General features: G+C 40.9%; 4 protein-coding genes across 6 annotated transcripts; 3 read left to right on the forward strand and 1 right to left on the reverse strand.

Moving 5' to 3' along the window:
- Positions 1-35,400: 35,400 nt before the first annotated feature.
- On the forward strand, positions 35,401-41,594 carry LOC121992456 (transaldolase-like). Its single transcript, XM_042546843.1, has 7 exons — positions 35,401-35,678; positions 36,155-36,326; positions 36,409-36,458; positions 36,890-37,190; positions 39,808-39,996; positions 40,073-40,255; positions 41,135-41,594. The coding sequence occupies exons 1-7, from the start codon at positions 35,509-35,511 to the stop codon at positions 41,378-41,380; spliced, it is 1,311 nt and encodes a 436-aa protein (XP_042402777.1). The 5' UTR covers positions 35,401-35,508; the 3' UTR covers positions 41,381-41,594.
- Positions 41,595-42,532: 938 nt separating this feature from the next.
- Positions 42,533-52,798, forward strand: LOC121992457. 3 transcript variants are annotated; one of them, XM_042546846.1, is made up of 16 exons: positions 42,533-42,688; positions 42,767-42,911; positions 44,577-44,671; positions 44,953-45,066; positions 48,177-48,281; positions 48,359-48,430; positions 49,338-49,450; positions 49,524-49,658; positions 49,746-49,814; positions 50,150-50,237; positions 50,325-50,396; positions 50,477-50,577; positions 51,380-51,497; positions 51,584-51,643; positions 51,721-51,831; positions 52,462-52,798. In XM_042546846.1, exons 1-16 carry the CDS (start codon positions 42,548-42,550, stop codon positions 52,570-52,572), a joined length of 1,650 nt encoding a protein of 549 aa, XP_042402780.1. In that variant the 5' UTR covers positions 42,533-42,547; the 3' UTR covers positions 52,573-52,798. The 3 variants fall into 3 exon arrangements, with proteins under 3 accessions (XP_042402780.1, XP_042402779.1, XP_042402781.1); XM_042546845.1 differs by having other exon boundaries at positions 42,533-42,911; XM_042546847.1 differs by lacking the exons at positions 48,177-48,281; positions 48,359-48,430 and having other exon boundaries at positions 42,533-42,911.
- A 122-nt stretch (positions 52,799-52,920) lies between these two features.
- LOC121992458 (succinate dehydrogenase assembly factor 2, mitochondrial-like) lies at positions 52,921-56,129 on the reverse strand. Its single transcript, XM_042546848.1, has 5 exons — positions 55,968-56,129; positions 55,776-55,871; positions 55,559-55,685; positions 53,342-53,410; positions 52,921-53,257 (listed from the first exon to the last, which is right to left on the reverse strand). Exons 1-5 carry the CDS (start codon positions 56,063-56,065, stop codon positions 53,111-53,113), a joined length of 537 nt encoding a protein of 178 aa, XP_042402782.1. The 5' UTR covers positions 56,066-56,129; the 3' UTR covers positions 52,921-53,110.
- A 1,193-nt stretch (positions 56,130-57,322) lies between these two features.
- Positions 57,323-59,338, forward strand: LOC121992459 (extensin-like). The gene is made up of 2 exons (XM_042546849.1): positions 57,323-57,498; positions 57,772-59,338. Exon 2 carries the CDS (start codon positions 57,787-57,789, stop codon positions 59,134-59,136), a length of 1,350 nt encoding a protein of 449 aa, XP_042402783.1. The 5' UTR covers positions 57,323-57,498; positions 57,772-57,786; the 3' UTR covers positions 59,137-59,338.
- The last annotated feature ends 6,168 nt before the right edge of the window (positions 59,339-65,506 follow it).

A 65,506-nucleotide genomic window follows, 5' to 3' on the forward strand; every position in this document is an offset into this window, starting at 1 on the left:
ATCTAGGGATCATGCATATCTACCTAGGCATTTTGAGGTTATGAACATCCACTAAGGATGTTACTTGTTAACAAATGTCATTTGTTCTTAATTTCAAGGAATTTAAAAATTATGCATGATGCGATATGACATACATCAAAGATAAATAATTTTCAAAAGAAAGATTTCCTAGAACTACATGATGTATGTATGACATGACATGGTATTTTTGTGTTTTTCATAATAAAATATGAATGCAAAACATGATGTCATGACATATGTGTTAGGACCTTCGGATGCGGCTAGAGAGGGAGGGTGTGAATAGCTCACCCCAATTTCGCGTTTCTTTCTACAAATCAAGTTAGCGCAGCGGAAAAATAACAACAGAAACGTAAATGGAGAATTCAAACCTCAAGCACAGCGATGTAACGAGGTTCAGAGATGAAACTCCTACTCCTCGGCGTGTTCGTAAGGTGGACGAAGCCTATCAATCCGTCGGTGGATGAGACCCCGGAAAACCGGCTAATATGAACTCCTTCTGGGTGGAGAAACCTCGCCACAATAACTCTTGCAACAGCAAGATAGAAGTACACAAAATACAAATAAGCACAAGACAATATGAATGTAAAACAAACAAGCTTGCCTTCTCGTCTGGAGTCCGTTGATGAAGCAGCAGCTTCACGGATGCCAGCAGCAGGGAAGCTCACGCGAAGCTTCAAGAAGTATGAGCTCAGCAAAGCTCGCAGAAGGTACCAGGAAGAACTTGCAAAAGCAAGAAGAAGGTCCTGTAGAGTCGCTCGACTCTTTATATAGCTGAACCTGCAAACCTGTGAAGGCAGAAGAAGACACAGAAGACCGAGATCTAGCCGTTGTCACTCACAACGGCTAGGCCTGGACCGATCAGGCTCCAACCTGATCGGTCCAGGAGTGTTCTGATCGGTCTTGGGACCGATCAGGCCTTAGGCTGATCGGTCCCCAGACCGATCAGCCAACTCTCACAGAGAGTTGGCCTCGTCTCTGATCGGTCTGTGGACCGATCAGGACTCAGGTGGATCGGTCCACAGACCGATCCTCCCTCTTTCTTCTCCCGATCTTCTTCGCTTCTGATCGTTTCCTGATCGGTCTGGTGACCGATCAGATTGCTTACAGTGAGCCACTGTTTGGTTACTGATCGGTCACCAGACCGATCAGAAAACCCATAGTATCACTGGATCGGTCTGCTGACCGATCCAGGTTTAGAGCTCCCAGCCCTAAACCCTACCTAGTCCGGAGAACGAGCTACCGAGCCCTCTCCGACTTCGTCCGGTCCAGAGAACGAGCTACCGAGCCCTCTCTGACCTAGTCCGGAGAACGAGCTACCGAGCCCTCTCCGACTCCATCCGGTCCAGAGAACGAGCTACCGAGCCCTCTCTGACCTAGTCCAGAGAACGAGCTACCGAGCCCTCTCCGACTCCATCCGGTCCAGAGAACGAGCTACCGAGCCCTCTCTGACCTAGTCCGGAGAACGAGCTGCCGAGCCCTCTCCGACTCCATCCGGTCCAGAGAACGAGCTACCGAGCCCTCTCTGACCTAGTCCGGAGAACGAGCTACCGAGCCCTCTCCGACTTCCACGTCCGGTCCAGAGAACGAGCTCCCGAGCCCTCTCTGACCTAGTCCGGAGAACGAGCTACCAAGCCCTCTCCGACTTCCCATGCCAAGTTTCCATACTTGGACTTTTCCCGTGCCAAGCTCCCTGCTTGGACTTTTCCGTGCCAAGTCTCCATACTTGGACTTTTCTCGTGCCAAGTCTCCATACTTGGACTTTTCACCAGATGTCTGGTCAACCTTGACCTATCTGGATTTCCCTTGCATGGCTTCACTCACCAGGACTTTCCAACTGCCTGGCTTCACTCACCAGGACTTTCCCTTGCCTGACTTCACTCACCAGGACTTCCCGAATCAGGTCGACTCATCTCGGGTCAACCAGGTCAACCTTGACCAAAGATTGCACCCACAATCTCCCAAGTTTGTATTCTGTCAAACATCAGAATACAACTTTTCTATTCTCGTCAAACATCAGAATAGGACTTTTCTATTCTCGTCAAAAATCAAAATACAACTCGAGTCAGGTCAACCAGGTCAACCTTGACCTAAGGTTGCACCAACAATCTCCCCCTTTTTGATGTTTGACAGAAACCATAATCAAGTTAGGTTAACCCGATAACCTAACTTAGGTTTTCCAATGTTCTTCCTTGAACATTCTCCCCAAACTCTAATGTTCTTCCTTGAACATTCTTTGGACATTCTCCCATTCTCCCCCTTTTTGACACACATCAAAAAGAGTGAATCAAGGTCAAGAGTTTCTTCCTAATGAAAGTCCCATACCTTTCATTGAAACCCTTAAATTCCCCCTTGATACTAAAGTCAACAATCAACTTAGTGATAATCTCATATCACTCAAGTCTTTAGAGTAAAAACTCCCCCTAAAAGTCAACTCCCCCTTGACTAATAGGTAAAACTCCCCCTAAAGGTTAACTCCCCCTTGACCATTGCACCAACAATGTCTTGGAGAGTTTCAAACCTTTGAAAATAAGAAACACCAATTTCCATAGCTGAAATTTCAGTCAACAGTCGAAAAATCAGCATTTGGCACGCTCTGATCGGTCACCAGACCGATCAGCCTTCACTGGATCGGTCACCAGACCGATCCACACTTCCCTGGATCGGTCCAGTGACCGATCCAGCATCCCCTGGACCGATCAGGGAACCTCCTGATCGGTCACACATGTCTGATTTCTGATTTCTGAATTTCTTCCTCCCGAAATTCAGAAACCCCTACAAAATTACAGAAAATTCCAAAAATTATAAAATTTTGAGGATACATTTCTCATAACATATACTATCATGGAAAAAATAGTTTTCTATGAAAATAACTTCCATTTTCAAATCTTGATACAAAGTTTAAAAACTTTGAAATAGTTCAAGTTTACCTCAACTTTGTATCAACTTGCTCAATGATGAATGCTATCACTAGAAAAGCTTCATCAAGGTTTTTCAAATCAATTTTGAAATGATTTTAAACCATTCAATTTAGGACCACAATCTTAGGGCTAAGTATACATGACTTGTACACAAGCTTTCCCTATGATCCTCCATTTTGAATTAGGCTCATCTAGGTACAAGAACTATGTACCTTGATCCTAACTCATGATCCTAATATCTCACACACATCTAAGGTGTATCAAACACATCCAAGTCAATTTTGATGTGAGATATGGTTTAGGTCATCTTAATCTAAGTTCTCATGCATTTTCTAAACAACAATTTGATCTCCATATCAAATTGTGTTTTTATCCTTAAATCAAATTAATTGATAAATGCAAGAGATGATGACATGACATAAAATAATATCATAAGTAAAAACATGTGCCAATGTCATGATGTCATGTCATAAAGTAATGAAACTTAAATAAGGCATGACATATAGCTAACCTAAGTATTATCATGACATTTCAAATGATAATAAATTAAATATGATGTCATGACATGGCATATGGCAAACAATACATGGCAAATAATATATAAAGGTATAGAAAATGCCTAATTCTAGCCTTAGTTGCTATTTTTGATAATTTTGATCATTTTGCCATGAATTCTATATTCCTAAGTGTAATAGACCTAAAATCATATACTAAAGATTTTTAGATCACTATGTGCCAATTAGATTGACCCTAGAGAATTCCTCGAATATAGTTGGCACATGCTAATCATCTTAGGAATAACTTTCCATTTCATTTTCAAGGCTTGATTACACCTTGAAAATTTCTAAAGTGCCACCTTTTGCCATGATTAGGTTAACTACCTATTCAAGTAAGGTTGGCACACCCTAAACCATCTAGCGTGATGGAATCACGCTCCTAGGAACCCAATACCTATTTGAGCTCATTGGGTTCACTAAATATTCACTAGGGATGACTTCTCTAGCAACCCTCCTAATGACCCTCTTAGGCTTTAAAGCCTTGGCCATTTGGGACTCATCAAGATCAACTCTAGGGGTGACTCCCCTTGTTACCTTGGTGATGGTCTTCCTAGCCCTAGGTCTTGTTCCATAATCGAATGGAACATTATGGTAAGTGGGCTTGACCACTTGAGACTTAGGTTTGTGACTCAAACCTCTCATGTCCTTGGGCTTTTGCTTTTGACCCTTAGACCCTAGAGTTGACTTCTCCAAATTCTTAAGGGTCTTTTCTAAGGTGTCAAGTCTTGACCTCAAGACTTGATTTTCCTTTTCTAATACCTCAAGTTTTAATTTGTCATTTTTCTTTGAGGTATTCCTAGGCATATGTCTAGTTGTTTTGGGATTTCTACCTAGGTTCTCCTTAGCCTTAGATGAGGTAATTCTAGGGTTAGCATTTCTAGAATTTTCCTTACCTAGGCTAACATGTTTGGCACCTAAGCACATGTATTGATTTCTATTGTTGTCATGCCTATCTTTATTGACAATTGCAACAAAACTACTATTAACATGTGTCTTATTCAAATTGCAAGAATGTGTCTTAAAGGTTACCTTAGGGTTTGCCTTAGCTCCCCCTATCGATGTGCTCGGTCTCTTGTCCTTGTGAGATTGCCTCCCCCTCGGACATTGGCTCCTATAGTGTCCCCTTCACTTGCATTGGAAGCACACCACGTGCTCCTTACCCTTGCGTATCGGGACTCCGGCTTTCTTGACCTTTGGCGCCGGTGGAGTCTTCCTAATCCTCTTTGGACATTTACTCTTGTAATGCCCAAATTCCCTACACTCAAAGCACATTATATGTAATTTACTTGAAAGTAAATTGCTTGAGTTACCTAGGGTTGAGGATGGTTGTATGCTTTCTTCTTCATCCCTTCCGGAAGTAGAGACTTCTTTTTCTTGCTCCAATCTTGAAGAAGAACTCTCCTCCTCCTCTTCCTTAGATGTTGAGTAGCCCTCAACTTCTAATTCCTTACCTCCATGAAGTGAGCTACTTGACTCACTTGACTCCTCTTCATGACTTGAATTGGAGCTTCCCTCATGGAACTTGGCCAAGTTGTTCCACAATTCTTTGGCATTGTTGTAACCACCTATCTTACACAAGATATCGTTAGGTAATGAGAATTCAAAAATTTTCATTACCTCGTCGTTGATTACGGATTGGTGGATTTGTTCCTTCGTCCACCTCTTCTTTTCAAGAATTTCTCCTTCTTCATCCCTTGGAGGAACAAAACCTACTTGTACACAATTCCAATTAACTAAGTTAGTCATAAGAAAGTACTTCATTCTTACCTTCCAAAACGCGAAGTCGTCGCGATCGTAGAAGGGTGGAATCGTGACGTCTTCTCCAAGTTGATCCATTCTCTAGCTCGTGCTCCCCCGGGTGTTAATCCGACGTAGAGCGACCTCGCTCTGATACCACTTGTTAGGACCTTCGGATGCGGCTAGAGGGGGGGTGTGAATAGCCGACCCCAATTTCGTGTTTCTTTCTACAAATCAAGTTAGCGCAGTGGAAAAATAACAACAGAAACGTAAATGGAGAATTCAAACCTCAAGCACAGCGATGTAACGAGGTTCGGAGATGAAACTCCTACTCCTCGGCGTGTTCGTAAGGTGGACGAAGCCTATCAATCCGTCGGTAGATGAGACCCCGGAAAATCGGCTAATATGAACTCCTTCTGGGTGGAGAAACCTCGCCACAATAACATTTGCAACAGCAAGATAGAAGTACACAAAATACAAAGAAGCACAAGACAATATGAATGTAAAACAAACAAGCTTGCCTTCTCGTCTGGAGTCCGTTGATGAAGCAGCAGCTTCACGGATGCCAGCAGCAGGGAAGCTCACGCGAAGCTTCAAGAAGTATGAGCTCAGCAAAGCTCACAGAAGGAACTAGGAAGAACTTGCAGAAGCAAGAAGAAGGTCCTGTAGAGTCGCTCGACTCTTTATATAGCTGAACCTGCAAACCTGTGAAGGCAGAAGAAGACACAGAAGACCGAGATCTAGCCGTTGTCACTCACAACGGCTAGGCCTGGACCGATCAGGCTCCAACCTGATCGGTCCAGGAGTGTTCTGATCGGTCTTGGGACCGATCAGCCAACTCTCACAGAGAGTTGGCCTCGTCTCTGATCGGTCTGTGGACCGATCAGGACTCAGGTGGATCGGTCCACAGACCGATCCTCCCTCTTTCTTCTCCCGATCTTCTTCGCTTCTGATCGTTTCCTGATCGGTCTGGTGACCGATCAGATTGCTTATAGTGAGCCACTGTTTGGTTACTGATCGGTCACTAGACCGATCAGAAAACCCATAGTATCACTGGATCCGTCTGCTGACCGATCCGGATTTAGAGCTCCCAGCCCTAAATCCTACCTAGTCCGGAGAACGAGCTACCGAGCCCTCTCCGACTTCGTCCGGTCCAGAGAACGAGCTACCGAGCCCTCTCTGACCTAGTCCGGAGAACGAGCTACCGAGCCCTCTCCGACTCCATCCGGTCCAGAGAACGAGCTAACGAGCCCTCTCTGACCTAGTCCGGAGAACGAGCTGCCGAGCCCTCTCCGACTCCGTCCGGTCCAGAGAACGAGCTACCGAGCCCTTTCTGACCTAGTCCGAAGAACGAGCTGCCGAGCCCTCTCCGACTCCATCTGGTCCAGAGAACGAGCTACCGAGCCCTCTCTGACCTAGTCCGGAGAACGAGCTACCGAGCCCTCTCCGACTCCATCCGGTCCAGAGAACGAGCTACCGATCCCTCTCTGACCTAGTCCGGAGAACGAGCTACCGAGCCCTCTCCGACTTCCACCTCCGGTCCAGAGAACGAGCTCCCGAGCCCTCTCTGACCTAGTCCGGAGAACGAGCTACCAAGCCCTCTCCAACTTCCCATGCCAAGTTTCCATACTTGGACTTTTCCCGTGCCAAGCTCCCTGCTTGGACTTTTCCGTGCCAAGTCTCCATACTTGGACTTTTCTCGTGCCAAGTCTCCATACTTGGACTTTTCACCAAATGTCTGGTCAACCTTGACCTATCTGGATTTCCCTTGCCTGGCTTCACTCACCAGGACTTTCCAACTGCCTGGCTTCACTCACCAGGACTTTCCCTTGCCTGGCTTCACTCACCAGGACTTCCCGAATCAGGTCGACTCATCTCGGGTCAACCAGGTCAACCTTGACCAAAGATTGCACCCACAATCTCCCAAGTTGGTATTCTGTCAAACATCAGAATACAACTTTTCTATTCTCGTCAAACATCAGAATAGGACTTTTCTATTCTCGTTAAACATCAAAATAGAACTTTTCTATTCTCGTCAAACATCAAAATACAACTCGAGTTAGGTCAACTCGAGTCAGGTCAACCAGGTCAACGTTGACCTAAGATTGCACCAACAATATGATGGGCAAACAAAGCATGACAAATTAGCATAAATAGAATATCTAAAATAACTATCTAAGTATCCTTAAACCTTAGCTAATTTAGATTTAAAGCCTAGATTGCCCATTACTTCCCAAGAAAATGCCAAAACCCAAATTTGACATTTCTTTTGCCCTTATAAATTTTGTGCCAATTTAAATTAAGCATAATCCTCAAATTTTGACACGTATTACTCTTTTAAAGAGTAACAAATTAAAATAAGACTTAGATTTGCCTTTAATTTCCCAATGAAATGCCAAAATCCCAACTTAGCATTTCTTTAGACATGGTTTCTTGTGCCAATTAAGATTATATCCAAATACTCAAATTATAGCACATCTTACTTTTTCCAAGAGTAAGTCATTAATACTCATCATTTTCAAAGGTTAACAATAACATTAAAAATACTCTTAGAATGCCAACTTCATCATGATTGGGTTAACTACCCTTTCAATTAAATTTGACACTCTCTAACCCATCTAAGGGATAGAGAAAATGCTCCTAGGAACCCAACACTTATTGGTGCTCCTTGGATGCTCTACGTACTCACTAGGAATAGCCTCCCTAGATACCTTCCTAATGACCTTGTTCGACTTCTTGGAAGCCTTAGTCACATTTCCTAGATCAACTCTAGGGATTGCCTCCCTTGTGATATTCTTAGTGACTTTCTTGGACTTCTTAGAAGTCTTAGTCACGTTTGTTGCAAAAATACTCTTAGGAATAACCTCCCTAGTATTTTTGACTTGACCATTTGACCTAGGGTTGGTTCCATAATTATATGGAACCATATGGTAAGAGGGCACATCCTTTTTAATCTTAGGTTTGTATCCCAAACCCCTATGGCCCGTGGATGACCCTTGTAGTGCTAAACCTAGGCTTTGCTCTTTTTGCCCTTTTAGGATACTTTCCATCCTTTTTAGAGTCTTTTCCATTTTATCAAGCCTTGACCTCAAGACTTGATTTTCTTCCCATAAATCCCTATATTTTAATTTTTCTTGAAATCTTTGAGCATTTTTATTTCTAGATTTATAACTATGGTCCTTAGTGTTATTGCCTCACATTTTACCTACCTTCCTAGCCCTAGGTGTGGTAGTCTTAGCATGGAGAGCCATATGTTTTCCTTTAATGCTATCATGCTCCCTATTTTTATGGTAAATAGCATTAAAATGATACAAATTAGAACTAGCATGCTTTTTACCATTATTTAAAGAGGTAGGCTCAATAAATGATACCTTTCGTTTTACCTTGGAGGCTTCCCCTTGACATATGCTTCCTCCTTTAGCTTTTACCGTCTTCTTCCACTTAGGACATTGGCTCCGATAATGTCCATTTTGATTGCAAGAGAAGCACACAATGTGCTCCTTGCTCTTCTTTGTTGTGGGGGCGGTCTCCTTGGGTTTCTCCTTGCCCTTTGGTGCCACTTGACCCTTCTTCTTGGCTAATTTAGGGCACTTGCTCTTGTAGTGCCCATGTTCCCTACATTCAAAACATATGATACGATCTTTATTTTTAAATGAAATATTTATACCTTCACGTGTAGGGATGACACTTGATCCTCCATTTGATGTTTCTTGATTTTTGGAGGATGCATTGTCTTCTTCTCCATTTGACCCGGATGTACAAGCTTCTCCTTCTTCTTGATCCGATGTCAACAAAGGTCTCTCCCCCTCAATCCTAGAGGTGGAGGCTTCTTCATCTTCCTCTTGTATATGGAACAAAGAGTATGCTCCCTCTTTGCCCTTTTCATTGTATTCCTTTGAAGATGAAACTTCTTGGACCTCTTCTTCAGAAGTTGAGCATCTCTCAACTTCGGAGTCCTCTTGCTCTTGGTCTTGCTCCAATGAGTTGCCCTCTTTGGATTTGTCTTGATTTGGTATAGTGGAGGGTTCTTCATGAAGCTTGGCCAATTTGCTCCACAATTCCTTTGCATCTTCAAATTCTCCAATTTTGCATAGAATTGTGCTTGGCAATAAATTAACCAATAATTTGGTTATCTTGTCATTCACCTCGCACCTTTGGATTTGTTCTTGGCTCCACTTGCTCCTCTTGAGAATTTTGCCCTTTGAATTCTTTGGAGCTTCGAAGCCTTCCATTAGAGCAAACCATTGCTCTATCTCCATCATAAGAAAATTTTCAATTCTTGATTTCCAAGAATCGAAACTCGTGGATACATATGGTGGAGGCACCCTTGTGTCGAATCCGAGTCCATCTCGGAATTCCATCTTGAAGTTGAGCCTTTTTGATGAAGTCTTCAACTTGTAGAATTACTCCAACTTCTTCACCCTCTAACTTTGTTGCCCCTTCCGGTGATGATTCCGGTGAAGAGAGGCCTCGCTCTGATACCACTTGTTGGGACCGAAATGTACCTACAGGGGGGGGGGGGTAAATAACTCGGCGCGATCTTGTGCTCGTCGTTGCTTGTTTCTTGTGATGAAACGCAGCGGAAAATATAGAGAAACAACACTCAACGCTAACACTAGGGATTTACTTGGTATCCACCTCAAGGAGAGGTGACTAATCCAAGGATCCACACACTCACGCACCCTACACTATGAAAACACTCATTCTCGGTAACTACCGAAGGCGGAGAAGTCTTACAAGCTCTCGGTACAAGAAGAAAGGAAAGGGAATCAAAATAAAATAGGATCTTACAAGTTTGCACAAGGAAACCCTAACCCTAACTTCTTCCTCGCCTCTTGACTTGGACGTGCACTAGCACAAGCCTCCAAGAACCTTCAAGAACTGGCAGTGAGAACTTTATGGAGTCGCTGTGAAGATCGCTGAAGAGAATAATTGAAGCTGTGGAAGTTCTACCGAGAGAAATGCTCGCCAACAGCTAAATACGACGCCAACGGTCGAATCCCAATCGATTGGATTTCTCCCAATCGATTGGAGAGGCTTTGGATCGATCGGTCGATCGATCTAGAGCACCTCTATGCTCTCGGGAATTGCCTGGATCGATCGGCTGATCGATCCAGGGCTTATCACGCAGAATCGTGACTCCCAATCGATCGGGCGATCGATTGGAGGCTCTGAATCGATCGGTCGATCAATCCAGAGTCATTCTGTGCGATCGCGAGCTTCTCCCAATCGATCCACTGATCGATTGGGGGAGACTTGTCGCGGGGACTCACCCAATCGATCAGCCGATCGATTGGGCATGAGCCAATCGATCGACTGATCGATCCAGCTCAAATTGTTTACCCAAAACCAAGTCCAAAGTCCCCTAAACCAACATCCGGTCAACCATAACCTGTTGGTACATCATGCCTAGAATCCGGTCACCCTTGACCTGCCAGGACTCCCTCACCAAGTGTTTGGTCAATCCCTTTGACCCACTTGGACTTCCACCAGATGTCTGGTCAACCTTGACCCATCTGGATTTCCTGTGCCTGGCTTCACTCACCAGGACTTCCCTTCTACCTAGTTTCACTCACTAGGACTTCTCCTCTGCCTGGCTTCACTCACCAGGACTTTCCTTACTGCCTAGCTTCACTCACTAGGACTTCTTATTTGCCTGGCTTCACTCACTAGGACTTTCCATACTGCCTAGCTTCACTCACTAGGTCTTTCCATTTGCCTGGCTTCACTCACCAGGACTTTCCATACTGCCTAGCTTCACTCACTAGGTCTTTCTATTTGCCTGGCTTCACTCACCAGGACTTTCCACCTGACTTCACTCACAAGGATTTTTCAACTGCCCGGCTTCACTCACCGGGACTTTCACCTAGCTTCACTCACTAGGATTTCTCATCTGTCTGACTTCACTCACCAGGACTTTCCTTACTGCCTAGCTTCACTCACTAGGACTTCTCATTTGCTTGACTTCACTTACCAGGACTTTCCTTGCTGCCTAGCCTCACTCACTAGGACTTCTCATTTGCCTAGCTTCACTCACCAGGACTTTCCATACTGCCTAGTTTCACTCACTAGGTCTTTCCATTTGTCTAGCTTCACTCACCAGGACTTTCCTTCAGCCTAGCTTCACTCACTAGGACTTTCCAATCAAGTATCCAGTCAACCTTGACCTACTTGACTCTCCTTCATAATCTCTCCACATGAATAATCGCACCTGCAATCTCCATGTGTTGTCTACATGTATTGTCAAACATCAAAACCTAAACATCAAGACTCGAGCTTGGCCCAATTCAAGCTCAGTCAACCAGGTCAACCTTGACCTAGGGAATATTGCACCAACAGACAAAACGTCACTCATGGTAAGAAAATTTTAAAAATTATTTAAAACTAAAAAATTTAATCAAGTGCAGGGTACGAAAAGAAAAAGGAAAGTAAGATGCTGCCACTACAATGAAGAAGGGCATGTCAAATATAACTATCCAAAATTGAAGAATAAGGACAAGGAAAAGAATAAGAAACCAGCCCGGCCCAAGTATAATCTAAAGACGACGTGGGACAACTTGTTATCCGAATTGGAGATAGAAGCCATCGCCGGACTTGCGCTAGTAGTAAGTCACCAAGAAGTGAAGACGAAGCAAGCTCATCCAAAATGAGCATCGAGAGCATCGATGAAGGGGGGGTGATATCAAAAGAAAGCAGTACTTCAGGGGGAGCTTCAGATTACGAGATCGACAAGATAAGTCAGGTACAGTTTCTTCCTCCTGATAAGTTATTTTAGTTTGTAAAAATATTATCAAAAAATTATTGTAAGTTAGAAAAAGAAAATAAGGAGTTAAAATAAACCTTAGCTGGTTCTTGTCGATTAGAAGATTTCGGCAAAGTAAAAACAGAAAATGAAAAATTGAAAAAGGAAATAGAAAATTTGAACAGTAAAGGCTTGCGCGTAAATGAGACTGCGGTAAACGACATACCTTACTAATGGGAAGGACCCCTTTTATATACCACTTCTAATAACCTCCATAATCATGAGGTGGTAGAGAATGTCGAGTGTCAGAAGTTGTTGGGTAAGCGAATATGTATAGCCTGGGAGGCGTATCATCACCATTCGAGGCATCTTCCGTTACCCATATACACCTTTTTGTAATTTACACCGTTAATGTGGCAGTTGAAAAAATACGTTGTCACAATGTGTCGGCTGATAGAAAGTGTAGAGTCACCTTCGAAGAAGGTTTCATTGAATGCTCATGTAATAATAAAAGAATATTCTCTGACAAACGGTTGTTATTCTCTGACAGACTATTATGATTCTCTGACAATGTAGTACCCTGAAGATATCCCGGCTGGTTATTTAGCCAACCAGGTGTATATATAAGTAGAGGACTGAGTATGCTAGGACGTTTAACCCTTAAGACTGCTTGGATATATGTTGTGTAATGCTAGAGATCTCATTGTGAAAATAGAATCAAGTCCCCTAGATCCGGACGCCTTTATAACTGATCGACCATATGTAAGGATACTTATCTCTAGAAAATGGGAAAAGAAGCCCCGAGAGGCTTGACCAGTACTTTTTGCCAATTATCCTTGTATTGGAAGGCTTCTCCCTAAAGTGATATATAAGCTCTAGAAATCCGGTCAGGTCTCTTTTGAGATTTGCCTTGTATGTTTGCTTGACAAAGATAAGAATATTGAGCTTTATAACTCTAGTCAATTGTATATCTGGATGACTATATATAGGAGGATGAGAAAATGAACAGTGAAGGCCCATATGTTTGACCGGTTGTCAGATCGATCCACTTTATCCTAGGCACTCAGAGCAGAAGGCTAGGTCCTTGGATCTTGTTTGAATATTACTCCCGACTGGCCTTGTGGTCGGTCGAGACTCTCTTGTGTAGATACCTTGAGATAGTTGGGTCCTGTGTATATTTGATATCTTGTATTTAAGTGTGCCGGAACTTAAGAGCACATGAAGTCAAGAGAAAGACACAATTAGTAAGAAGGATGGCACAGAAGAGAGTCGACAGGCTCGATGTGTCTGAGGGACAAGATGCTACAGAAGAGTACGTTGGCAGATGAGAAGGAAGCGTGCGATATTTTCAAAGGATGAGAAGTTGGAGCGGAAGGTTACTCGAAGAGAATGCTAGAAAATGAGTTCAGGTGAGCCATATCCTGGATAGCCGAAATCACCCAAGTAAACAGGAGTCGAATCATAGGAGAATCATATAGTCAACAAGATATTGATCGCCCGGGCGCTCGGACTGGTCCAGGCGCTCGGACCCCCTGGGAGCAGCCCAGAGCGCCTACTCGACGCGCCCTATTTGATGGCTGGTCAACACGGTTCGAGCACCAGGAGTCATTCTAGGCGCTCGAACCAGATAAATTTTACTTGAAGAAATTATAATTGGATCATAATTAGTGATTATCTCTATATGTGCAATTATGAGCATATTAGAATTTCCCTAGTCATCAAATTGATGCATTTGGACATCATCAATTTTGTAAGACTAGCACGGATTATACTGCTTGGTTCACCAAGCAGCTAGTTTTTCACTGGCTGGAGACATTGGGATGTCGAGAGTTAAACGTGGATGATAGTTTTTGTAATTAGTTCATTGGAGTGACTCGTTGTAAGACTTCATTTAGTTATCTATATATATGGATATGTCTGTGAAGCTCTTACTACAACTCAAGTGTAAGTTTCCTTTAACTTGAGGTATACAATTTATCTTGGTCATAGAGATTTATATTTTGACATCTTAAGCAAACACCTCATTAAGGTGTGAACCTAGGATGATTGGGTATAAGTCGAAATGTCCGAAGATGTTTGGATAACCGACAGAGAATTCACCACTCCTTACTATTGGTCTCTTAGTGGTCGGCAAGAGGGGAGGGGTGAATTGTCCTATAAAAACAAATCAACCCTTTCTCGACTTATAACTTGAATAAGAACACTTGTAATTAAAAATAAAGAGACTAATTAAAAAAAATAGACACAAGAGAAATTACTTGGTTTGTAATTAGAATATTGTTAATCCAAGGAGAATGAAGTACACTTTTCTGAAGATCTCCTTTGGGCGGAGTAGCGTCTTACAACGTTAACAGCTCACAAACAAAAGTAGAACATAAAGAATGAAATTACAAGTTGTTGTCCTAACTGTTAAAATCAACGCTATATTTATAGCACTGTTCCGGGCGCCTGGAAGGGTTCCGGGCGCCTAGAGTGGGATATAATTCTATCCCTGACGCGTCGGTCAACGTCCACGCCACTTGTGATAAACTTTGGGTTCCAGGTGCTCGGAAGGGTTCCAGGCGCTTGGATTCTATAGGCTCCGAGCGCTCGGACCACAAAAGTCAACAAGGTTGACTTTTTACAGTCCGATTCCTCTGCTCCGGTTCTGCTCATCTCGGTCCGGATCTTCCACTCCAGCTCTGCTAGCTTGGGTGATCTCGATCATCTGGAATAGGGCTCACCCGAACCCAACTTTCGGCGTTCTCCTCGAACAGCCTTCCTCCCCGGCTTCTCATCCCTCGAACGTCGCATACATTCTTCTCGTCCACTGGTGTACTCTTTCGTGGCACCTCGTCCCTCCGACGTACCAAGACCATTGGCTCTCTCCTGTGCTGTCCTTCTCGCTAGTCGCGTCTTCCGCTCGACTTCCTGTGCTCATAAGCTCTTGCACACTTAGACACAAGGGTTAAACCAAACAGGACTTAACTTAACTTGTTTGATCACATCAAAACAACCTTGGGGTTCCAACAATCTCCCCCCTTTTTATATGAGCAACCCAAGTTAAGTTAGGGTAAACAAATATAATGTAAAAACAAATAATTTTGTAAATAAGTATAAAAATATTTTTCAATGAAAAAAAATTTAGATTGCACCTCCCCCTAAACTTAACATCCTTCTCCCCCTTTGATCACATAAAAAGTGGGGTTCTTAAAAAGTCTAAAGTTAATTTTAATATTAAAAAAAATGTAATAAATTAGAAAGTTTTAAGTGTTGCAAAAAAATTTCTAAGTAAGAAAATTTTAAGCAGAAATTTTTTTCTAAGTTAAAGATAAAATTTTTAAGTGAAGTTTGTAAAAAATTTTTTTAACAAATATTATATCATTGACAAGTATTGAATGCATTCAATTTAATTAACTATTTCATACTTATCAGTTTGTCAATTAAATATTCAATTCAAAAATTAGCTTCCAGACTATGGCGAGGCACTAGGCCTTCTTGGTTATTGGATCATCAACCACTTCTAGATAAAGTCTTTTAATGAATTTAAATATTTAATTTTCTACCTGAAAGCCCTAAGTCTAATTTCACTTTTGATTTAAACAAATTTTTAGAACCCAATATAGGTTCCTTCCTACAGAGTTAATCAGACATTTTCTAGGAATATAGGCTTTTGTTATTTTTTTGATCTGTCCTTTGTGAAATCTATAATACCAGTTTAATCCTCTATAGTTTCTAAAAATAGAAACATTTGGACGTGTAAAATTTTTTAAGTTATCTATTTCTTCCTTTAATTTAATATTTTCAAGTTTTACTTTTTCAAAATCTTCTATCAAACATGATTTTGTTAAAATTATTTTTATTTCTAAGTTTTTATTTTTTAATTTATTATTTTTACTTTTTAACTTGTACATAGATTTTGCCATAGACTTGATACCAAAATAAAGTTGATCAAGAGGTAAGAGGCATACCTCACTTACCATATCAGACTTGAAGCCTGACTCTCAGCCTGCTTTTCTGCATTCATCTAAAGTCGCTCCCCCTTCATTTATACTGGCTTCTGAGGTGTTTTTCTCTTCATGGTATGCCATTAGTGTTAGTCCGGCATATTCGTGTATTTCTGATTTTTATGAAGAGCTGTCGTCCCAAGTAGCAGTTAGAGTCTTGTGTTTGTTTTGCTTGGGCATCTTACCTTTTTCCTTTTTGAGTTCTAGGCAGTCATCTTTTAAGTGTCCTTCCTTTTGACACTGGTAACATCGAACCCTTCTTCTATTTCTTAGATTTTTCTTATTCTGCATTTCTTTAAATTTGTTATATCTAAAGAATTTTCTGAAATTCCTTACCATATAAGTTTCTTGATCTTCTTCTGAGTCTAACTCGGGTTCATCCTTCTTGGTTGCATTTAGTATCATAATTTGGTTTGAGTATTTTATTGTTCCTGCACATCTAGTTTTATGTAATTCTAGAATAGAAAAAAGTTCCTCTAGAGTACTTACCTCCAGGTCCTTTGAGATATAGTAGGCGTCGATTATTGAGGTCCATTATGGAGTCCTGGGAAAGACATTGAGTGCGTAGCGTATCGTGTCCTGGTTGATTACCGTTTCACCGAGGTTTTCGAGTCCGGTGATTAGTTCTTTTACCTTCGCGTGTAGATCGGCTACCTTCTCACCTATTTCCATACGGATATTCGTCAGTTTGTTCCGAAGTATGTCTCTTCTTATGAGCTTGGCTTCGGATGTGCCTTCATGGAGTTCTAGGAATCTTTTCCAGAGTTCTTTGGCCGACGAGTAGCTTCCAATGTGGTTGACTTCTTGAGGCGGCAGCACGCTCAGCAAGTGATATTCTGCTCGGTTATTTGCTACGGAATCATTTTGTTTTTTTCTTCATCCAAAGACTCTCTTCCTTCTCCTCTCCATTTTGATTAGTAGGAGCTACAAAACCATATTTGATTATTCAATGAATTTCAAAGTATGTTTTCAGATATACCTCCATTCGGTGTTTCCAGTATGTGAAGTCTCTCTCGAATTTTGGTGGAATGATGCATGGTCTAGCCATGGGTTTCTTTACTTCGATCGACGGTTAGTCCTTCTGAAACGTCCTTGCTCTAATACCACTTGTTGGTCCCTTGGTGGATGGCATGAGGGGAGGGGTGAATTTCCCTACAAAAATAAATCAACCTTTTCTCAACTTATAGCTTGAATAAGAACACTTGTAATTAAAAATAAAGAGACTAATTAAAAAAAATAGACACAAGAGAAATTACTTGGTTTGCAATCAGAAGATTGCTAATCCAAGGAGAATGAAGTATATTTTTCTGAAGATCTCCTTTGGATGGAGTAGCCTCTTACAACGTTAACAGCTCACAAACAAAAGTAGAACATAAAGAATGGAATTACAAGTTGTTGTCCTAATTGTTGAAATCAGCACTATATTTATAGCACTGTTCCAGGCGCCTGGAGTGGAATAGAATTCTATCCCTGACACGTCGGTCAACGCCCACGTCACTTTTGATAACCTTTGGGTTCTGGGCGCCTGGACTCTATAGGCTCCGAGCGCCCAGAATGGCTCCGAGAGCTCGAACTCTATAGGCTCCGGGCGCTCGTGCGGTTCGGTTCCTCTGCTCTGGTTCTGCTCATCTCGGTTCGAGTCTTCCGCTCTAGCTCCGCTAGCTTAGGTGATCTCGGCCATCTAGAATAGGGTTCACCAGAACCCAACTTCCGGCCTTCTCCTCGAGCAGCCTTCCTCCCCGGCTTCTCATCCCTCAAACGTCACGTATGTTCTTCTCGTCCACCGGTGTACTCTTCCATAGCACCTCATCCCTCGAACGCACTGAGCCTGAGTAAGGGAATATGTTGAGTAAGGGAATATGTATAGCCTGAGGGGCGTATAGTCACCGTCTGAGGAATCTTCCGTTACCCGTGTGCACTCTTTTTGTAATTTACACCATTAATGCAGTGGTTGAAGGAATGTGCTGTCACAATGTGTCGACTGATAGAAAGTGTAGAGTCATATTCAAGGAAGATTTCATTGAATGCTCATGTAATAATAAAAGAATATTATCTGACAAACGATTGTTATTCTCTGATAGGCCATTGCGATTCTCTAACAATGTGGTACCCCGAAGATATCTTGACCAGATATTTAGCTGACCAGGTGTATATATAAAAACAGAGTACTAAGTATGGTAGGATGTTCGACCCTTAAGACTGCTCGGATATATGTTGTGTAAAGCTGGAGATCTAATTATGAATAGAGAATCAAGTTCCCTAGGTCTGGATGACTTTATGACTGACTGACTATATGCAGAGATACTTATCTCTAGAAAATGGGAAAATAAGCCCTAAGAGGCTCGACCGGTACTTTCCACCGATCATTCTTGTACTAGAAGGTTTGTCCCTAACGTGATAGTTGAGCTCTAAAAATTCTGTCAAGTCTCTTCGGAGATTTATCTTATATGTTTGCTCGGTGAAGATAAGGATATTGAGCCTTGCAACTCTAGTCAATTGTATATTCGACTGTCCATATATAGGAGGATGGAGGAATGAACAATGAAGGCCCATATATCTGATTGGTTGTCAGATTGACCCACTGTATACTAGATACTTAGAGTGGAAGGTTAGGTCCCTAGATCTTATCCGAATATTACTCCTAGCCGACCTTGTTGTCGGTTGGGACTCTCTTGAACTCGAACAGGTGATGGCAAGTTGAATATATACTAGGTATCTTAATACAGGCTTAGAGCACTAGACCTATAAGATACAAGAAATAAATAATAAGTGTTATTGGAGAAATAACCTTATAGAATTTTTAAAAAAATTTTAAATTTTTTTTGGGATTTAAACCGAGGCAGTATGATACGTTTTAATGGGATAGATCTATTGGGCCTAAAGAAAGCTTGTTTAAAATATCTATAAAGTGGGAGTTGATTAATCTAATTAACCTAAATATTAAAACATAAACCTAGGTTTCTCTCCTCACCTGATATCTCTTTTTCCCCTCTTCATCGCCGCCTACCCGACGCTCACCTGATCCTCCCTCCTTTATCTCCGTCTGTATCATTGCCCAACGCCATGCCACCCACCGCTAACGCCTGTGATGTCCCGCAGCCACCGCTGCCAGTCATGGCCGCTGCAGCAACCATGATCACCCAGTTACCGATTGCTCTCCTTCCTTTGCGCGTGGGAGGAAATGTGATTGCGGAGCTACTGGCCACCAATTATCACTTTTACCTACGTTGTCCACCTCCCCCTGGCGCAGAGTCTTACCGACCATCTTGGAGGCTTTTCCCACCTGCTTTGGCCATTGTAGTCGACTGCCCTACGTCGAGCACCGCCGACATAGATCTGCCATCACTAAGCCCCAACGTTGTGTTGTGCCCTAGCATCGGCACATATCCAACACCTTCTATGAGCCATCACCGCTAGCCTCTCATCCATGAGCAGGGAGTCATCGATTCACAGTCGTGTCGTTCTCCACAATCGCATCGCCCATGATGATCCATCATTGCCACTACTCACCTCGGTGACACCGCGGCCGCCAGCTGGGGGAGACAACGCCATCACTCTTCTTTATCCTAATCCAATTGTTGTCCGCCAACCCTCTCATCTGCTTTGACTTAGCACCACAACCACCAGGCCCTCGTCTTTCTGATTCATCACTACCATCTACTCTTGCTACTATGCCCTAGAGCACCATCTATGCTTTATCCAGATTCATAGAGGAGGATGATCATCGGAGACACCATCTCCTCTTTGGATTTGAAGAGGGGGGCTCTATTTTCACCATGACAACATTAGATTCTTCATCGAGAGGCTGCAGGTTTGGTTTGAGGGGTATTTGATTGATTTAGAGATCATCGATTTTATCTAGCTCTGGCCACATTTTCGGTAGCAGGTGCTTTATTAGTGAGTTAACAAAGAAGTACACTGATCTGGGATGTGATTCGAAGTGAGCGTCTCAACGTGAGATTGTTTAGCATGATCGAAAGATAAAGACGGGTATTTTTTATCTTACTTCTTTAGTACTTTGACCTTAGTACATGAGCTATATTTGGATAGTTGTTGTATTTATCTTGACTCTACTAATATTTTTCCTAAGTTTGATACTTACCTGCTTAATCTTTGAGATAATTGTTTTGATATCTATATAGTCTCTCGTTGTCATTCATAATATTTAGCAGATACTAGATGTTGGTGCAATCGACCTAGGTTTGATCGGTACGATCATGGTTTTGATATGTGTATCAAAGAGTTTAAGTTAGACTTTCATATTAGTTTGATATGTGTGCTTGAGTCATGCAGGACTTGGTGAAACACACATCAGGAGCTTGGTGCGGCCAAGTGTGGGAAGCTCATCCAAGGGCTCGAATCCTTGAGTCGGTGAAGGGTGGTGTGGAAGACATCTGAGGGACCGGTGAATGAGGAGCAATGGAGTGGAGCCAAGGGAAGCGGACTTCAAGACAATGTGAAGGATGACATAGAGAGAAACCGCTGGCTCAGGTGCATCTGAGGGATGAAGGCCAAGGAAGAGGGCTTCAAAGGTGACTCTGGAAAGGATGAGTGTGAGTGAATGTAAGGTACCAGACGACTGGTACTTGGACCAGTCGACTGGTCCAAATTTATGAAGAGCACAGAATACTTCTGTGCTTGTCAGCTATGGGGATCAGTCGACTGGTCTAGGGACCAGTTGACTGCTACATAGTCGTTGGCAGGATCGCGGATTCTGTAGAGTGCCATTGACTGTGTCCAACGGTCACACCAGTCGACTAATGCATGGATCAGTCGACTGGTGTTGGGTTGAGTTGATTTGTTGATCAACTCTCTCCACTTATAAAAGAGGAGCTTTGGGATATGAAAGAGGTTACTAATGCTTGTTAAATAACTCTTTGCCCAAAGCTTCCAAGTCCACTCTTCCTCTCCAAACCTAAGTTCCATCTTGTAAGAGGAAGAGAGCCTTGTGAAAGGTTGTACTCCACCGAGAAGGAGTAAGCTCTAGCCAGAGATTACCGGGGACTAATCCACCAAAGGATCAAGGGTTCATCCACCTCAAGGACACGCTGTGGAGTAGGAGCAAGCAATCTCTGAACCACGTAAAGGAATCGTGTTAGCGTTTGTATTCTCTCTTGTTTACCTTCATTGTTTTAGTTTTTGTATTTCTGCTACACACTAATCTTTTGTAGAGAAGAAATCAAAGTTGGGGGTGACCTAGCTATCCAACCCCCTTCTAGCCGGTCACCGATCCCCTACAAGTGGTATCAGCGCGAGGACGCCCTTCAACAGACTCATCGTCAAGAAGAGCATTTCATCAAAATGGTTGGTTCAAGCATCTGTCCACCCAAATTTGAAGGAGAATTCTCTTGGTGGAAGAAGAGAATGGAGATATTTTTTGAAACCGATTTTGATATTATGCTAATCATGAAAAATGGTTTCGAAATGCCTAGGGATCAAAACAATGAGATATTAGAGAAAATAAGATGGATTAAGAAGCAAAGGGAAGAGCATCTAGCAAACTCAAAGGCCTTACATCATCTACTAAATGTCCTTCTCCAACAAGAAGTAACAAGAGTTGGGAACTACTCAAGCGCCAAGAAGTTATGGGAAAAACTAGTAGAACTTCATGAGGGGACGTCGGAAGCAAAACTAGCAAGAAGGGATCTTCTCCTAACTCAACTCTACAACATCAAACTCAAAAAAAGAGAAAAGGTATCAATACTTCACGCTAGGATTAATGAAATTTTGAATGGACTAACAAGTATAGGTAAGAAACTCTCAAATTGAGATATCTTGATGAAAGCCATCAATGCTTTCCCAAGAACCACAACTTGGAGTTCCATTGTAGATTCATTCTACATTTTAAAGGATCTAGAGAAGAGCTCTCTAAATGAATTCTTTTCAACCATGGAGCTTCACGAGACTCAAGTTGAAGGATTAGATGGAGAAGCCAATAGAACAAGAAGAGTAGCCCTTGTGACAAACAAGGGAAAAGGTAAGAAGAAAAAGTCTTCATCCCTACCATCCTTCGACTCCAAAGAATCAAGTGCCTCAATGAATAGCTATCAAGAGGTGTATATGGTAAGAAAAATGAGAAGGGCATTTAAAAGGTTTTCAAACTAACAAATCTCATGGTAGGAAAAGCTCAAGAAGCAAAAGTAGAACAAGGAGGGTTATTTGCTACAATTGCCAAGGATAAGGGCACATGAGGGATGAATGCCCTCTCTTGAAGAAGAAAGAATAAAGGAAGAAGGAAGAGAAGAGGAAGTCAAAAGAAAGGGGGAAGAAGGTAAAAAATCTAAAAGCAACATGGGATGAAGAGCACCATGTGTCCCATTTTGCTCTAATGGGAATTGACGATGTAGCCTCCACCTCATCCAAACAAGAAGAAGGAAGGAGCTCAAGTGAAGATGAAGAAGGGAGCTCAAGTGAAGGGGGAGGTCAAACATCGGATTTAGACGTCTCGGTAAGTGAGGTACATAATCTTCCTCTCCATATTTTAATTAAAATTATTGCAAGTACAAATGATGATTTGTTTAAGGCTAAAAATAAAAATAAATCCTTGAAACATGATATTTGCATGCTTAAGGAAAAATTAGAACCCATGCCTATTAGGGATAATGATATGCATGCTTCTTTTACAAATTCAAATGATTCATGTTTAGAAGAAGAGAATAAGGCTTCAAGGGAAAAGGTAGCATACCTTACCAATGCCCTTAGAAAGTTTGAAATTGAATCCAAAACTCTAAACATGATAATTGGGATCTAAAGGGAAAGTTTCAACAAAAAGGGTTTAGGGTATAAGGAATCCAACAATGAAAAGACCTATCATTGTCTAATTGCTAGGGGACAACTCAAGACAAAGACCATAGATAGGAAATGGATTCCTAAAGAATATTTGGTAAACCCAATTAAGAAGAACCTCTATTGGGTACCAAAATCAATCTTCAAGGGTTAGAGGATTTTAGGTCAAGTCAACCATGAAAATCATAATTCTAATATTTTTTGGTTGACTTGAGACCTTAAGGGGGAGCACTTAGCCTTGATAGAAATTCATGATCAAGAGGGCTAAGTAGAGGTTACTTTTATTTCATCTCACAATGACTTGCATTATTTTCTAAATATAGATGTGAGATGATAGGATAATACTTATAATTCATTTATGCTTATGACATTTTGATGAGTTATGAAATGTATCAAATTTTTAGTAATCATAGACCAACTATGGGGAAATCAAATGTTTAATTAATGAATATCTTGCCCATAGACCATAGTTGGACATTTCAAATATTTTTGAAAATAATTCTATGTTTTATTTACAGTATATAGTTATTTTTGAAACATATGAATTCAAAACTAGGGTTTAATTTGATACAAACTTGCTTATTTTTTTGATTTTTGAGATTTGGTCAAAATTTCAAAAATACTTTGACTTTTCATAAAAACGTATTTTTTTTTAGTTAAAAGACATTTCAAGAAATATGTTATCCAAATTTCATGATTTTTTGAATTTTTTGGAATTTTTTATGAATTCCTGAAGTTAGCTTCAGAAGGTTGAAATTCGAGCTGCTTGTGTACCAGTCGACTGGTACCTGCCTTCCATCATCATGTTGCTGTCTGAACTCAATTTTTTTGTCAAAATTTGGTCATACTTAATGCCATATAGTGTATAGTTGTTTGGTATAAACTTTTTGATGGTGTCAAAGGGGAAGAAATAGGTAGGTTTAAATTAGAAACCTTTATTCCATACTTGTGTACAAAACTTGAAAATTAAGGTTGAGAGCATATGTTTAGGGGGAGCTTGTTTTATGCTTCATGTTTGCATATTGTTTGTAATTTTCATATTGTTATTTATGTCTAACTTAAACATATTGTCATACATCAAAAAGGGGGAGATTGTTGGTGCAATTGACCTAGGTTTGATCGGTACGATCATGGTTTTGATATGTATGTCAAAGAATTTAAGTTAGACTTTCATATTGATTTAATATGTGTGTTTGAGTCATGCAGGACTTGGTGAAACACACATGAGGAGCTTGGTGCGGCCAAGTGTGAGAAGCTCATCCAAGGGCTCAGATCCTTGAGTCGGTGAAGGGTGGTGTGGAAGACATCCGAGGGATTGCCAGACGAGGAGCAATGGAGTGGAGCTGAGGGAAGCAGACTTCAAGACACTGTGAAGGATAACACTGAGAGGAGCCGCGGGCTCAGGTGCATCTGAGGGACGAAGGTCGAGGAAGAGAGCTTCAAAGGCGACTCCGGAAAGGATGAGTGTGAGTGAATGTAAGGTACCAGTCGACTGATACTTGGACCAGTCGACTGGTCCAAATTCACGAATAGCACAGAATGCTTCTATGCTTGTCGGCTACGGGGATCAGTCGACTGGTACATAGTCATTAGTAGGATCGTAGATTCTGCGGAGTGTCGTTGGCTGTGTCCAACGATCACACCAGTCGACTAATGCATGGATCAGTCGACTGGTGTCGGGTTGAGTTAATTTGTTGATCAACTCTCTTCACTTATAAAAGAGAAGCTTTGAGGCATGAAGGAGGTTACTAATGTTTGTTAAATAACTCCTAAGTCTTTGCCTAAAGCTTCCAAGTCCACTCTTCCTCTCCAAACCTAAGTTCCATCTTGTAAGAGGAAGAGAGCCTTATGAGAGGTTGCACTCCACCGAGAAGGAGTAAGCTCTAGCTGGAGATTACCGGGGATTGATCCAACGAAGGATCAAGGGTTCATCCACCTCAAAGACACGTCGTGGTGTAGGAACAAGCAATCTCCGAACCACATAAAGGAATCGTGTTAGCGTTTGTATTCTCTCTTGTTTGCCTTTATTGTTTTAGTTTTTGTATTTCCGCTACTCACTAATCTTTTGTAGAGAAGAAATCAAAGTTGGGGGTGACCTAGATATCCAACCCCCTTCTAGCTGGTCACTGATCCCCTACAATTGGTATCAGAGTCTGGACTGCCAGAAGAACTAACCGCTGACTGTGCACAAGAGCTATGGTCCAATCGAACCATGTGAGTGGAATATTGACCTCAAACAAAGAATTGGGGGCTCCTGTGTCCGGATCAAGAGAACTAGACACTAGACAGGAAGTCCTAATTGCAGATAGGCAAGGAAGTCCTAGTAGGTCGGATGGACCGAGAGGCAGGAAGTCCTAGTTGCGGCTAGGCAAGGAAGTCCTAGTAGGTTGGGTGGACCGAGAGGCAGAAAGTCCTAGTGGGTCGAGGATCGAACGTTAGGGAGCCTGTGGTCTTTTGTTTGAGGGGGGATTGTTGGGGTTGCAAGGCTGCAAACATAGTCCCATATTGAAAACACATGGGAAAGATCATGGGTTTATAAGAGAAAGATATCTCTATTAGTATGAGGCCTTTTGAGTAGAGTCCAAGAGCAAAACCATGAGAGCTTAGGCCCAAAGTGGACAATATCATACCATTGTGGAGATATCTAAATTCTTTTCGATCCTTCACTAGATATCATGTTTATGTGCACTGATTGATATATATCCATATACACTGTTGAGCATGCTGGTTTTATTGTAGCATAGTTGATTACTATTTATATATATGTGATAATTGTTGCATCTTGCTCATCATTACATGCATACAGATGACTATGTCTCCCTTGTGGTTGAGTGAGTTATTGGCTAGAGTCACACACTCGACCACTCATGGGTAGTGATAGTTAAAGCAGATGTCGTTTGTCCTGTCGTGCTCCCACTCGGTCACTCATGGGTAGTGACGTCTCAAGTTACAAGTAGCAGGGACCCCCATTGCTATGTAGCTAGTCAACTACTAGGCAAACTGTCCACTCGGTCACTCGAGAGTAGTGCCAGCTGCAGTCTCAATCATACAGGGGTCGTGGTGTAAGGGGGGGGGAGTGATCATGTCGTACATATGCATATGATATTAAGTGTGCTTATGCTGGTGTTTTATTGTATCCATATGACTGTGATATGTTTACATATGATTGAGATATATACCTATTGCATGTGCTTCGACACTAACTTACTTATTGGTAATATGTATATATCTCACCTGTTACCCTTGTAGTTATGAGCAGTATTATTGCAGATCCTCACTACACCTGACTTTCTATTACTTGCTTAGTATATGGGTTCAGGTATGGACATTTATTATGATATCACTATAATTCATGTTAGTTTTCCCATGAGACTGTATACTTTTGAATCTCTAGATATATTATGTTCATGCACTATTTGTTTATCACCCGCTAAGTCTTTTGTACTCACCACCCCTTGTACTGATTTTTCTTTCGCTAGGGAGCAGGTAGAGGATTTATAGAGCCGCTTAGAGATTATGTCTGCTAGTCCCATATCACATCGAGTGACTTCTTTCATTATTGCTTCCACTTGCATTATTAGTTTTGGACTTGTTCGATAATATATATCTTCTGTATGGAGTTTAGCCTTATGAATTTTGGTATATATTTTTGATATTATTGTGTCAAGCTGAGATGACTCGCAGTCAGTTGTTTTAGATTTATATGTTTTGTTTATATTTTCCGTTATATTTTTGGTCTAGCCGTGTGTGTTGTATATTATCTTGTGTGGTTGTGTTTTTGATTTCAGTCATGTGGGCTATAGATATTATTCTTGTATAGTTGAGTGACTTATGTATCCAGTTTCAGTTGTCAATATTACAAGAGAGGTGTTGTTTGATTTTCATCGGATAACCTTATCCTTGGGGCGTGACAAGGCCCTTTTGGTTCGACCGTCCTCTTGGCCGGCTGTCCTTGTACTGAGGGCCTTAGCGCTGGGTAAAAAACTAAGCTCTATTGAGAGTGACCCCCTGACTATCACCTTCCCTTGGCTTGGGTTGCCACCCCATCTTGACTTTGACTATTTCGTCACCTTGACTTTAATTGGTACGTCATATCTGAATTCGTTCGTAACCGTGTCAGACATAATAAGAAAATAAGAACTATTTTATTAAAAAAAATCCTTATAAATGCTTAGTGGATATTCGAATCGTTGAAAATAGTAAATGATCTAATGCGGCGATAAAAGGAGCCCACCAAGTATGAGTAAAAGGCGAAAACAACAACCGACGTGGAGGTTAAAATCAAGGCGGTCAAAGGAAGGAAATTGTCTGCTCACCAAAGTCGGCCAAACGGGCGGCTACGTGCCGAGCGAGCATGAAGGATTCGATCGACCCGAATGCTCATCTGAGCAGATTGCTCATCCGGCTGGGACGACTATAGAGAGGACATCAGATGCTCACAATTGTGATTAAATGAATGCTAGTCCAACCGGACCGCCTATGACCTATCCGGCTGGGCAAGGGATGACCTACTAAGCCGAGCGACTACGGAGAAGAACAGTCTTGAGCGATCGGGGGGGGGGGGGGGGGGGATTCTGGCCGAGCAGCTCCCTCGCTCAGCTAAACAATAGCACCCCTTCCATATTTCATCATATCCTTCTGGGAGTTAGTGTTGCTGACAGGGGACATGGTCAACAAGCAAATCGTATGACAGAACCTTCTATTTGTTAGGATCGATGATCGCGGCTAGAGAGGGGGGTGTGAATAGTCGCCCCAAATTCTTCGTTTCTTCCTACGATTAAGGTTAGCGCAGCGGAAATAAAACGAATAGAAATGAAAAAGGAGAAGCAAACCTCAACACGAAGATGTAACGAGGTTCGGAGATGATACTCCTACTCCTCGGCGTGTCCGTAAGGTGGACGAAGCCTATCAATCCGTCGGTGGATGAGTCCCCGGAAAACCGGCTAATAAATACTCCTTATGGGTGGAGAAACCTCGCCACAAAAACTTACAACAGCAAGAAGGAAATACAAAGAAGAGCAAGAACAAAATATACAATGAATGTACAAATACTCGCTTGCCTTCTCATCGACTGAAGTCCCGGATGAAGCACCAACTTCACGGACGAATGCCAACAAGCAACTCAGTCAAAGAAGCTCCTCCGAAGCTTCGGAGCTCAGCAAAGCTCAAGCACAGCTTTCAGAAGAACAGCAGCTCAAGGAGGAAGAAGAAGAGTGGTAGTCAGCAGCCCTCGATCTCTTCTTATAACCTCTCTGATCTCCGGAGCCAACCTGCGAACCTGCAAGCAAAAAGGCCAGAACACAGAAGCCCGAAATAACCTAGCCGTTGAGTCACAACGGCTAGGGCTGGACCGATCAGAACATCTCCTGATCGGTCCAGGAAGATCCTGATCGGTCTTGGGGACCGATCAGGCTAAGCCTGGACCGATCAGGCTATGTCCTGATCGGTCCAGGAGAAGTCTGATCGGTCCCTTGGACCGATCAGCCTTTCTCCTTCTTCTCTTCTGTTTACTTCCTGATCGTCTTCAGACCGATCAGATAATCCACAGAAGCATTCTATTTGATTACTGATCGGTCACCAGACCGATCATCCGTATCACTGGATCGGTCCCCAGATCGATCCAGAGCTTGGTTTTTCCCAAACCAAGTCCCAAACCTTCCAAACCAACATCCGGTCAACCTTGACCTGTTGGTACATCATGCTTAGCATCCGGTCACTCCCTTGACCTGCTAAGACTCCCCACCAAGTGTCCGGTCAATCCCTTTGACCCACTTGGACTTTTCTCTTCGTGTCAAGTATCCGGTCACTCCCTTGACCTACTTGACCTTCTCAACACCAGATGTCCGATCACCCTTGATCCATCTGGATTTTCCCTTGCCCGGCTTCACTCACCAGGACTTTCACCTAGCTTCACTCACTAGGGTTTTCACCTGGCTTCACTCACCAGGATTTCCAATCTGCCCGGCTTCACTCACCAGGACTTTCCAACTGCCTGGCTTTACTCACCAGGACTTTCCCCGTGCCGGCTCCATACTTGGACTTTCCACATGCCAGAACGAGCTCCCGAGCCCTCTCTGACCACAGTCCGGAGAACGAGCTACCGAGCCCTCTTCGACTTCCATCTGATCCAGAGAACGAGCTCCCGAGCCCTCTCTGACCACAGTCCGGAGAACGAGCTACCGAGCCCTCTCCGACTTCCCATGTGCCAAGCTTCCATACTTGGACTTCTCCGTGCCAAGTCTCCATACTTGGACTTTTCCCGTGCCAAGCTCCCTGCTTGGACTTTTCACCATGCCAAACTCCCTGCTTGGACTTTTCCCGTGCCAAGCTCCCTGCTTGGAATTTTCCGAGTCAGGTCAACTCACCTCGGGTCAACCAGGTCAACCTTGACCACGGGTTGCACCCACAATCTCCCAAGCTTGTATCCTTGTAAAGCATCAAGGTACAAACATTGTCAAACATAACTCGTCAAACATCAAAACACAACTCGAGTCAAGTCAACTCGAGTCTGGTCAACCAGGTCAACCTTGACCTAAGGTTGCACCAACAATCTCCCCCTTTTTGATGTTTGACAAAACTCATAATCAAACCCATAATCAAGTTAGGTTAATCCGATAACCTAACTTAAGTTTTCCAATGTTCTTCCCTGAACATTTTCTAGACATTCTCCATTCTCCTCAAACCTACACTCTCCCCCTTTTTGACACACATCAAAAAGAGTGAATCAAGGTCAAGAGTTTCTTCCTAATGAAAGTCTCATACCTTACATTGAAACCCTTAATTACCCCCTTGACACTAGAGTCAACAATTAACTTAGTGATAATCCCATATCACTTAAGTCTTTTAGGAGTAAAAACTCCTCCTAAAAGTCAACTCCCCTTGACTAATAGGTAAAACTCCCCCTAAAGATCAACTCCCCCTTGACCATTGCACCAACAATGTCTTGGAGAGTTTCAAACCTTCAAAATACCAACTCCCATAGCTGAAATTTCAGTCAACAGTCGAAAAATCAGCATTTGGCACGCTCTGATCGGTCACCAGACCGATCAGCCTTCACTGGATCGGTCCAGTGACCGATCCAGCATCCCCTGGATCGGTCCTAGTGACCAATCCACTCTTTCCTGGACCGATCAGAATCCTCTCTGATCGGTCCACAAGTCTGATATCAGAATTTCTGATTTTCCTCTCGAAATTCAGAAACTCCTAGAAAATTCCAGAAAATTTCAAAAATTGTAAAACTTTGAGGATACATTCCTCATAACATATACTATCATGGAAAAATAGTTTTCTATGAAAATAAGTTCCATTTTCAAAACTTGATACAAAGTTCGAAAAACTTTGAAATAGTTCAAGTTTAACTCAACTTTGTATCAACTTTCTCAATGATGAATGCTATCACTAGAAAAGCTTCATCAAGGTTTTTCAAATCAATTTTGAAATGATTTTAAACCATTTAATTTAGGACCACAATCTTTGGGCTAAATGTACATGACTTGTACACAAGCTTTCCCTATGATCCTCAATTTCAAATTAGGCTCATCTAGGCACAAGAACTATGCACCTTGATCCTAACTCATCATCCTAATATCTCACACATATCTAAGGTGTATCAAAAACACATCCAAGTCAATTTTGATGTGAGATATGGATTTAGGTTAGCTTATTCTAAGTTCTCATGCATTTTTCTAAACAACAATTTGATCTCCATATCAAATTGTGTTTTTAACCTTAAATCAATTTCATTGATTATAAATGCAAGAGAAGAGATGATGACATGGCATATAATGATATCATAAATGAAAACATGTGCCAATGTCATGATGTCATGGCATAAAGTATGAAACTTAAATAAATCATGACATTTAACTAACCTAAGCATTATCATGACATTTCAAATGATCATAAATTAAATATGATGTCATGACATGACATATGACAAACAATACATGGCAAATAGCATATAAAGGTATAGAAAATACCTAATTCTAGCCTTAGTTGTCATTTTTGATAATTTTGATCATTCTATATTCCTAAGTGTAATAGACCTAAAATCATATCCTCAAGACTTTTAGATCACTATGTGCCAACTAGATTGACTCTAGAAAATTCCTCAAATGTGGTTGGCACATTCTAATCACCTTAGGAATAATTCTTAATTTCATTTTCAAGGCTTGATCACACCTTGAAAATTCCTAAAGTGCCACCTTTTGCCATGATTAGGTTAACTACCTATTCAAGTAAGGTTGGCACACCCTAACTCATCTAGCGTGATGAAATCACGCTCCTAGGAACCCAATACCTATTGGAGCTCATTGGGTTCACTAAATATTCACTAGGGATGACTTCCCTAGCAACCCTCCTAATGACCCTCCTAGGCTTTAAAGTCTTGGTCATTTGGGACTCATCAAGATCAACTCTAGGGGTGACTCCCCTTGTGACCTTGGTGATGGTCTTCCTAGCCCTAGATTTTGTTCCATAATCGAATGGAACATTGTGATAAGTGGGCTTGACCACTTGGGACTTAGGTTTGTGACCCAAACCTTTCTTGTCCTTGGACATTGGTTTTTGACCCTTAAACCCTAGAAATAACTTCTCCAAGTTCTTAAGAGCCTTTTCCAAAGTATCAAGTCTTGACCTCAAGACTTGATTCTCCTTCTCTAATACCTCAATTTTTAATTTTTCATTTCTCTTTGAGGTATTCCTAGGCATGTGTCTAGTTGATTTGGGATTTCTACCTAGGTTCTCCCTAACCTTAGATGAGTTGATCCTAGGGTTGGCTTTCCTAGTGTTATCCTTATCTAGGCTCACATGTTTGGCACCTAAGCATGTGTATCGATTTCTATAATTATCATGCTTATCATTATTGTCAATTGCAATCAAACTACTAGCATGCATTCTATTTGAATTGCAAAAATGAGCCTTAGAGATTACCTTAAGGTTTGCCTTAGCTCCCCCTATCGATGTGCTCGTCTTCTCGTCCTTGTGAGATTGCCTCCCCCTCGGACATTGACTCCGATAATGTCCCCTTCGCTTGCATTGGAAGCACACCACGTGCTCCTTGCTCTTGCGTATTAGGACTCCGGCTTCCTTGACCTTTGGCGCCGGTGGAGTCTTCCTTATCCTCTTTGGACATTTACTCTTGTAATGTCCATATTCCCTACACTCAAAGCATATTATGTGTAATTTATTCGAAATTAAAATGCTTGAGTTACCTAGGGTTGAGGATGGTTGTATGCTTTCTCCTTCATCCCTTCCGGAGATAGAAGTTTCTTCTTCTTGCTCCGATCTTGAGGAAGAACTCTCCTCCTCTTCTTCCTTAGATGTTGAGTAACCCTCAACTTCTAATTCCACATCTCCATGGTGTGAGCTACTTAGCTCACTTGACTCCTCTTCATGGCTTGAAGTGGAGCTCCCCTCATGGAACTTGGCCAAGTTATTCCACAATTCTTTGGCATTGTTGTAACCACCTATCTTACACAATATATCATTAGGTAATGAGAATTCAAATATTTTCATTACCTCGTCGTTGATTGTGGATTGGTGGATTTGCTCCTTCGTCCACTTCTTCTTCTCAAGAGGTTTTCCTTCTTTATCCATCGGAGGAGTGAAACATAATTGTACACAACTCCAATTTTCAATGTTAGTCATAAGGAAATACTTCATCCTTACCTTCCAATACGCGAAGTCGTCGCGATCGTAGAAGGGTGGAATTGTGATGTCTTCTCCGAGTAGATCCATTCTCTAGCTTGTGCTCCCTCGGGTGTTAATCCAACGAAGTGCGACCTCGCTCTGATACCACTTGTTAGGATCGATGATCGCGGCTAGAGAGGGGGGTGTGAATAGCCGCCCCAAATTCTTCGTTTCTTCCTACGATTAGGGTTAGCGCAGCGGAAATAAAACGAATAGAAACGAAAAAGGAGAAGCAAACCTCAACACGAAGATGTAACGAGGTTCGAAGATGATACTCCTACTCCTCGGCGTGTCCGTAAGGTGGACGAAGCCTATCAATCCGTCGGTGGATGAGTCCCCGGAAAACCGGCTAATAAATACTCCTTATGGGTGGAGAAACCTCGCCACAAAAACTTACAACAGCAAGAAGGAAATACAAAGAAGAGCAAGAACAAAATATACAATGAATGTACAAATACTCGCTTGCCTTCTCGTCGACTGAAGTCCCGGATGAAGCACCAACTTCACGGACGAATGCCAACAAGCAACTCAGTCAAAGAAGCTCCCCCGAAGCTTCGGAGCTCAGCAAAGCTCAAGCACAACTTTCAGAAGAACAGCAGCTCAAGGAGGAAGAAGAAGAGTGGTAGTCAACAGCCCTCGATCTCTTCTTATAACCTCTCTGATCTCCTGAGCCAACCTGCGAACCTGCAAGCAAAAAGGCCAGAACACAGAAGCCCGAAATAACCTAGCCGTTGAGTCACAACGGCTAGGGCTGGACCGATCAGAACATCTCCTGATCGGTCCAGGAAGATCCTGATCGGTCTTGGGGACCGATCGAGCTAAGCCTGGACCGATCAGGCTATGTCCTGATCGGTCCAGGAGAAGTCTGATCGGTCCCTTGGACCGATCAGCCTTTCTCCTTCTTCTCTTCTGTTTGCTTCCTGATCGGTCTTCAGACCGATCAGATAATCCACAGAAGCATTCTGTTTGATTACTGATCGGTCACCAGACCAATCAGCCGAATCACTGGATCGGTCCCCAGATCGATCCAGAGCTTGGTTTTTCCCAAACCAAGTCCCAAACCTTCCAAACCAACATCCGGTCAACCTTGACCTGTTGGTACATTATGCTTAGCATCCGGTCACTCCCTTGACCTGCTAAGACTCCCCACCAAGTGTCCGGTCAATCCCTTTGACCCACTTGGACTTTTCTCTTCGTGTCAAGTATCCGGTCACTCCCTTGACCTACTTGACCTTCTCAACACCAGATGTCCGATCACCCTTGATCCATCTGGATTTTCCATTGCCCGGCTTCACTCACCAGGACTTTCACCTAGCTTCACTCACTAGGGTTTTCACCTGGCTTCACTCACCAGGATTTCCAATCTGCCCGGCTTCACTCACCAGGACTTTCCAACTGCCTGGCTTTACTCACCAGGACTTTCCCGTCTGCCTGGCTTCACTTACCAGGACTTTCCACATCCGGTCCAGAGAACGAGCTCCCGAGCCCTCTCTGACCACAGTCCGGAGAACGAGCTACCGAGCCCTCTCCGACTTCCATCCGGTCCAGAGAATGAGCTCCCGAGCCCTCTTTGACCACAGTCCGGAGAACGAGCTACCGAGCCCTCTCCGACTTCCATCCGGTCCAGAGAATGAGCTCCCGAGCCCTCTCTGACCATAGTCCGGAGAACGAGCTACCGAGCCCTCTCCGACTTCCCATGTGCCAAGCTTCCATACTTGGACTTCTCCGTGCCAAGTCTCCATACTTGGACTTTTCCCGTGCCAAGCTCCCTGCTTGGACTTTTCACCATGCCAAACTCCCTGCTTGGACTTTTCCGAGTCAGATCAACTCACCTCGGGTCAACCAGGTCAACCTTGACCACGGGTTACACCCACAATCTCCCAAGCTTGTATCCTTGTAAAGCATCAAGGTACAAACATTGTCAAACATAACTCCTCAAGCATCAAAATACAACTCGAGTCAAGTCAACTCGAGTCTGGTCAACCAGGTCAACCTTGACCTAAGGTTGCACCAACACTATTGTCATGTCAGAGATTTGCACGCCCTGTTAAGGAATGATGTCATAGACACTTTTCTCTAACATGTCTTTTCATAGGACAGTTGGAAAAACATGCACGCGTCTTGAAAAACATGCACGTTTGTTATTGAAGCACTATATAAAGTGGGGTCCCTGCATTAGCAGAGGTATATATTATTTGTGGTTAAGATCCTGTTATTGCTACAGTTCTTTGTCATATTTTTTACTATTACGATAACTAATTTAAATATCAGAGGACTAATACCAAGATCCTTTTCTTGACCCAGTACTAGGTACTAATATTCTTTATATTTTAGAATCGAGCTAAGTCTTCCTATAATCAATCAAAAAAACTATATTCTCAATCAACCGTCTTTACTATTTTTAAATATGATTATCTGATCTATTTTAGAATTTTAACTTTTAAGTATGGTAGATACTGAGCGGATACTCATTCTGCTTATTTAAATAGATGAGTTAAATTTTAATTTTAATATTTTACTTATATATTTAGTTGGTGGAGCAACCACATGGTAGATATAAATGGATACCTATTTATTTATAGTTGGGTGATAAATTACCGCATAAAAATATGAATAAAATTTATAGAAAAATAATCTTTTGAAGAATTAATTCATCTACGGAAATTATCATAATTTACGTTCCTTCCAACTGCGTTGGAACCGACGTAGAAGAGTATTATCTTTTATCATATAGATATTTATTTAAAATAGATAGGCATGGATTTTAGTTTTAAAATTTCATATTTTTTCGATTGAATTCGTGTTTCCTGCCCAATGACCGACACGCGATTTCCCACCTGCCCACGTGGCTGTCCTGTTAGGCACCTACCCCCAAAAAACAGACCTCCATTATTGTATGCACACTCTCGTTTTACCTTCCCGGTTTGGTGCTTGCCTTCGCCATTTCGGCTCGGCTCGGATCGGCGGCGTCAACCCAAACAACTACAAAGCCTAATTTTCTTCTCCTACCTCAATAAAATCCCTCGTTTTTTGTTCTCTTCGTCGCCCACCAAATCTGAACCTCCCCAACCATGGCCACGATCTCCAAATTCTCCAACTCGGCCCTCGCCTCTTTTGCCGCTCCGTCGCCGCGAGTTGATCCCAAGCTCCCTGTAGGATGCAGAGTCGGCCCGGTTCTGAGTCGCAGTGCTCCCCTCCGCCTCTCTGTTCGAAGAGATCGTGCCGCTAGAAGTGCTTCGGCGTATGTTCCCTCCTTTTTTATTTGTTATCCTTTTTTAAATCTGGGTTGATCTATTGTTTTTAGTTTTTTTTGTTTGGCTCGGATTCCAGTTTTTGTTAGTTTTGTTCCAGCGGTGTGCTTTTCTGGATCTGATGATCGGTTTTTTTTCTTGCTTTTGCATGATCTTGTAGCATCCACGGCACTAGCAACTTTCATCAATTGCACTTGACCTTTTTGTTTATTTATTGTATCATTGCACTACCAACTCATGTTACCATCAATTCCGTATAAATTTAACTATTGATCTGAAATTCTCACGCCCTTGACATTCGAAATACAATAGATTTTTTCGCTTCTTTGTTTTTTCCCAATACGTTTTCCCCCCTTACTTTTCAAGGTTTAATTTGACTTTCTTCAGCTATTTGTATTAATCTCTTCCTCTATTTATGCATAGTAATTTAGGACTCTTTGTTTTTTACCTATATATATCTACCCAGTGTGAAGTGCTCAAAGCAAGATGGAAATGGTGTCCCATTAAAGAGGACAACGCTCCATGACCTTTATGAGCTTCAAGGACAATCTCCATGGTATGACAATCTCTGTCGCCCAGTAACAGATTTGCTGCCGCTAATTGCCAGTGGAGTTAGAGGTGTTACCAGCAATCCTACAGTAAGATTTGTTTTTGAAATTTATATCAACGCCACTCTCTTTTACTCTAATTGAGCTTACCTTAATTTTCTCTTTGCTGCAGATTTTTCAGAAAGCTATATCTTCATCTAATGCCTATGATGAGCAGTTCAGGTATTCATCTATATCAACATATTTGCATTGATCATTTTTGTTTGAATACAATTAGGTGCTTCTGATATTGCAGGGATTGGTGAATGATCTACCATGTTTTGGTCATTTCTATTTTATTATCATGACTGGGTTGTCGCTACCCACTAGTACTATTTAAGTAGTAATCACCTCACTGCTTATTGCTTGTGTGGATTTTCCCAATTCATATTTGGCGTTATATGATTATGCTTTTCTAGAATAAAAGAACTTATCACAGTGGTTACTTCTAGAGGAAAAATTCTTTTATCAATTGGAAGCTCATAAAAATACCTCTCAATTACAATAAGCAACCGCAATTATATGTTAATGGTTCAATTGTTAATTATTTTACACCACTATTTGCTGATGTATCTCTAAGCTTTGTGAATTACCAAGCTAATGTCTCTATACAGGGATCTTGTAACATCAGGGAAGGACACAGAAAGTGCATACTGGGAGCTTGTTGTAAAGGATATTCAAGATGCTTGCAAGCTATTTGAACACATTTATGATGAAACAGATGGTGGCGATGGTTATGTTTCTGTTGAAGTCTCGCCCAAGCTTGCAAACGACACTAATGGCACTGTTGAAGCTGCTAAATGGTTACACAAAGTTGTTGACCGTCCAAATGTCTACATCAAGATTCCAGCCACAGCAGAATGTGTTCCTTCGGTTCAACAAGTTATTTCACTTGGTATAAGTGTTAATGTGACAGTAAGTTCTATTTCCCTATTTTTTTGTTACTGAATCAACTCCTATTTGTATTTTATTCAAATTTCAGAATGTTATTTGCATACCTTCTAATGTTATGACAAATCCATTTCTTTGCGGAATTAGTTAATCAGAACTCCACCTTAATGGATAGTGCTCGTTTTATTCGAATCATCTAGTTATGAAATCTCTTCTTATTTGATCTCTAGGATCTGAATGTACCTATCCACAACCTTGCTTCATCTCAATTTCCAAGATTGTTTTCCTTTTTATTTTCTAAAAATAATTGTCCAAAATAAGTTCTGATATGCGCAACATTCACAAGAATGTAAGATGTATTGCAGATTGCCACATTAGGCAAACATATGAAGCTGCAGTAGTTTCCTTCTTAACTACAGTCGTTTGTTCTCTTGCTCGAAAAGGTGCAGTTTAACTAAAGTACATATGGTTTTATCTTCCTCGTGCATTTGCTGGTATATGCCGTACAGTTTTCTATTAGATTAGATACTGAGTTTCCTTGTGTTATTGAATTTGAGCTCTAATTCCCAATTAGTTCTAGTGCTGATTGGATCTAGAATATAGAGGATGAAAGTTTAAGTACTCTTATCCTAAAAAGGTATGTTAGAACACTGAATATAAAAGAAAAAAGTGGTCATTAAAATTTGTATTATCAGAATAGCAGTGAATTATATTATTTCATAGATAAAGAAGCAAGAGAAGCAAGATCTTGTTATATACAGACTACAGAGTTTACTCTGCAAAACATGAGCCATCAGCATGAGAGAAGGACTTGATATACCATAATTACTTAGATATTTGACCTGCTTTATGTGGGTTGGTATGTAATTTATCTATAAAAACTATACCAATCAAAATATATGATAGAATAAATATACTATTTAAGAAATGGACAAAATGGAAATCGAAAAAACAGATTTTCTTTTTTTAAAGGATTTAACATATGAGAGGATGAACGTGCAACACCATGCACTTGAGAGCTCAAATATTCTATGCATAGGATGCATCAACTTTTTTGTTACATTGGTGCCTAGTGGAAAGCATCTCTTCAACAACAGCTTACAGTAATTCAATAACAACAATTATACTAACATAGTCATTATGTAAAATTAATGCTTCAACTGAAAGAAAGAAAATTTGATGTGAATGCTTACTACTGCTGGAAATCTGAACTTATACCCAATTTCCTTGCATTTTTTTCATTGGCACTGTCCACCGCAACCCTTGTAGCACTGTGGAGCCACAAGGCTGATCACAGCAGCTTGTCCTTGTACCCGCTCCATGACAGATAACACCTCCTTGATTGTGATGCCATCAATTGTACTTCCTCCAGCACCCATCCTCAAACTCTAACATTGTCATCTATGGCACAACAGGAGGTGCACGTAGCATAAATCACTGAAACACGATGAAACTGTGGTCTGGATGTTGTGGTCTTGCCAGTGACGACGACCAAGTCTGAGTTCCACCGTTTGTGCCTTATGATCATCTCTGTGCTGATGTTCACCTCTTGTCCTTTAGCATGCAAATGTCCCACTGATGCATGCAGGCTGACGGTGGGGATGTGGCAATTAGCAAAGTAATGTCCTGGCCACGAGAAGGAGATGATTTTTTTGGCCAGAGAAGGAGATGCATTTATAAGCATATGCAAAGCAGCAGAACAGCATAGAAATAGACAAAGATTAAAGGTCAGGGGAGAATTAATATGGTACGCTAAAATTGAGAAGATGAATTGCAACTAATTGTTTGAGGTAGAGGATATGGAGGGACAAAAATGTCTCCAGCACATCCATGCTTTTGTTGTTTTCACAATCTCCGCCATTAGAGCATGCTGCATGCACAAATAATATGCCAAAATGATTATTTGATTACCTTTTTTCATGAAATGATGGGCTGTGAACGATGAAGAGCACTTCAAATTCATTCATTTTAGATAAGAAGATAGATTTCTATTTCTCTTTCTGGATATAATTGTTAGATCATGAGTTGATGTATTCTTAAACCTGGGACTATATAACCCATTCAGTTATCTATACAAGGAAACAGAATGTAGACAGCTCTGAGTAGTGAATTAGAATCACTGATACATCTACAGCTTCCTTGGAAACCAACATGCCCCTCCAAATTGTTGGTTAGTCTCTGTTGCATTTTTTGGGTATTCTTTCATGGAAGCAGCTTCAATTAAAACTGCTCAAAATTTTTTACTGAATTTATGTCTGGCTTCATCATTAGAACCTGTTAAACGTTGTAACAACTGTCATAAAATGTCATACTCAGGACAAACACCAGATAAAGCCATCGTTGAGTGCTGAAATTCAACTCCTAATTTCATTTACTATAGATAAAATAAGTATTAATAGCTGGACTTAATATAGAATCTCATAGGACTTCAGGCTTGATAAGTGAATAATTCCCTAACCTAATTTTAGAGGGAAAATTTTCAATGTCAACTGCTATAGACTATAATTTCATGCCAAACTAGTTTGGGATTAATTCATTTTAAAGGAAAACAACTACTGTAGACTACAAATTTGTCTGTTGTTATAGCAGATGTCTCATTAGATGTACCATTACTTTGCTGATCAGACTTATTATTCTGCAGCTAATCTTCTCGCTTCCTAGATACGAAGCAGTCATTGACGCTTATTTGGATGGTCTTGAATCTTCTGGACTGAGTGACCTGTCTAAGCTTACAAGTGTGGCTTCCTTCTTTGTGAGCCGTGTTGACTCCCTCGTTGATAAATTGCTAGAAAAGATTGGGACACCAGAAGCTCTTAATCTCCGAGGAAAGGTAAAACACTTTCCCTGGTCTCAGCAACAAACTGATTTTCTATTGATGGTCATCTTTTGTGTGATGGAATCCACAGGCTGCAGTAGCTCAAGCAACTCTAGCTTATAAACTATATCAGAAGAAGTTTTCCGGTCCCCGGTGGGAAGCTTTAGTGAAGAAGGGTGCCAAAAAGCAGAGACTTTTATGGGCCTCAACAAGTGTTAAGAATCCTACATATCCTGACACCCTTTATGTAGATCCTCTCATTGGACCTGATACGGTGAGTTACATCTAAACATTCCTTTAGACTGCATGCATATGTGAAAGTATTCTGTTATAAAGTAGTACAGGATATACTTTTATTATCCTTCAGTTTGGAGTATGGATTGAACGTGCTTTGGTTATGCAAGAGCTTCAAGCATAGCGCAACCTGGTCACTAGTTGCATACTTCCATGATGCTATGCCATGCTGCATGTGACTAGGCTTGAGATAACTTGGCTCTAGCAGAACCATGCGAGTTGGTGTTAACCCAGGCCAAGCACTTGCACGGACATGGCTACCCAGAGTTTGGCCTAGGTTGGCCTATCCAACCTTAATCTAATAATAAAATAATATCAAATAGTTTTGAAAAATAAAAAATAATGATGAAAAATCTGAAATGTTAAAAAAAAACATATTTTCCTTCAAATTTTGTTTTAAACATAAGGCTAGTTGTGTAGATTTTTAATTTATTTTAAGGATAAAAGGGTAAATATGTTGCTTTAAAAAAATTACAAAAATATCTTATGAGTCGTTCTTTCAAATTAGGCCTGTGGGTCAGCTTACTGGTAGGGCTCTGGGAGATTCATGCGCGGCAATCCCATGTTCTATCCCTGGCCCAGTTAACACCTCTACACACAATAATTATGTTGTCAAAGGTTCTAATCAATTGGTGTATGTATGACACTGTCTGGTTGAACTAATATGTCACAGTTATGCCACCATAGCTAGTAACCAATTTTGCTCAATTGTTGGTACTGACTAGGTGAAACTGCATAAATTGTGCATCTTTAGATGTTGAAGTTAGCCCATCCAGATTTGGTTTTCTTCCAGACAAAGTAATCGGCATTCTGTTGAGTCCTTGACCTTATAGTTGAATTATTTCATCTGTGGTTTCAGGTGTCAACCATGCCCGACCAGGCTCTTCAAGCCTTCATCGACCACGGTGTTGTCTCAAGGACCATTGATTCAAATATATCAGAGGCAGAGGGAGTTTACAATGCGCTAGAGAAGTTGGGAATCGACTGGAATGAAGTTGGGGATCAGCTTGAGGCAGAGGGTGTCGATTCCTTCAAGAAAAGTTTTGACAGCCTGTTGGTCAGTCTGAAACAGAAGGGTGATGCTCTGAAGGCTGTAAGTCTTTAGAACAATGAGGAGCCAAGCGAAGCTTAATCCATCGCAGGCAGTGATCTAAATAAAGCTGGTCTAGCTAAATTTGCTTGTAATTCCTAGTTTAAGTGGATTTGGTTTCTTCTTTTCTTTGTGAGGACCGTGTGAATCAATGTGATAATGTGCTTAATTAGATTGTGAGTGGTGAATGCAATATGAAATGTCAGATGATTATGTTGCCTTTGGTTAATTGCAATAGCACGAATAGAACAATTTCATTGGAGTAATTCAATTAATTGGTAGTATGAATTGACAAACCCCAATAAAATTAAATTGTATATTTTTCTAAATCTAAAGCAAGAATTAACTAAATTGAAGTTCTCAGTATATAGTAAATGTTAATTATTTCTTTTTAATTTACTCTTATAAATTAATTTTTACAACATATTCTATGTTTCATCAATACTTTTCAATTATTTTTTTCTTCGTCAATCATTAAGTATCAATTATTTATACAAAAATTGAATTTATAGATAAACATAAATATTATTTTATATACTTATTAAATTTTATGGGTCATCATGATTGATTTTAAATGTTGATTGATTATGTATCTATCATAATTAATACATTGTGCCCTCCATGATGCTCCTTTTGACTTCTTAATCATCCATTTTAAGCATATTTTTATTTAGAATGAAAATCTTTTATTTTATGCCCATTTATTAATACCTTTATTTTTAAAAAAAAATTTTGACTATTAAAAATTCATGATCAAACTATTTTAAAGGTTTTCTAAAGAATTTCTGGGAGGAGGATATTTTTAAAAGTTTTACATGCATTTGTCTAACTATACAACTATTTAGAAATAAGATACGCTCTTTAATAAATACAAATTGTTAAATATTCAGCAAATGTATATAAATTTAGATTTGATAGAACATAAAAATATCGATATAATTTAAATTTGATTTTGTTCATACCCAACGTTTTCTTGTAGGCAAGTTACTAAACCGCCAAGTGTAAATTAAATGTGTTTATTTTATTCACCGTAATATCTTTAATTGTCGGCAGCCGTTCCCGATGCTTCGGATAATCTTCAAATAAGACCCTAAATACAGTCACCTTGACTCTTACACTACGTTTTCTAGGCGCAATCTCCATGGAAGCCAAAATGCGGGTCCCACTTATTGGCCAACAAAAATGCGGGTAGTTCTACGAGAGCAAGCTGTCCCTGTCATAAAGCACTATCAAGCGGGTCCCGTCAACGGTCTATCGAGATGTGAGCGGCAAGCGAACGAAGGCGTCGGACGCCGCCGTTACAGATTCGAAGCTTCGACGACGGTTAATCTCCGACTCTTCGCGCTTTTCCTCATCTCGACTCCGGTCTTTTCATGCGAAGTCCTTTCCTCGCATCTGCAGGGGACGCCGTTGTCTTCAATTGAGTTGTTGTTGTTGTCGTTGTCGTCGGGGAAGGCGATGGGGAAGGATGTGATAAGGTTGGAGAAGGAGTCCGTGATTCCGGTGATGAAGCCAAAACTCATCATGAAGTTAACAAGTCTCATAGGTAATGAACGCTTCACTGTTTTCTAGGCTTTTGTGTGTTCCTTCTCCGGCGTTTGATGATTTTGCCTTTTTTTTAATTCCATTTCACTTTTGCGGTTAGGGTTATTGTTTCTGTGACATTTGTTTTCCAGACGTGGAGAATAACATTGTTTACCTTCCATTTTCAAGAAATCTCCTTTATTTCTCCTCTGTTTGCTATGTGAAATGAGAAAAACGTGAGCTTTGGTGTTAAGCTGGATAGACTATATTTGTTTGAAGATCAAAATCGCATTTGAAATCATGAGTATGCGTATAACACTGACCAACTCGAAACAAGAATGAATTGATTTATCCTTTAAATTCAATTCACGTTAAAAATGGATGCATAAGGACTACGGAGGGGATCAGAGTGGGTCTATTTCATCTGGTATGCAACTTCGTGGATGAATATTGAGGTTTTCAATCTTTTCATTTACTATTCTTCTTCTGCATAGAGACTCCATCAAGGTTGGTAGGTGCGTCGCATAATTTACCAGGTGTTAAAATTGTAGAGCCTGATTGATGCAGTAAACAAAAGGTAAGGATTGAGCTCTCAGGTGAGTTCGCTAGGGATGTAAGGGAAGGTGTTTCCCTTCTAGAGGTTCAGGAGCAACGCCCACAAACATAGATGACTCCTCCAACAGAATTGATATGGTATCATGTCGACCTACCTAGTGATCAGCTGTTTCAACCTGCTTACATGCCGTCCATATCTAGTGTTCAGTTGACGCAACTTGGTGTCTTGCTGTTGCTACAAGGTGTTTTGTTGATGTGACGTGGTCTTTCTGACCCTTGCCTTCCAGAAGTTACAAATTGATTTTAATTGTCATGTGACTTGCTATACGACTATGGATATAAGCAAACTTGTCAAACCACATGTGTCTTGCCAGTCTTTTTGTGTTCACTCTGTTTCTTACTTTTGTACCATCTGTATGGTTGCAATAGTTTAGTTGACAAATGAGTATTAAATCCTTAAAAATTGGTATCAAAGCTAATTCAGATCCTAACAATTGTTATTGGATCTGTACCAGCTCCTAACACCCAACTATCTTACTCAATTCTAATCATCTAGTGTCCATAGAACACTATAGAAATGTAGAATTGCATTATCATTGTGATGGATGTTGAGATAGTTCATACTGAAAAAATTGTACTGTGCTGCAAAAGGCTTGTTCTTTTAGACCAATTAATCATAGTTGATGTATCAAGTGGTGTAGCATTGGATGAATCTAATGCTTAAATTGGCCAGTTAAGTCCCAAAAACAAGGATCAGTTTTTGTGTGCGTGTTAAACAGCTCAGTCTCTGCTCAAGAAAAGAAACAAATGTTCTTCTAAAGGTGTATATTTTTACATTTGACTAATAGTTTGTCATATTTAATTTTTATTATTTCCTAACTTAATTTGTAACTCTACCCATGGCGAATAAACTCCACCATGGCCGGTCCCAAGTCCAGATAAAGGAAAAGGATGCATTAGTCTGACCAACGTTAAAACATAGACAAATATTATGATGGATTTATCAAATGTGTCAAAATGTATTTTACTGATATGTTAGTCTGTGGTAAATGGTTTCTTTAGCTTTTAGTTACTAAATTTGTATGAATTATTTCTTATTGGTCTTGAAACTTTTGCCTTTATTACTTTTTAGAGCACTCTACTGACCAATCCGAGTTTATCAAGCTATGCAAGAGAGTAGAGTACACGATTCGTGCATGGTACCTTCTACAATTTGAAGATTTGATGGTACCTTCTCATGTCCTTGACTTATGACATTCATGCAAGACATGTAAAATCAATGGATACTTAAATGATTTCTGATTTGTTGTTAAAACCCTGCCTAAATGCATTAAAACACAGTCACAAAGGAAGTCTCCCTAATGACTTTTTATAGCCATTCAAAACCATATTACTTAAATAATAACTTTCATGGCTAATTTTTATTTGTCTTTTCTTTGTATGCAAATGAAAATGTGCAGATCTTCATTTGACATACAATATTGACATACACAATATTGTGTCCACAGCAACTTTACTCATTGTTCGACCCTATTCACGGTAATCAGAGATTGAAACAGCAGAACATACCTTCTCAAGAAATAAATGATCTGGAGTTGAATTTCCTGAAGTACTTTTTTCAGGTTTGTCAATTTCCATGTAATATTTGTGTTGTATTTATTGAGTTCTTACTAACAACATAAAAGCCAAACAATTTAGCTGGAGAAAAGTAATGGAGTAGAACATAACTTGTTGTGTAGGGAATACAATTTGCTTTGTAGCTTGTACTTTTGACATAACCCATATATTTCCCACCTTGCAATCAAGTATATCAAAAGTGGCATCCGCATCATGATTCAATGTTAATAATTTCTGTTGGAGCTAGTTGTTTGAAATCATGCCTTTTGGTGATTCTAAAGTGGAGGATATTGAGCCAGTTTTGCACTTTAAGAACTAGTTAATCAAAAGTAATGATTTTGATTGTTTTGAGAACGTAAAAACTTGATCATTTAACAAACCATTTTATTCATAGTTATGATTTTTCTTTGGAGATCTACCCCAAAATATTGTTGATATGATGTTGATGCCATGTTCCTTTTAATGATATTGGGGCTTAAAATGATATCTATCATCCTATGCATGTTTGTTGCCTTAGATTCTAGTCGTCATGAGGTTGCTACAAACATTTAATTCTGAACTTACTATGTGAGAAATTCCTTGTTATGGAATAAATATGAAATTTCGACACATAAGCCATGTAAGGATATAACCACGAGTTGAGTGTAGAAGTTGGAACAATCCAATAACTTCATATTAATATGATTAATGAGAAAATAAGAAAATGACATGTAGGGAATTAGTTAAATAGCTAACACACAAACACATAGGCCAATAGGGGAATGGCACTTGGCAATCCTATTTGGCACACCTGCTGAATCACAGCTTGGCATGCTTCTAAAGGTATGTACCTTGGGTTCTACAATGGGAACTCTATCTGCTGGCTTGTATGTCATGTCTACTTGAGAGGAAGGGAGCCTAGCTAGAGGGGAGGGAGGAGGTAAATCAATCATGATAGTTGTATACTTCAGTGGAAAAATAGAAAAAGGAAGTAGTTGGATCTCTTTTCCCCTCTTTTGCTTCCTTTAAAGTGAGACAGAAAGAAAAGAGAGAAAAAAGGTATTGATAAGACTAATTTAAGCCCCTGCATATCTTGCAAATAATAACATTGAAGAGTTAAAGTTGTCATTTTGTTTTATTTGCTCTTCTCTCTTCACCTTTCAAGTAGATAAAATAAAAACAAACTCCTCTCTCTTTCTTCCTTGGCCTCTTTCCTCCCCCAATACTTTTCTTTTCTTTTCCCCCCTTCCTCTCCTCTAATAGGCCTAATATTGAGTTTTCATAATCCACCACCTCCATAAATCCTATTTGATCATCACCTTCATTCCAACTCAGTCAAACACCACTTCATGTGATAAACGGATTCTAACCCTCATCTTTGAACATCTTTGCGATAGAGGAGCTCATCTCAACCATGCACCTCTTCACTTTGTGAGTCTGTCTGTCAGCCATAAAGGATACCTCTGTGTCTCACAAGGGAGGATATCTAATGGCCTCACAAGGGAGCATACCTTAATAAGACACTTTTTCACCTATTCACCTTATAAGGGTGGCGACCTCAGTAAATGGGCACCTCAGGTCATCAAGAAACTCACCCAAGCCAGATACCAAACCTTGTCAAGATGTCTATCTTAGTCAATCACCTCACCTCATTGTGCAACTCAATCTTGGATAGACATCTCATCTTATCAGAGAATCCACCTTAGCTGAGCACTTACCTCATCAAGTAGTTCCACCTCGTCCAGGCATCTCACCTTAGTAGCACTCACCACCTCAACTGGACACCTTCACATCATCTGGAACTCCATGGAAGATCACCTCATCTTATCTAGAACAATACTTCCTCTTCAGTTTTACCTCCTTAGCATACTTCAGTTTGACAATATCCAAGTCGGGTAGATAGAGCTCATCCTATCTATCCACTTCGGCAACAACACTTGGTACCTATGTTGCACCTAATTAGGTAGGTCAAACATCTAGTTGGAACTTGATCACTTCTATCCTTTTCAAGAATATCAATTGGTCATATAGGTGCAGATGAGTGTCATTCCCTCCTTTTTTTTTAAAATTTCGTGACTCTTAAATAACCTCCTTAGTCCTTTCTCAATCACAAAATGTTCATCATCCAAAATCTGATTGACATGAATCCAATATGTGAAGGTTATTAGCTAAGAAGACTGATATGACAAGCTATTATTATTCAAATCAGTTATTTGGTTTAATGGACAACTGTTCTGATCAATCAGTTTTTAAAACATAAGTTGAATATCAAGTACATTTATACCAAGCCAAACCATATCCTAGGAGAACATTTGGAGGATTAGTCATAATCTGATTCTGTTCGATCCATTTTATTTATTTATCTATTTATTTGTGAAAGTTTATGATTAGATTTGTGCAACGATCTTGTGAAAATAGGACAAGATTGTGTACTTAGGTATAGATTCACTACTATGTGATATTCATTTCTTCTTCCCTTTTATATTGTCTGTTTTTTTTCTCTATTCCTCTTCTCTCTCTTTATTTCCTTTAATCTCTTTACTTTGTCTTCTCTTTGTTTCCCTTCTCTTTTACTTCTTTCTTCTCCATGGTTCAATCTTGTGCTGGTTTATGAATTGGTACTCCTTACGGATGATCTGCACCAAACATGTGCCAGTTCTTGAAACCTTAGCTAGTCCAACAGTTATCTATATGCACCGAATATTGCTATGACATGTAAGCTTTTTTCTTATAAACTCTTATGTAATATAAAGAAGAAATACAATTAACTGAGACATCTTATGATTCATAATGTGATTTACCACCCTTTTTATGCTACCACACAATTTTATGAATGTTCTTATAATTCCATAATACTACAAAACATCACCTGAAAAGCAAATGCTCACACCAATCTGATTCATTTGACATCACTTGTAATCTGTATATTGCGTAGCTTTGGTTCCAAGTTAAGATCCCTTTTTTGCCTTCTAAATGTGTGCTCCGCCACCGCTTGATATGCTTGAGTTAGTAGAAGGAAGGATAAACAATATGACAGTTGCTCACTATCACTCTTCTATCTCCCAATGCTATCCTTGTACCTCCATTGAAGTATATTCACATATCATATTTTGGTCTCTTTATATGATTAACACAGGTAATGGAAAAGAGCAATTTTAAACTAGTTACTGATGATGAAATCGAAGTTGCACAATCAGGGCAGTATCTCTTGAACCTTCCCATTAAAGTTGATGAATCAAAGGTTTGAAAAATAATTTATTAGCTTAAATTCACTTAACTTTCATATTTGTTTAACTTGATAGAGTTCTTGGAATGTAGTTGGACAACAAGCTTCTGCCAAGGTATTTTAAGGATCACCCTCATGAAAATCTTCCTAGTTTCTCTGATAAGGTATTATTCAATATTTTTATCTGCAATTGTTCACTTATTTGTTACAAAGTTGTAATAATTTTTAAAATTTCAATTTCAGTGGTAGTAGCAAAATTTTAATGTAATAATACATCTTGTTCTCATAACTTTCTACTACGAAAAAAAATGCTTGATACATCATTAATCCACACAAACAGTTAATTGTCACTATCTTTTTTAAAATTGGTTTATTTTTTTATTTTGAGATTATCTTAAGATGGCAAAATCAAACTCCTTGCATTAAATAAGAACTCTTATTTTTTAAAAAAAAATTTCATGTTGGCCTTATCTTCTCAATTATGAATCTTTATTCCTCTAACAACATCAAGCAAACCCCTAATAATTTATTTCTGCAGGAAAAGAATTACAAAAACATAAAGAGAAACTATATAGAGAACACATACCAGGTTAGGCTCCAAAATAAGGCATTGACTAATATTCAAGGGGTCAAAGAACGTTTATCCATAAAAACAGTGACAAACACTATCATTCTCATTTCACTCTCTTACCCAATCCTGTTGTAGGTCTATATAGACAAGTCTAACATTGTCATCTTTAACTGTAGTTTTTTCCCTACTTTTATGTATTTCAATGCTTAAATGCTTACTTTTTTAAAATCCATTTGAAGTTTACAAAAGTTAAGCTGGAGCTAGTTTCAAACATTCTATCTTTTGAGGTGTCCTTTCTTAGGCACAATGAATGTTCCCCTTATTTTCTATGACTTCACATATCTCATGATTAGATTTGGCATTCTATGATTTCTCCTTTGCTGTCAATATTATCTTATCAATTTTTGAAGAGTAAACAGTCTCCAAATTACTAACAATGTTTGGAGAGAGTTGATTCACCTTCTATATTTTTCTTATCTTGGCCCTTTTTACTCTTAAAGTACATTATTTTTCGTCGTGGAATGGGAATTGACAAGACAGCAGATTACTTTTTTATGGAAAAATTGGATATGCTGGTAGCACGTATTTGGAACGGCTTTCTTAGATTTACAAGGTAAATAATTTAGAAAAAAATGTCTCTCTTGATTTTATATGAAGTATCTGATACATCATATGAATAATTTCAGGCTTCAACGATTCCTCTCTAAACAACCAAATTCAGAAACTAGGAAAGAAACGAAGAAAACTGATGAAATTACTGCCAACTCAAATGAGGAAGACATAATTGTTGAACGTGTTCGAATCGAGAATTTGAAACTGAGGTTCCCACTATTAATCTGAAATGATCGTCTGTGAAACTTGATCTATTTAAATTGTGTCATCTATTAGCTACTTTGTGTTTGTTGCAGCATGAAGAACCTAATGACCAAAATTACGCTCCAAGAACCAACTTTTGATAGGATGATCGTCGTGTACAGGTAGACCTACCAGAATCTGTACACTCTTCTCTTAGTTGGCAAGTCAATAGTTTTGAATTGCCATGATAAGGTTGTCTTCCTGATGTTTTTTTATAAATTACTAAATTTTAAAGGTGAGAAGTACATATAAGATGCAATGCTCTCAACTGAGCCATTGTGGGAAATGCAAATTTCATCTTTCCACCTTTTCTTTTTTATCAAGTTATTGTTTCAGGACTTATGAGTGGGAATGATGCCTTAAATGGCCGTAGCATAGATGTTTTCAATTCATTTTTCTGATGTAAAATCTCAAGTAAGTTGCATTTTTTTCTGACTCTTGTTGTTTAATTGTACAGGCGAGCCAACACAGGAAACAATACAGACCGAGGAATTCATATTAAACACTTCAAAAATATTCCTATGGCTGATATGGAACTCGTTTTGGTGAGATGCCTGAACTAAAGTTTGAAAAAAAGGGTAAGCTTCGAAATGGACTTCATGTTCAATTAACATAGTTTGAAATACTTGTAGCCGGAAAAGAAGAATCCAAGTTTAACTCCAATGGATTGGGTTAAGTTCCTCATTTCTGTTGTGCTTGGTCTTGTAAGTGTCTGGACAACTTGATTTCATTGGTTTGACATTTTCTTTCCGACTCTTTCAGAAGAAACATTCATTTTTTTCAGGTTACTCTTGTTGGTTCTCTTGAAATGCCGAAGGCTGATATCAAGGTTGCCATAGCTATCCTTTCTGGTCTCATTGGCTATTGTGCTAAGATCTACTTCACGTGAGTATTATCGATAAACTCTTTTCTCCTCACAACTTGGTTTGGGTTGGAAGTTTTTATATTCCAGCTTTCTTTTTGTGATTCAAAGTGTGGTCAATCTTTTTGTAGTTTTTGACTTATCCAAAAGAATTTTTAAAAATGAAAATTTGTTGTGATATGTCATAACCTTGTATGCAATGCTTCTTTTGCATAAGATCTCCCTCTATTATTCTAAGAATTCAACCACCCGTTGTTGGAAACTGAGCAATTCACTCAACTTGCAACCAGTTTTGCATCACATATGGAAATTAATGTGCACAAGCCCATGCCCTGGCTCAGGATGAGACAATGTACTCTGACACAAGGTGAGAATGGCACTGATAAGGATGAGTAGGATGATGTAGTAGGGCAATGAAGCTCTCAAGGATATCCAAGCTCCTCAATATCGAGGGAAGGGTTCCTCTTTCCAGTGTACTTGTCCAAGGTAGCTGGGACAAGGGGATCCCAGTGTGGAGTGCAGAGATACAAGGTTTCAGGCCTTTGAAGGGCTTCTCTCAAGAAGTGTCCATGTCTTAAATGGAGGGAAGATCTTGAGGAGGAACAAGCCTTGTGCCCCACAGGAAGAACTCTGTTGTGTTGCTCCATTCCAATTTAGTTGTGAGAGCAGAACTACAAATCTTGGCCATCTAGCATGGAATGAGATTTTAATCCTTGATCTATTAAGTTAAAGAATGTTTTTTGAAAGAAGACTGGTTCTGGTAGAATTTAGTTTTTTTTTGAGTGAAAAGTGTTTTTCTAACTGTAATTTTGTGGAACAATGCAGGTTTCAGCAGAACTTGGCAACTTACCAAAATTTAATCACTAAATCGATGTACGACAAACAACTTGACAGTGGGAAAGGCACTCTTCTACACTTGTGTGATGATGTGATTCAACAAGAAGTAGGTTCCACAATAACAAACACAATCGTGTAAAGTTCATCTGCATTTAGGAAAAATCCTTAGTGTTTCAGAATTTTAATGTGCAGGTTAAAGAGGTCATAATTTCTTACTTCATTTTGATGGAGCAAGGGAAAATGCCAATAGACGTATGTTCCCTTGTCATTCTTTTACTTTTCGTGATCCTTCATGGCGAGCAAGTCACTGTTTATGTTTCTATATCTAGGATCTTGATAATCAATGTGAACAACTTATTAAAGAAGAATTCAGTGAAGAATGCAATTTTGAAGTCGAGGATGCAGTTCAAAAGTTGGAGAAACTAGGCCTCGTTGCAAGAGTAAGCTTGATTTCTTAAATTTTAAATGTCAATTATTCTAGAGTTTTTCGAGTTCTATTTAGCAGTTGCACATTGTTAGCAAGAAGAAACAGAAAAATTATGAATTTTAAGTACCTGGCCAAGTAGCTAAAGTGGTGTTAAATCTTGTTAGAAAATGAATCTTTTAGAAAGTCCACCAATTCTTAGTCGAGGTAGCCCGGTGCACGAAGCTCCCGCTATGTGGGGTCCCGGGGAAAGATCCATTGTACGCAGTCTTACCTTGCTTTTTGCAAGAGACTGTTTCCAGGATTCAAACTCGTGACCTTTTGGTCACAAAGCAACAACTCTATCGTTGCGTCAAGGCTTCTTCCAATCAGCTGGAAAAGATAGATTATGACACTATTTCAATATAGTTTTAATCGATTATGAAAGTTCAATGTTTAGCATACTCTATGTCTACGAAGGTGTTCCCTTCACATACCCTAGGAATGGGATGTAAGGAGCGTTTTCGGTGAGCGTAATCATCTTTTGCTATAATGTTTACAAAGGTGTCGACTTGTCAAGTTGATAAAGATGACTTAAATGTAAGCTTGCTTCCATATACATTATTAAGAAAAGCATAAAAACAGACTTTGATTGAATTGTATACAGGATTCCATTGGCAGAATCTACTGTGTTCCCCTGAAAAGAGCCAATGAGATCATTGGCACCACTACAGAAGAGCTGGTGATGAAAGCGCAACAGCCGCCATCATCTAGATGATTCAAGTTTGGAGTTGATTGCATCAGGTTCATGGTCTATGTATTTGAAATTTGATAGACTATCTTTGTTCAGTTGAGCATGTGAAAAGGCTGAAATTTGTCATTTGTTGTGTATTCGTGTTCTTTGGTCTTTGCTAAATCTTTGTAAATTATGTACTATTCTTTGTAAACAGGTTTGCTTGTTTTGCTAGCCGGAGCCTGGAAATAAAAAATGTGGTTTAGCAGTTTGTCCACTATAATTAAATAAGAATTTCCTCTCTTTATCTTTTTTTTTCATAATATTTGCAGAATTTTAGATATGATCGAAGTACCCAGCTTTACGGTCAAGACGAAGATGAACTTTAAATCAGAACCACAACAATAACTTTATTCAGTGTATGAACTTTGAGTCCAGAGCCTCAACAGCAAGTAGATCTTAAACAACTTGTTTAGCTTGACGCCTTCTGAAACTATTTATGTTTTATACAATGTGTTTAATCTGCAAACTCTGCCGTGGTGCGTTGCAATTATTTGTAGAAAATGATCTTTTCATCGACATATCATTGGTTGCCAAATGGACCACCACCCTGCATTGCCTTTTTGTCATCCCATCCCCTCACCCATGGTTGACCAGGATTTGCTCGGGCCTCAGGAGAAGCATGGCTGTTGAGATTTGCCATCACCTTGGATTTCATAGCACTAAAAACCTAAACGACACAGCATAATGATTAAGAAAATATCCACCAACAAAATGGGAAAAAAAGAAGCTTTGTTGGGTCCAAATGTCATACAGGATTTCGGCCGACTGATTCTGGTGGCTGCTCTTGGCCGGTCAGCCATTTCCACAAATCTGGATTTTCCTGAAGAATCGCCCCAAAGTAATTGTTACCTCAGTATGAGATGCAAAATTTATACAAATGTGTTTCATGAGAAACAGATTTGAGCAGTGACCACCTTTCGGTTGAGATTGTGATAGATTTATAAAGTAGCTTTTCCCAAGTTACAAACCTTTTTTTTTATAATCAAATTCATATAGGATCTTTTCAAGAGCAACACGGCATTTGTATAGTTTTGTTATCACATGGGGATCTATTTAATGAACTAGGCGAAACACCATAATATCAACAATAAACTGGAAGCAAAGTCTAAGTAGACTACAATATTGTCTTTCCTATTTTTTAAAATTATCTTCAAGCTGGGACACACATTCCTTGTAACTTGAATCTAAACCGATTACAAAAGCATAACAGCCATCAGGATATGCCCATGTTTAATAAACCTCCATGGCATTAAAATGGTTTCAGAATCCCAATTTAAATCCAAACTTTTACAAAAGAATAACATGCATCAGGGTATGCTCATTCCTAATAACCTTCATGGATAAAGATATATTCAGAATTGCGCATCAGTCAGATAATAGTATAGAAAAACAGATCTCCTCTCAAGTATAAGAATAACAGTGAAAGTAGACCTGAGAAGATCCAATAAAAATTCAAGAGTGATAAAAGAAAGAAAATGCTCATAGGAAAATGGAAGGTGAATCTGCTGATTTGGTGGGAAGCTGGAATTGTGTACCAGTAGAGATTTGGCATTGTGTTCGAAATTATCTTTACATGGTTCATGCCAAAAACATTCAAGGACCATGAAATGGAAACCTATTCTACTGGAAAAACATGATAGAACTAGACATATTTAACAACCAGATAAATACCTAAATGAATGCGTAAGATGCAAATCCTTACATGGTTCATGCCAAAAACATTCAAGGACCATGAAATGGAAACCTATTCTACTGGAAAAACATGATAGAACTAGACATATTTAACAACCAGATAAATACCTAAATGAATGCGTAAGATGCAAATCCTACAAGATTTTATGATGCTGGAGGATAGATCAAAGTATTCAACGATATTGTCAATATCGAGTCAGAAAAATTCCTACTTCTCCACAATGAAATTCTCCTCCATGCATAAATTTGAACTACTGAGGTTAGATAACTCTCTCTCGGCTTGATTCTGATTGACACCCTTATTGGAGGAAGCAATGCACCCATATTGGAGGTGTCACGCATTTCCATTGACTCAAAATAATTTCTACTAGAACAATTGAATGAGCTTGTGGCTTTCCAACCATTACCTAATCTTCTTTCATTTCTGATGGAACTGATGTTTAGCGGACCTGATCTATCTAGCATTAGTAGAACCATGCTTTAGTTAACCTAAACTTCCCCTTGTACATTGGGCCAAGTTTTATAAATGTCTTCAATGACCAAAGGAGGGGTAAGTTATGGTATCCAACTCTTCGAACCAACTAATCCTGGAAGTGACCCGCCCAACCAAGTTTCCCACCAACGGTAAATTGGGAAGCGCTTGCGTTGGCCGATCCAAGAGGATAGTGTTCTTAGAGTTGTCATCCCAATGGAGGAAAAATCCCTAGAATATGCTGCAGCTGAGATTCGAGCCTTAGATGCCTGGTTAACCGTTTGAAAGGCTTAACCGTTGGACCATTGCCCCGAGGGCATAAATGTCTTCAATCCTTGTGCTACAAAGGAGGCAAATCATCTTGAAATGTGTGGGTCAATGGCAGCATATCCTAAATTTTCTTTGTGCAATCATAGGCTTAGGCAATTTTACAAGGCAAATCATCTTGGAATATGAGTAATGAAGGAAACATACTATAAATTTCCTTTGCGGGATCCTAGATCTATACAATTTTACAGACCACCTCCTGTCTTTCAGGTTACTTGCCAAATAAGAGAACTTTGATTAACCTCATTCTTTATTCCTAACCAGACAAGAGAAAGGACTATTTTTCTCTTCTTTCCTGTTTCAACTTCTTCACTATCCAAAAAGGGCCAGAAAGCACAAAACCAAATAATATTGTCTCCAACACAAATTATTGGATCATCCAAATAAATAGACCAGTAAAACAAGGAGCCGTAGCGATTTCTATAATTATCAAAAATTGAGACATGATCATCAGAAGAGTCGCTCAACAAAACTCACCAGATCAAGTACATCAGTTAGGGCCTTGATATGGAGATCATCCATGTCACGAATGTGTTCCTCTACCCACGATCCCACAACCAAATCCAATTCAAGGAAACCCCTTTGCCTGCTCCGATACAACAACCTGAACACAAAAGATCGGTTTTTAGGGTTTCAAAAATTCGCATAACTCACAAAACTGATTTATCCTTAACTATTAAAAAAAACCAAAAACCTATTATGAAGACGGCGCTTGCTCTCTTTATCGGCCAGGTCGACGTCAAGGGGCGAGCTATCCGTGGAAAATCGAAAAATAGATCCAACACGAGTCCTACACCAAGGTTCGACTATGATAGAAGCCCTAGAATCTGAGGAAGGATTAAGGCGTCGCTCGGCGAGAGCGCGATCGGTGAAGAAAAGGTGATACCTGAAAAGCAATTGAGATGACTGGGTAGTGTTTAGCACGGCGGTTTCTCGCAGCAGGAGGAGGGATCTTCGGAGTGACGCCACCGCCATCGACGCCATCGCCAAAGCCGGGAATGGTCTTCTCACGACCACTAGACTCACATGGCAAGGACTGAATTATCAATTGCTATTTGTAGACAAAATTTAGGTTTTGACCCAATATTATTGAGCACGGGTCATCCACGTAATGCCCCTGGGGTACGATAATTAAGACATAAAGTATTACCACATAAGATCTTGGGGTTAAAATTTGGCGTGATCGAGCATAACCTCTCCATGTCTTGGCCATTTGCACTAATGACTAGTAGTCACCCGTGATTTACCTCCTCCGTGTTGACCTAGGGATGGATTGACGGGGACGCTGGGGCAAGCGAATCGCCTTTTGTCACATGGGTCATCCACGTAATGCACTCTCAGGGCGATTTAATGATTAAGACATGGGATATTTTTACTCTAGGTCTTAGATCAAAATTTGATAATTTAGCATATTTTTTTTTAATATCTTGACTTACATTAACAATTTCTATGTGACCTAAGACAGATTTACATTAATAATTTCTATGTTGACCTAAGACAGATTAATTAGGAAGGACAAGTAAATTATATTTTTACCATATTAATAATTTTTATGAGACTAAATCAATTATCTATAAAATTAATAGGCATAAACTAGATATTTAGGGTAAATTTTTTTTTAAAAAAAAGCTCAACCATTTCTTAATAAATGCACTTCAAAATACCATTAAGAAGAAATAAGAGATGACATCCTAATGAACCCAAAGTACACGTACTTCTAGATTTAAAAACTAGAAGTGAATTTGGATAAAAGTGATAGAGGAGATTTTTTTTAAAAAGATAATTTTAATTATTTTTTGCTTATTTAATAATTTGTTTTATAGAAATATTTGGGGTCTTTTATTTGCAAAACTAAGTTGGAAAAGCATTAGAGTTAGGTTTTGATGTGGATGAAAGTAATTTTAATATTTTTATTGAGTTTGATATTTAAGATATTTTTATTAATTTCTAACTTTGATATTTATGATTTTTTTAATTTCTATTCTTTTATATTTTTAGATTTAGAGTCCATTTATGTCTTGATCTCTTTCTTTCTTTTTTTTTTTTTTTGTGTGTCAGATTTTAGGTATATGAGGATATGTTTAGTTGATGTTAAAAGATAATTTTTAATTAATAAGAATTTATGGCTTTCTTCTCAAAAACAAGGTCAGAAGTCATTGATTAATTAGCGGGTTGAGATCATTTTTTAGTATTATTATTTTGATTTTACTTGGATCGACTTCAATTTTACCAAAGGTGTGGATTGAAGAAAGAAAATAACTCAAGTTGGGGAGAAAAAAAAACTTGAAGGAAAAGAAGGAATGAAGAGTGGGGAAATCATAAATTCATGAACCCCCTTGACGGCTTCCCGACTGCCAGCAAGGCCGCTCGCTACTTCACGGCGACCGGCAGCTTGACGGGTTTGGAGAAGCTTGAAGGTTTGCATGCGATGCGTCTCCACTTCTTTTCTTTTCCTTTGCTTCCTTACATCTTTCTTTGAGTGATGGATGGTTCCTTGTATCCAATTCTGTTCTTTTCTTTAGCGTCGCTCTTTTATTTGCATATTCAATTTTTCACAATCTCACTCAATCAAATGTTCTTCCTCTCTCGATCGTTGAATTCTCCCTACAAATACCCATCCCTCCGTCTCCTCTTCCCCCCGTCGCTCTCCTCTCTCCATTAGCTACCTTACCAATTCAATCCTCTTGCAGCAGCATTAATTATTGATGGCCAACCAACCGCCCACCGGCCGCCCGTGGTTGCTCCGGCTCGCCTCGCAGGCCCGCTTCGATGTTCCAGCGCCTCCACCACCTCAGCCTCAGCCGCCAGCACAACCCACTCAAGCTCTTCCTAGGCCTTTTACAGCACCGGCCCCGCCTGCTCAGACGGTGCCGACGCCACCTCCGCCGGCGGCATCTGTATCACAGACGGAAGAGACAACGCTACGACCCACGGCAACGGTGGCGGTCAGTGCTCCTCCTGCAAGGACGAATGGCGACGCCGCAGAGGTCGTTAAGAGTCCGGTGGTCTCCTCGCCGATGGCGCCGCCACCTCCATTGGCAGTACAGTCTATCATACAGCCGGCGGAAATAGCGCCACTCCCCGCCGCAATGGTCGGCGGAGCTCCACCTCGGAGGACCAACGGAGACACCACAGACATTGTGCGAAGTCCTGCGGCCACCTTACCGACGGCGCCTGAGCCCGCACGAGAGCGGCCGCCCTCCCCGAGGCCGATAGCAGAGGTGGCGACGCCAACGCGGGAGCGCTCGCCATCCCCAAAGCCGATAGCAGAAATGGCGCCGCCGGCACGTGCGCGCTCGCCGCCCCCTGAGACGCCGCAGGTAGACGCGGTAGAGCCAACACGCCCCCGTTCGCCTTCACCGATACTGTCCGTGGCGGCGCCTACGAGAGCGCGTTCTCCTCCGCCGTCGCTGACGCCGGTGGAGGCGGTGAAGACGCAGATTGATGCATCTCCGGCGTGGCTCCGTTCGCCATCCCCGAGGCCGGCAGAGCAGGCGGAGCGCAATCGCTCCCGCTCGCCTTCCCCGAAGCCTTATACGCCACCGCCGCAACCCTACCACCCGACGCCCGTGGCGACGAACGGAGTCCCAACCCCTCCCCCGTCGCCGAAGGTCATCACGACTTCGTCCCCGACGCCACCGCCGTCTCCTAAAATCACTCCGGTGCCCGAGCCAAAGCCCGCACAAGAAGCAGGGGACGAGCCGCAAAAGACAAAGAGATCAATCGGCACAACCACGGCGCCCGCGAAGAAGGAAGAGTGCGAGAGCGAGATGAGGGCAGTCACCATCGCAGGGAAGAACGTGGGAGCGGTCATGGACCTGCAGGGAACGCCTTCCTACGGCGGCCTTCGCCGGGGCAGAAAGCTCGACGACGAAGGACAGAGCAAGGAAGGGAACAAGGAGACGATGAAGGAGGAGAAGACAATGGTGACACTGGTGAACAGCAACGTGCAGAGTGTTAACAATTCTCTCCTCCTCAGCGCCTCCTGCAGCGTCGGCAGCCCGGGGGTGCACGCCAGCCTCGCCAGCCGCCGCCGCCTCCTGGCCAAGAACTGAGGCGCCGCCGCCTCCTCCACTCACCAGAATACTACTGCTGCCTCATAAGGAAAGGAAATAAAGGCTAAATGCTTTATCGGATTTAAGTATTTACAATGTTCATTAATTTTTCACATGAAAATTGCTTGTGAATTATCATGTATAATTGTGTGTGTGACTAAAAAGATCAATGCAATGAAATAAGATGGAATAATTTTTTTTACTTGTATGTTCAATTTCAGTACAAGATGTTAGAATGAAGTAAACACCAGCTCACTCCATAGTTTTATTTTTCATAACCAAGGAGAAGCATATATACCATGGACACCATATCGCAAGGTAAGATATGAGAAAGTGTGATCCGTTATGTTGTAGCTAATCCTTTTTCTTCAAGTATCTTTTCCTCTAACTACCCAAGAGATCTCTATGTTGTAGCTAATCCGAATGGGAGACTACAACCACCGACGAGTCAACATCTTCATGGGAGACAGCCACGACCTACTCCTGTGAGGCAGCCGCAACGTCTACAGCATGCCTACGCTGTAACCTGACTGAAGAAGCTCTGAGATGGGACGACGATCCGCCTGCAGATCTCGACTGTACTCAAGGAAAAGAAAGGATGTCCCATCCTTTTTCGGAAGGTGGTGGGGGAAGTGGTAGCCTAGTGCCACTGCCACCTTCTAGTCATCTTCCACGAGCGCCACCGTAACGACGGCAGAGTCCGTACTTCAGGCGTTGGAAGAAGCTGACGAGCTCCGACGTAGGGCGACGCCCGGAGACAACGAAGAGGCAAGCCGAGCAAAAACAGGCCCGTGGGACTTGTACTGTTCAGAAAGCTATCTCGGCCTCTGCTGCAAAACCAATCGCGACCCGGAGATTAGACCCGGCTCGGTGCAGACTCACACAGGCGAAGCCGAGGAGACGACGCTTCCATTGGAATATTGTTCAGAAGAGATTGCGGAAGGCGACCACGACAAATCCCGTGAAGATTGGTGACAAAGTTGCTGGTCCGTCAGGCAAGAACCAGCGACGGCTTCGTACAGCCAGCTGTCCAAAGGCTGTACATTATCAGAGTCAATAATGGAGCGTGGTGGACCCAAGCTATGTTGGGGCAATTTCCCTAGGTCAAGATTGCCCAGTTTGACTAAGCTTGAGTTGAGTCAAGCTTGAGTCAGGATTTGAGTTTTGATGTTTGACAATATAAGGAGATTGCTGGAGCAATCGTCCGGTTGTGGAGATGGTCAAAGGATTGACCAGGTTGATGAGAATACAAGTCAAGTAGGTCAAGGTTGACATGAGACTTGACTGGGAAAGCCCTAACTGAATGTTAGGCATTTGGAAAGTCCTAGTGAGGACCTAAGCAGGAGAAAGTCCTGGTGAGGAGCCAGGCAACGGGAAAGTCCTAGTGAGGAGTTAGACAAGAGAAAATCCTAGTGAGGAGCCAGGCAGTTGGAAAGTCCAAGTGTGATCTTGGCAAAGGAGAAAGTCCTGGTGAGGAGCCAGGCAATTGGAAAGTCCAAGAGTGATCTTGGCAAAGGAGAAAGTCCTGGTGAGGAGCCAGGCAATTGGAAAGTCCAAGAGTGATCTTGGCAAAAGGTGTAAGTCCAAGCATGTGGTCTTGGCAAGGTAAGTCTTGGTATGACTTGGCAAGGAAGACCCGACAACTAGGATGAGGTCGAAAGAAGCTCCTGAAAGCAAGGCGTGAACGATGGGGAGATATATGAGGGACGCAAGGCTGATGGAGGAGGCTAGAAGGCTAGTTCGAGGTTGGTCGGGTGTGGCCAAATGCTAGACATGGAGACCCAACAGGTCATGGTTGACCGGAAGTTGGGTTTGGGACTTTGGACTTGAGTTTGAGTCAAGTTCAGAGTGTTCAATCGATCGGGCGATCGATTGAACAGAGTCCAAATCGATCGGTCGATCGATTGAACAGGGTCCAAATCGATCGGTCGATTGATTTGGACTGTGCTGCAATTGTGGGAAGGTCCAATCGATCGAATGATCGATTGAGATGTGAAATCACGAGCACAGAGACTTTCCCAATCGATCAAGTGATTGATTGGGAGCTGCCAATCGATCGATCGATCGATTGGGTAGCAGAAGCTCTCACGCGGATGTGAGAGTACAGAAAGACGTTGAATCGATCGGGCGATCGATTCAGGCAGTCCCAATCGATCGGTCGATCGATTGGGAAGTGACCGTTGTGCAGGATATAGGTGATGGACGACTGCGATGGAGCGGTGCTGACGTGACAATCGATTGGGGTTGATTTCAATCGATTGGGAGCACAGGATATAACAGTTGCGGAGCGTTTTCTCTATAGATCTTTGCGATTTCTTTCCTGTGAGCTTACAGCGATCTTCAACGACTTTCTCCGATCTTTACCGCCAGTTCTTGAAGGCTCTTGGGAGTGTTCTCTCAAGATTCAAGAGGCAAAAACAAGCAACAAGTAAGCAAGAAGCAGTGTTTTCATTTGTATCTTGTACTCTCTTCTTATATTTTTGTTTGTGTTGTTGTGTGAGTTTGTACGAGGCTTCTCCGCCTTCGGCTGCGACCGAGAAGGAGTGTTTCATTAGTGGAGATAGCGTCGTGTGTGGATCCTTGGATTAGTCAACTCATCTTGAGGTGGATACCAAGTAAATCTGTGTGTTAGAGTTGTAGTGTGTTTGTATTTTATTTTCCACTACACAACAACAAGACGAAGCAAATCGACGCAAGCGTAACGAAACGCTACTCACCCCCCTCTAGTGGGCACATCGGTCCCAACAATTGGTATCAGAGTGATGTCGCTCTTTTATGGACTAACCGCCAAGAGAGCAAGAAGCTAGAGAAAGAAGAACATGGAGTCCGAAGGACCGCTCGGATGGGACATCCGAATTCCACCACCGTATGACAAAGAGGACTTCAATTTTTGGATAACTCGGTTGGAGATATGGTTCCAAATGGATTGGAACCAATGGGTTATTTTGGAGGACCCATTTGAAGCTCCAACGGACAAGAAGGGTAAGCGCCTCCGACCTCAACATTGGACCGAGGAACAAAGGGAGCAAGCGGAGGCGGATAATTAAGGAGGTAACAAAAATTTTGGTAAATCTATTACCCTCCAACATAATTTTGAGTGTAGGTGAATACACGAGTACAAGTGATCTTTGAAAAAAGATCATTGTCTATCATGAGAACCCCACTCAATTTCAAGGAGTGGATGAGCCTAAGGAGAAGGGCTCATTGGTCCAAGAAGAGAAGGGCCAATCCGATATTGACATAAGGTCAACATTCGAGGAGAAGAAGGAAGAGGAGGAGAAGGAAGAAGATGAGAAATCTTCTACAACTTCAAGAGAGGAAGAGGTGGAAGTATCCACATCCTCAAGAGTTGAAGAGGTGGATGTTGGGATTTTCGAGCCGCAAAAACCACTTTTTGCGTTGCGGAAACCTCGAAATCTCATGCCACTGGATCTGTACGAAGAAAATAATTTCAAAAACTTTACGTGTACGAGTTTCTAAACCTAGATCTACTCTAGATCTACATGGTAGAGAGATTACCCTTGATGCGAAGCCCTTCGCTTATTCCGCTCGTCCAAGTTTGCCGGATCTCGAGAGTGTTCAAGTGGACACTCCTCTATACGTATCCACACGAACGATTAGGTGGAGAAAAACCAAACAAAAGGTGTGCTAGCACCTTTGAAGGTTTGGCCAAGGTGGAGGAGAGGGAGAAGAAGATGAGAGGAGGAAGAAGAAGGAGGTTACACACACAAAATGAAACTCCCACAAGCACTAAAGTGGTCGGCCACCACAAGGAAGGCTTTTAAACCTCCATGGGATATCAAGAGTCACAACTCTTGATCTCCCTCATGAGGTGGCACACACATGTGCTAGCCTTGATGATGTGGCACATCATCATTAGTCCACTTAATGCCAACTCACAAATGAGGTGACAATGGTCAAGTCAAACTTGACCTTTCATCTTCCTCTAAAGTCAAGTCAAAATTGACCACTTCTCTCTCATGGTTGATCAAATCTAACCATTGGTTCAAGTCAATTTTCATTTAATGAATCTATTCATTGAATTAAATTGGCTCAATGAGTCTAAGTCTAAATTAGACTCATTTAACACATGAACCAAATTTAGTCCAACTCAATTAGTTTAATTTGGATTACTCTTAATCCAATTTGGTTCATCACATGAACCTAATCCTCTTGGTTCATCAAATGAACATAATCTCCATCTAATTACCCTTTGTGTGTGACCCTATAGGTTCTTGTAACGTTGGCAATGCTCCTAAACCCATTTAGAAGCATAAGTAATGAGCGGTATCTAGCAACACATCATTACTACCCAAGTTACAAGAATGTTGAGATCCAACATCACCTTGTGACTATTAATTGTGACTCTTCACAATATGTGACAATGTCCTTCTATCCTAGACATCTAGATTGATCAATGTGAGGCATAGACCGTGTCATCCTCTAATCAATCTGAATCTTGAACTCCAAGTAGACTCACTCAATCAAATGAGCTTAACATCTCATATTGACTCATTTGGGCATGGTCATGCACTTAGTGGTCTCACTCTATCAAGAATAATGATGTCACTCCTATCATATAGAAGGGATAGATCCCATATACATCACTCACATCCCTTCGCATAATTTGTTACATACACAGTAATCGCCTTTATAGTCCACCCAGTTACGGGTGACGTTTGACGAAGCCAAAGTATGCAACTCATTATGTAGGGAATCATGGTGACTTCAGGTCCAAGGACTAATAGTCATACTAATAGCCACATGAGAAAGTATATGACACTCATATAACGATCCATGATACTTTCTCATGGTGGGTCATTCAGTATACATTCTCCAATGCATACCCATGTGTTAACTTGATATCTCTATATCCATGACTTGTGAGATCAAGTCATCGAGTTGACCTACATGCTAGTCTCGTCGCATTAACATTGTCCCTGAATGTTAATACTTGACTAGGAATGATTAAGAGTAGTGTTCCCTATATCATCTCACTATTGATTCAACCAATCGATTGATATAGGTAAGAACGTTCTACTCAATAACGCTATTATACTTAGTTATTTGGCACCAATACAAGTAAGTATAATAACCATAAACAAATACCTTTATATACATAAGAAATATGATACAATGAGTCCATACAACAATCATCAAATGATTGGCTCTAGGGCTCTAACTAACAATCTCCCACTAGCACTAGTGCCAATCAGTGTAGGCTCTAAGGCCTAATGACCTAGTGTGACCATCATGCTTTCTCTGTGCCAAAGCCTTGGTCAAGGGATCTGCGATGTTAGCCTTTGTGGGTACTCTGCAAATCTTCACATCTCCTCTATCGATAATCTCTCGAATGAGATGGAAGCGCCGTAGTATGTGTTTGGTCCGCTGGTGTGAGCGAGGTTCCTTAGCCCGTGCTATTGCTCCATTGTTGTCACAATATAGCTCAATCGGATCAGCTATGCTAGGAACCACCCCAAGCTCAGTAATGAACTTGCGGATCCAAACTGTCTCCTTTGTTGCTTCTGATGCAGCAATATACTCGGCTTCTATTGTAGAATCAGCAACTGTGTCCTGCTTCGAACTCTTCCAGCTCACAGCACCACTATTTATGCAAAACACGAACCCTGATTGTGATCGATAATCATCCTGGTCAGTTTGGAAGCTGACATCACTGTAACCCTTTATAGTTAGCTCATCATCACCTCCATATATCAAGAAATATTCTTTAGTCCTTCTCAAGTACTTAAGAATATTCTTGACCGCTATCCAGTGACTTTCACCTGGATCTGACTGGTATCTGCTCATCATGCTCAAAGTATACGAGACATAAGGATGAGTACATAGCATGGCGTACATGATAGATCCTATGGCTGAAGCATAAGGGATCTGATCCATGCAGTCTCTCTCCTCTCTAGAAGAGGGACCTTGAGTCTTCAAAAGACTCACACCATGTGACATCGGCAGAAATCCCTTTCTTGGAGTTCTGCATGGCAAACTGTAGTAATACCTTGTCAATGTATGTACTCTGACTTAGGCCAAGCAATCTCTTAGATCTATCTCTATAGATCTGTATGCCTAGAATACGGGTTGTTTCACCTAAGTCCTTCATTGAGAAACAATTCCCTAGCCAAGTCTTGACAAATTGCAGCAAAGGGATGTTGTTCCCAATGAGTAGTATGTCATCCACATACAATACAAGGAAGACAACTGTGTTTCCTACAATCTTCTTTTAGACACAAGGTTCATCTTTATTCTTGATGAAACCAAACTATTTGATTGCATCATCGAATCGAAGATTCCAGCTCCGAGAAGTTTGCTTTAGTTCATAAATGGACCTATGCACCTTGCATACTCTGCCAGTATGCTG

Source organism: Zingiber officinale, chromosome 6B (assembly GCF_018446385.1).
Source record: "Zingiber officinale cultivar Zhangliang chromosome 6B, Zo_v1.1, whole genome shotgun sequence".
Classification (NCBI taxonomy): Eukaryota; Viridiplantae; Streptophyta; class Magnoliopsida; order Zingiberales; family Zingiberaceae; genus Zingiber; species Zingiber officinale.

Bases quoted from the DNA above. Each gene is read 5' to 3' on its own strand.
- LOC121992456 (XM_042546843.1), top strand. From the start codon at position 35,509: ATGGCCACGATCTCCAAATTCTCCAACTCGGCCCTCGCCTCTTTTGCC. The intron at 35,679-36,154 runs GTATGTTCCCTC...ATATCTACCCAG, and splicing joins GCCGCTAGAAGTGCTTCGGC to TGTGAAGTGCTCAAAGCAAG. The intron at 36,327-36,408 runs GTAAGATTTGTT...TCTTTGCTGCAG, and splicing joins GTGTTACCAGCAATCCTACA to ATTTTTCAGAAAGCTATATC.
- LOC121992457 (XM_042546845.1), top strand. From the start codon at position 42,548: ATGCGGGTAGTTCTACGAGAGCAAGCTGTCCCTGTCATAAAGCACTAT. The intron at 48,282-48,358 runs GTTTGAAAAATA...CTTGGAATGTAG, and splicing joins TTAAAGTTGATGAATCAAAG to TTGGACAACAAGCTTCTGCC. The intron at 51,644-51,720 runs GTATGTTCCCTT...TTCTATATCTAG, and splicing joins AAGGGAAAATGCCAATAGAC to GATCTTGATAATCAATGTGA.
- LOC121992458 (XM_042546848.1), bottom strand. From the start codon at position 56,065: ATGGCGTCGATGGCGGTGGCGTCACTCCGAAGATCCCTCCTCCTGCTG. The intron at 55,872-55,967 runs GTATCACCTTTT...ACCTTGGTGTAG, and splicing joins TCATCTCAATTGCTTTTCAG to GACTCGTGTTGGATCTATTT. The intron at 55,686-55,775 runs GTTTTTGGTTTT...TTTTGTGTTCAG, and splicing joins AAGCGCCGTCTTCATAATAG to GTTGTTGTATCGGAGCAGGC.
- LOC121992459 (XM_042546849.1), top strand. From the start codon at position 57,787: ATGGCCAACCAACCGCCCACCGGCCGCCCGTGGTTGCTCCGGCTCGCC.